Here is a 61,053-nt window from a genome sequence, read left to right on the forward strand (position 1 = left end):
TTATTATTGTTATGTTTTTCATTTTTATAATAAAAGATCTTCAGGATGTAACTCAGGATCAGTAATGTAATCTCTATGCACACAGTGACTGTACCAGCAGAATAGAGAGTGCAGCTCTGGAGTATAATACAGGATGTAACTCAGGATCAGTAATGTAATGTATGTGCACAGTGACTGCACCAGCAGAATAGTGAGTGCAGCTCTGGAGTATAATACAGGATGTAACTCAGGATCAGTAATGTAATGTATGTGCACAGTGACTGCACCAGCAGAATAGTGAGTGCAGGTCTGGAGTATAATACAGGATGTAACTCAGGATCAGTAATGTATGTACACAGTGACTCCACCAGCAGAATAGTGAGTGCAGATCTGGGGTATAATACAGGATGTAACTCAGGATCAGTAATGTAATGTATGTACACAGTGACTGCACCAGCAGAATAGTGAGTGCAGCTCTGGAGTATAATACAGGATATAACTCAGGATCAGTAATGTAATGTATGAACACAGTGACTGCACCTTCAGAGTAGTGAGTGCAGCTCAGCTGCTGCTCACTGTGTTGATTGTGGGTGTGGTCGCCACTGATCCTGCTGTGTGCTCCTGAGCTCCTGAGAACCACCACCTCTCCACCCGGGGACCTGCTCTCTCTCTTACCCAGGGAGGGAGTGGGTTTCCTGGGATGAGTGAAGGAGCCAAGTCCCAGGCTTCTGCTTCCCGGACCAGGCTGGCGGGGGGCAGAAGGAACCAGCAACCAGCCTGCACATCAGAGGATTCGGGGGTGAGACGCTCCACCAGGAGTCGCAGCAATGTGGCTCCTACTCCCCCCAGGTCTGCAGAGACCCAGAGAAGCCGCAAGGCTTCCATGGAGGAGAAGCCTTCTAGCGTGCAGGATGATGGCTCTTCCGGAGGAAAGCTGAGTGCTCACGGAGGTGAGGCCGACCTCACTGAGGAGGGTTGGGCGCTGCAGAGACCCCGGGAGTCTGTGTCCACCTATGCCTCCTGGGTCATGAGCCACCTTCGTGAGGATGAAGAGGCAAGCAAGAGATTGAGAAGGCTCCGGGAGGAGCTGCGCTGCACAAGCGCAAAAGCTGCAGGCGCCTCCAGACCCAGGAAGACGCAATTCCAGGCTGAGGTAAAGAGGCTGAAGCTGGAAATTAAAGACCTAGAGGTAAGAAAAGCGTTTATCCAAGAAAAAAGTGGACCATTTAAAGAAAAATTGCAAAATGAAGATCGATTCAGAGAAATGGCTGATAACAGAGAGCAAAGGCAGATAGGGCTGCAGCCTGGGAGCCAGGTGGATGATGATGATGATGATGATGATGATGATGATAAGGAGGAGGATGACCAGCAGAAAGCCCCACCTGGCAGCCTGCTTAGTCACTCACAGGCCACGTGCAGCGAGCTCCCTGCTGGACAGGCGACAATCACATCTCATCGCAGTTCTGCTGGCTCTGGGGAGGACAGTGACATCGGCCAGGGAGGGGCGCTAATGGCAGAGATCAAGCTCCTGGAGTCCCCAGTGTGCCTTCAGAACTTCCATCTTGGTGATGATTTACCAGAGGAGGCACCTGGGGGCCACAAGAAAAAGGTAAAGAAGATCAAACCTAAGCTCCAGGAAGCGGTAAGCTATGTGTATGCCCCCCTCCCTGTACCCCCTGAGTCGGCTGCAGGGTCAGCTCGCTGTATAAGCCCCGTTGCCCAGCCCAGCCCGGGTTCTGCTGTGGATCTGGTGCAAAGGCGCGGGGAGACTACAAAGCAATGTAGTGAGGCGCAGAGCTCCGTCTCTGCTTGTAGTAGCGGGGACGTAGCAGCAGGTGCATCAGCCGAGAGGCTGGACAGTGAGGGCGGCCCGGCGGCGGGTGAAAAATCAGGCCACAATACTGTGGTGCGCTCCTCAGTGGGAGGGGGGAGCAGCCCGGTGTCAGGGGCAGCTCCGGTAGCCTCGGTGCCCCTGAATGCTGTTGCCGCTGATCACTTAGTTGAGAAGCGGCGGCAGTGTGAGGGGGTTACCGGGGCTGGGCGTTCCGGTCCTCCCACCAAAGTCCTGTTCTGTGATGGCGCCGCTGGTCAACAAGATCCTGATGCTAAGGATCAGCGGTGCCTCACAGCAGCTAAAGATCAACGGCACCTGGTAGCAACCATGAAGCAGCGGAAAATATCAACTGATGATGCGGAGGGCACACATAAAACCAGGGGTGAGGTCACCTCCAGTTCTGTGGAGGAGACTCAGCCCCTTGTGCCTGATGATGCGGAGGCCAAAGTGTCACCCCCTGTTGTCACTGGTTCAGCAGGAGTGAATGTGATGGTGGGTATGGATGAGGAAAACTCTTTGTCTAGTGGTGTGGTTGCTGGTTTGGTGGAGGGTGAGGAGGTTATGGAGGTGGGTAATGGTGATGCTGTTGGTGTAGATGTGGTCACTGGTACGGTTGCCCCCCCGGTGGTGGCAGCACCTGTCAGGAGTTATGCCGCTGTCACCTCCGGGGGAAATAGGGCGTCCTCCTCGTCTCTGGGCTCTGGGGACGGCATGTTGCAACGGCGTCTCCTGGAGGCTCTAAAGAAGGGAGAGAGATCACTAATGGTAGAGGGTCGAGAGGTTGAGCTATCCTTCTGGATAGAGAGGCATGGCCTCGGGGCCTTCCGAGAGCAAAGAGGGGGGGATACAGTGTGGTCCCTCCCAACAGCCGGGCCGGGTAGTGTGCGTAGGAATGTGGTCCGTCTTCGGTGGAGGGGCAGTGATGCATGTCCTCCAAGGTCGAAGGTTGTGGAGCTCCTGCTGAGGATGGGCTTCAAGGCGATTGACATCTACGCCTTGATACATCCCTATTCCACACCTGAGTTTGATGTCAGCTTTGTTCGGCCGGAGGGGCTTGAACTTTTCTGGTCGAACTATGAGTTGGCAAAAAATGAGCCCGGCTGGCGAGACTGTGCCGTTCAGGCGGTGTCTCGCCAAAATCAAGTCAAGAAAGTGACCGTGATGACGTGTAACGAGTCGCTTTCTTGTTATGACATCATGACGTGGCTTGGCCGGTATGGAGAGGTAGTGGAGATGCCAAAGAAAAACCGTGATGAGTTTGGTATCTGGTTAGGGGCCTGGACGTTTATGGTAAAACTTAAGCGTTCAGGTGGTAAGGTTGCCCACATACCATCATCTGCCTTCCTGGGTAGGGATCGTATCCTGGTCTTCTACCAGGGGCAACCGATGCTCTGTCACAGGTGCGGCGACCCCACACACTTCAGCGCAAACTGCACTGTGCAGAAGTGTGCATTGTGTGGGGATGTCGGCCATCTTGCTGCATCTTGTGTGGAGATTAGGTGCCACCTGTGTGGTGAGTTAGGTCACCCATTCAGCCGTTGTCCTCGCTCCTTCGCTAACGCAGTCGTGACCCCGGTGGGAGAAAGCCGTGAGGCTGATTCTGCTGGGGAAGGGACTAGCAAGGGTGAGGGAGCTGAGGGGCCAAGGAAGAAAAGCAATAAAAGACGCCTGCCCAGCTAAGGCGTCTAGACAAGCGCAGACAGGATAGGGAGCTGGGCGAGCCTCGGGCTACTGGGGCGGCCCCTGTCCTGGATGCCAGTCTTGCTGCTGAGGCCCCAAGGGATGATTAGTTGGATGAGGAGGTCAGGAGGATCCACAGGGAGGAGAGTGCCACTGCCTCAGAGTCCTCCCATTATGAAAGTATGGATGAGGATAATAGGCAGTGGCTAGAGGACAAGCGTAAGCTCGGCACCAAAAAGAAGAGAAAGAAGGGAGGAAAAAAAAATCTTCTCTCACTCTGACCAAGGTACCTAAGGAAGGAAAAAACGACTCCCCTCTGGTTGGTCTTCCTAACCGGTTCCAAGCCCTTGAAAACATCTCTTCCTCTGAGGAGGAAGCTGAGGGTGAGGTTCTGGCTTCGGCGGGGCTCACAGGGGGCGCCGAGTCTCCTCCTTCTGGGAACATAAGATCTTTGGAGGGAGGGACTGGCCCAGAGTCCGGAGATGAGGACGAAAAAAAATAAAAAACGCGTGGAAATGGATACCTCCATGTCATTAAAGAGGGGGAAGGATTCCTCCTCTGAGGCAGAGGATAAGGGTAGTGGGAAAAAGAAAGCCATCTAACTCAATCACCAATGATGGCGGAACCCACTCCGTTGACGCTGGCGTCCATTAATGTCGCCAGCATAAAGTCAAATACAGCTAGATTTGCGGCCTTTGATTTTCTCAGCTGGGTTGAAGCTGACATTTTCTTTTTGCAAGAGACCAGGCTGCCAAACATGGCAGATGTGTTTAAAGCTAAGAGGGAGTGGAGAATCTGGCCCTCCTATTGGTCTCTTGCGGCCGAGCCGCATAGCGGAGTGGCGGTCCTGTTTACCGCACCGGTGGAATGCCGACGGGTTATTGAGTTAGAAATGGGGAGGTGCCTGATCTTAGATGTCCTCATGAAGGGACAAGAGCTCCGGCTCATTAACATCTATGGTCCCCAATCTAAGTGGGACCGGAAGTGTCTCTTTATGAGGATCAAGCCCTACCTTTTTACAAGTCGGCAGGTTGTCTGTGGAGGGGACTTCAATGCTGTCACAAGGCCCCGAGATAGAGGCGGTTCCAGAGACAAGCTGACTTATGATAGCGTCACCCTTAATAGTATAGCTAGTGAGGCTCGCCTGGTGGATGTCCACATTCGGCACACCCCAGGCCACGAGGGGTTCACCTATCATAGAGGTAACTGTTGGTCCAGAATAGATAGGTTTTATTTAAAGGAGGAAGCTGTCTCTTCAGCAGTGTCTGTTGTTGAGGTGGAGTTCTCCGACCACTGTTTAATTTTGTTTTCCCTGAATGTTACAGAGACCCTCCGGATGGGAAGAGGCTTTTGGAGGCTCAATTCGTCTCTCTTGGAAGAAGCGGAGATAAGACAGTCCTTTGAGGATTTTCTTCAGAGCCAGGTACCCTTACTGGATCTTTGTAGTAGTAGGTCAGAGTGGTGGGAGATGTTCAAGGAAAGGGTGGCGAGATTCTTCCGCCAGCTCTCGAGCCTCAGGAGTCTGAGCAGGTACCGCCTGTATCAGGGTCTGAGGAGGAAACTCGAGCATCTTGTCTCAACTGGAGGTAGCCGCGAGGAGATCTCCAGAGTGAAATCTTTGCTTATGAGGTGTCAGTACGATAGACAGGCATCTTTGGTTTTTGAGAGGGATTACGGGAAGTACCGCTCGCCCGACCCTTACAGAAACTGCAAGATGTCAGTGAATAGTAAAGTGGTTACAGGACTGGTCGACACTACGGGGTCCCTGAGGCGATCCAGATCAGGGATCCTGGAGGTTGTCAGATCCTTCTACTCGCACCTCTTGGGGAAGAGGGATCTTGATTGGGATGAGATGTCGGCTTTCCTGGCAGAAGCTGTCCCCGAACCAGGGGTAGACCCCTCTCTTGACGTTTTGACAGAAATGATCAGGGAAGAGGAAGTTCAGTTGGCGATTGAAGGGCTTGCCCCCAAAAAAATCGCCTGGTCCAGATGGCTTAACATCTGAATTCTATAAGACCTTTAAGGACGTTTTGGTTCCCCTCTTGACTGAGGTATTCAATGAGTGTCTTTCCTCGGGCACTCTGCCGAAGTCAATGAGGAGGTCTGCTCTGATCATCTTGTCAAAGGGTAAGGACCCGTCTTGCATTGAGAATTGGCGTCCCATAGCGCTTCTCAATGCAGACAGGAAGGTTCTGGCAAAGGTGCTGTTTAATCGGCTGGTGAAATTTGCACCCCGACTCCTTTCGGGGGCCCAGCATTGCTCTGTTCCAGGCCGCAGCACATTTAGTGCTGTGCTCTGTGTCCGAGAGGCAGTGGAGCAGGGTAGGGCTGGTCACTGGAAGGGGTACATGCTGTCACTGGACCAGGCAAAAGCGTTTGATTGGGTTAATCACGAGTACCTCTGGTCCGTCCTTCTGAGATATGGCCTGCCGGGGGGGTTTGTTGATTGGCTTAAGACCTTGTACAGTGGGGCAGAGAGTTTCCCGCTTGTGAATGGTTGGATTGGTAGCTCTTTTGAGGGTGGGTCCGGTGTTCGCCAGGGTTGTCCCTTGAGCCCGCTGCTGTACGTGTTTGCGATTGACCCTCTTCTTAGGAGGGTGGAGCGTGGACCGTTGGCCGGGATCGGGATGGATCAGGCAGCACCGGAAGCCACTCTGAGGGTGGTGGCGTATGCCGATGATGTCACTGTGTTTGCTTCCTCTCACGAGGAGGCAGGGTGGCTGATGTCAGAGGTAGATCGCTACTCGGAGGCATCCGGGTCCAAGATCAACCGGGATAAGTGTGAGAGTCTCTGGCTGGGAGGAGGAGATCCTGGTTTTGAGCTCCCGGACATCCTTCCAGGACCCAAAGTCTCTGCAAAAGTCCTTGGCATCGAATTTGGCCAGGGGGATTACCCCAAACAAAATTGGGATAGCAGGCTAGAGATCGCCACTCAGAAGGTGAACCAATGGAAGGGTTGGTCTTTGACCCTAAGGGAAAGGGTAAACCTGATCAAAACTTACCTGCTCCCTTTACTGATTTATCTGGGCAGTGTGTGCATCTTGCCGGAATCTCTCTGGACTCGGGTCTACAGTTTGTTCTTCCAACTGTTATGGGGGAATAGACTGAACCTGGTCAAGAGGGAGGTTACTTACCGTACGAGGAGACTAGGAGGGTTGGGTATGGTCAACCCTGTGGTATTCCTTGTGGATACCTTCATTAAGATCAATATCGCAAACCTCTGGAAAGAGAGGGCTCCTCCGTGGGTATTCTCCTGTAGGGGATGGTTTCAGCCTTTCTTCCAGGAATGGGAGACAGGAGGGCAAGTGAAGGATCTTCGCACACCGCATGGACATCTTCCGGCTTACGCTACCTTGGTTCTGAAGGTAATTCGTCGGTGGGGTCTGGGAATGTGGGAGATCAGGACTCTGCCAAGGAAACTACTTGACAATAGGGTTCTGTTGACCCATTTCCAGAGGCCTCTGGCGCTCAGGGACTGCCCAAGTCGGGATCTTGGGGTGGGTTTCCATCTTTTGAATTCTATCCGGATCCCCTCGAAGTTTTGGGACTTGGCTTGGCGCTGCTTCCATGGGAAACTGTGTGTGAGGGACAATCTGAAGTGTAGGAGCTCTGAGGACAGGAATTGTCCTCGGGAGCATTGTGGTACCTTGCTGGAAAGCATGGACCACTTCCTGCTTCATTGTCCCTTCAACACAGAGGTGTACAACAGGGTGGGCACCTTCATTGGCTGGTCTCGGCTGGCCGGTCTCTCCTATGCGGAATGGGCCTATGGAGCATTCGGAGACCTTGGTGGTCGGGACCGCTGCACCTTATTTCTAGTTAGCGCAGTGGTTAGGTATCACACGTGGAATGCACGGTGCTTAGTATCGACGCAACGAAAAATCCTCCCAGTGGACGATGTGTTTAGGACCATACTCGGTGACCTGGTGAAGGTGCGCTCTCTGGAGTATGGGAGACTGGGCGCACGGAGGGCTGCGCTCCTCTGGAGGGGCTTTTCTTTTAGTGTGCCCTAGTCTGGTCATCTCCTTTCCTGGTGGTGGGCTGCTGCTGACACTGTAGATTTTTGTTTTGTTTGATTATACAGTGATGTAGGGCTGCAGGCGCCGAACTTGGGCTTCGTGAGTTGTGATTATTGTGGTGTGTGCTGCTGTATATATTGTATATATTGTATATGGGGATATAGATTTGGGTGTAGGTCTTAGGTTGGGTGGTGGGAAAAGGGGGGAGGTGGGTTTATCTTGTGGGACTATGGGACACTGGGTTGTTTGGGGGAAAAACTGGCACTGCCTGATCTGGCCTATGGACATTGGACATGGACTGAGGCATGAGACGCAGGATCAGCTCTCAGGTCGGTGCGGGGGGTTGGGAATGGAGGATTGCTTGTAGTATTGTATATATTTGTTTAATTTGTAGTTATTTTATTTAAAACTAAAAAAAAAAAAAAAAAAAAAAAAAAGTTCATGTATATAGTCTTTGCCATTGTTTATTTTATTTGTTATTATTATTTTGTTTGGTGACCGGACCAGAAGGTCAAAGTAGTTATTATTCTGTATATACTGTGTGAGAGGAGAGAATGAGCGGCTGGACCAGTGTTCAGTATACTGATTATTTTCTGGCTAATATTTTTGTTATGTTTTCTGCTATTATTGTTGTTATGTTTTTCATTTTTATAATAAAAGATCTACAGGATGTAACTGAGGATCAGTAATGTAATGTATGTACATAGTGACTGCACCAGCAGAATAGTGAGTGCAGCTCTGGGGTAGAATACAGGATGTAACTCAGGATCAGTAATGTATGTACACAGTGACTGCACCAGCAGAATAGTGAGTGCAGCAATGGGGTATAATACAGGATGTAACTCAGGAGCAGTAATGTATGTACACAATCACTGCACCAGCAGAATAGTGAGTGCAGCTCTGGGGTATAATACCCCACACACGTTCAGTATTTTTCACGTTTTTTTTTGCGTTTTTTCGCTATAAAAACGTGATAAAAACGCGAAAAAAATGCAAAAAAAAAGCTTACATATGCCTCCCATTATTTTAAGTGTATTCCGCATTTCTAGTGCAAATGTTGCATTTTTTTCCGCGAAAAAATCGCATCGCAGAAAAGAAAGCAACATGTTCAATAAATTTGCGGAATTGCGGGGATTCCGCACACCTAGGAATGGATTGATCTGCTTACTTTCCGCATGTGGCTGTGCCCACCATGCGGGAAGTAAGCAGATTATGTGCGGTTGGTACCCAGTGTGGAGGAGAGGAGACTCTCCTCCACGGACTGGGCACCATAGAATTGGTAAAAAAAAAAAATTCCGTTCCTATAGATGGTGTGTGTGAAGGACCTTCCGTGACGTCGCGGTCACATGACTGCGATGACGTTGCGGTCATGTGACCGTGGCGTCATCGAAGGTCCTGCACACACACACCATCTATAGGAACGGAAGCCGCTGAGGAGATCGGCTGTCTGCAGGTGAGTGTAACCATTTTTTTAAATTTTTTTAGTATTTTTAAACATTCTATCTTTTACTATTGATGCTGCATAGGCAGCATCTATAGTAAAAAGTTGGTCACACTTGTCAAACACTATGTTTGACAAGTGTGACCAACCTGTCAATCAGTTTTCCAAGCGATGCTACAGATCGCTTGGAAAACTTTAGCATTCTGCAAGCTACGGTAATTACGCTTGCAAAATGCTAAAAAAAAGGCGAAAAAAACGGGAAAAAAAAAGCAAAAAAAAATATGCGGATTTCTTGCAGAAAATTTCCGGTTTTCTTCAGGAAATTTCAGCAAGAAATCCTGACGTGTGCACATACCCTAACTCAGGATCAGTAATGTAATGTATGTACACAATGACTGCACCAGCAGAATAGTGAGTGCAGCTCTGGGGTATAATACAGGATGTAACTCAGGATCAGTAATGTAATGTATGTAGACAGTGACTGCAACAGCAAAATAGTGAGTGCAGCTCTGGAGTATAATACAGGATGTAACTCAGGATCAGTGATCAGTAATGTAATGTATGTACACAGTGATTGCACCAGCAGAATAGTGAGTGCAGCTCTGCAGTATAATACAGGAGGTAACTCAGGATCAGTAATGTATGTATGTACACAGTGACTGCATCAGCAGAATAGCGAGTGCAGCTCTGGAATATAATACAGGAGGTAACTCAGGGTCAGTAATGTAACGTATGTACACAGTGACTGCACCAGCAGAATAGTGAGTGCAGCTCTGGGGTATAATACAGGATGTAACTCAGGATCAGTAATGTAATGCATGTACACAGTGACTGCACCAGCAGAATAGTGAGTGCAGCTCTGGGGTATAATGCAGGATGTAACTCGGGATCAGTAATGTAATGTATGTACACAGTGACTGCACCAGCAGAATAACAAGTGCAGCTCTGGAGTATACTTGCTGTTGTTGATAAATAATGTCTTGTATTTGCACAATAACTTAACATATGACAATTTAACATAAAGTAGGTAATCAGATTTTTTGCATCTGATTCTATATCTCTAATGTATCCTTTGTCAGTGGGAATACTCCTTAATTACTGATTATTTTATTCAAACCCAAAACAAAATGCAAAATAAAATAATTTTTATTGAAAGCATAAACAGAAAACATATATACAGTGCACTTAAATATGTCAGAAGCCATGCGGTATAGCTCTAAGTGGCTCTGTTGGTGTCATTTGAAGCCCCGCCATATAACAGGGGCAAAAATATTGGATTCAAAGACCGTGTCCTATTGGGGCACAGAATGGGCTTAATACACTGATTATTGTACATAACGTAACCCTTCTCACAGACGCAGCCAGGCTGGCACATCATAGGGCAGGCTCTGTTTATGTCCATGTAGTTATCACAGGTGTCCTGGCAACGAGAGTTACAGTCTGTGAACTTTGCATTTGGCCCACAAGACGTGCACTGAGACTCGGGGATGCAGGTGTTGGAGTTCACAGATGCCAGAACATAACCAGGTTTGCAGTAACATTCGGGCTGACAAATCTTCAGACATGGCATATTCACGTCACCACAGGTCCTTGGGCAGGGTTTACACTGGTAAAACATCTTATTGGGCTCACAGAAGGAATCTGCAAGAAAGAAACCACATGAAACCTTCTATGATAATAACCACAACACATTATATTCTTATACATGGGGCAGTATCATAGTAGTTATATTCTTGTACATAAGAGCAGTATTATAGTAGTTATATTCTTGTACATAGGGGGCAGTATTATAGTAGTTATATTCTTGTACATAGGGGTAGTGTTATAGTAGTTATATTCTTGTACATAGGAGCAGTATTATAGTAGTTATATTCTTGTACATAGGAGCAGTATTATAGTAGTTATATTCTTGCACATAGGGGGCAGTATTATAGTAGTTATATTCTTGTACATAGGGGCAGTATTATAGTAGTTATATTCTTATATATAGGAGCACTATTATAGTAGTTATATTCTTGTACATAGGAGCACTATTATATAAGAGTCATGTCGGTCTGGTAGTCTGGGGCAGGTATATCTCGCCCAGGTACTTGTCCTATGTGAATTAGGCCGCTCAGTATTTTCAGGATACTCAGGGGTTAATAAGTGTAGGAATAAATGATGACCAGCTGGGGGTTTCCGGCGTCAGCCTGGGGCACACAGAATGTCTGTCTGTGTGAGACAAACGTGAGTGAGAGCTGTGCTCATGATCTGTGTAATGTTAGCTGGGTGGGAGAAGCCCCCCCAGTTGTTAGTTAGGAACGCATTTGTTTAGTTAGCGCCGGACAGCCTAGGATTTATTTTTATGCTTTGTTTTCTGTATTTGCTTTCACTTTAATAAACCTGACCTGAGGTCAGTCAACTTGGAAACCTGCTGTCGCCTCAGAGTTCAATGCACAAACCACGTGACCTTTGACCCCAGCAAAGGCAATCCCGGAGTGTTTTGTCACATATAGTAGTTATATTCTTGTACAAAGGAGCAGTATTATAGTAGTTACATTCTTGTACATAGGGGGCAGTTTTATAGTAGTTATGTTTTTGCACATAGGGGCAGTATTATAGTATTAATATTCTTGTACATAGGGGCAGTATTATAGTAGTTATATTCTTGTACATGGGGAGCAGCATTATAGTAGTTATATTCTTGTACATAGGGGCAGTATTATAGTAGTTATATTCTTGTACATAGGAGCAGTATTATAGTAGTTATATTCTTGTACATAGGGTCAGTATTATAGTAGTTATATTCTTGTACATAGGGAGCAGTATTATAGTAGTTATATTCTTGTACATAGGAGGCAGTATTATAGTATTAATATTCTTGTACATGGGGGCAGTATTATAGTAGTTATATTCTTGTACATAGGGGCAGTATTATAATAGTTATATTCTTGTACATAGGAGCACTATTATAGTAGTTATATTCTTGTACATAGGAGCACTATTATAGTAGTTATATTCTTGTACAAAGGAGCAGTATTATAGTAGTTACATTCTTGTACATAGGGGGCAGTATTATAGTAGTTATGTTCCTGCACATAGGGGCAGTATTATAGTATTAATATTCTTGTACATAGGGGCAGTATTATAGTAGTTATATTCTTGTACATGGGGAGCAGCATTATAGTAGTTATATTCTTGTACATAGGGGCAGTATTATAGTAGTTATATTCTTGTACATAGGAGCAGTATTATAGTAGTTATATTCTTGTACATAGGTTCAGTATTATAGTAGTTATATTCTTGTACATAGGGAGCAGTATTATAGTAGTTATATTCTTGTACATAGGGGCAGTATTATAGTAGTTATATTCTTGTACATAGGGGCAGTATAGTAGTTATATTCTTGCACATAGGGGCAGTATTATAGTAGTTATATTTTTGTACATAGGGGCAGTATTATAGTAGTTATATTCTTGAACATGGGGGTAGTATTATAGTAGTTATATTCTTGTACATAAGGGCAGTATTATAGTAGTTATATTCTAGTACATAGGGACAGTATTATAGTAGTTATATTCTTGTACATAGGGGCAGTATTATAGTAGTTATATTCTTGTACATAGGACATAGGAGCAGTATTATAGTAGTTATATTCTTGTACATAGGGGCAGTATTATAGTAGTTATATTCTTGTACATAGGGGAAGTATTATAGTAGTTATATTCTTGTACATGGGGGTAGTATTATAGTAGTTATATTCTTGTACATAGGGGCAGTATTATAGTAGTTATATTCTTGTACATAGGGGCAGTATAGTAGTTATATTCTTGCACATAGGGGCAGTATTATAGTAGTTATATTTTTGTACATAGGGGCAGTATTATAGTAGTTATATTCTTGAACATGGGGGTAGTATTATAGTAGTTATATTCTTGTACATAAGGGCAGTATTATAGTAGTTATATTCTAGTACATAGGGACAGTATTATAGTAGTTATATTCTTGTACATAGGGGCAGTATTATAGTAGTTATATTCTTGTACATAGGACATAGGAGCAGTATTATAGTAGTTATATTCTTGTACATAGGGGCAGTATTATAGTAGTTATATTCTTGTACATAGGGGAAGTATTATAGTAGTTATATTCTTGTACATGGGGGTAGTATTATAGTAGTTATATTCTTGTACATAGGGGCAGTATTATAGTAGTTATATTCTTGTACATGGGGGTAGTATTATAGTAGTTATATTCTTGTACATAGGGGCAGTATTATAGTAGTTATATTCTTGTACATGGGGGCAGTATTATAGTAGTTATATTCTTGTACATTGGGGCAGTATTATAGTAGTTATATTCTTGTACATGGGGGTAGTATTATAGTAGTTATATTCTTGTACATAGGGGCAGTATTATAGTAGTTATATTCTTGTACATAGGGGCACTATTATAGTAGTTATATTCTTGTACATAGGAGCAGTATTATAGTAGTTATATTCTTGTACATAGGAGCAGTATTATAGTAGTTATGTTCTTGTACATAGGGGCAGTATTATAGTATTAATAATCTTGTACATAGGGGCAGTATTATAGTAGTTATATTCTTGTACATAGGGGCAGTATTATAGCAGTTATATTCTTGTACATATGGGTAGTATTATAGTAGTTATATTCTTGTACATGGGGACAGTATTATGTTAGATACATTCTTTGTAATATGTATTAGTAAACAAATTCTGAGTAAATGAAACAGTGTATATATTCTTATATTAATCATTACCTGGCTGTAAAGCTGCTGACTCCTGTGCGGATCCAAATACAGTAAATATTTCTGCAAGAAGAAAAAAAATTAAGAATTTATGGCTTATATTTAGAATGTATTGCCATTGTTAGAATCATTTATACTTTTTTAAATGTCCATCAGTAGAAAATATATTATAGTAAATATTGTACAATTTATTCCCACTTGATTTATATTTTATAATACAAATAAAAAATAGAAATTTAGAAAATAAATGTAATATTTGGAAACTTTAACCAGTATTCCACCAAGAATTATAGTTTCGCTGGATTTAAAGGGAACGTGTCAGGTCCCCCATGTTCCTAACCCAGCAGCACTCATCTATATATACCTAGGCATAAATGCTTTAAAAAAGAATTTAAAGCCGACAGGTTCCCTTTAAGATATAATTTATTGAATCTCTTGAATTTTTCCCTTATCGTGAAGAACATTCTGTGTTTCTCTTGCACACTGACTTTCCTAATTGAAATCCCAAAGCTAAGCCCAACAAAGACGAAACACAATCTTGCACCCAAGTGACTCATTGAAAAAGTAGTCTCCAGGCGTCCAAGCAGCTCTCAGATCTAACATTTGGGAGGATATTGTTTTTCCATTTGATTGTATTAATTATTTGGACACGTGATTGGTCTGTTTTAGCATGCAAGACTGTGATCATCCGGAAATTCTTATGGTCTAGAACATGGATCGATGCATATACACTAAGATCTCCCCCAAAGTTATATGAGGAAGGAAAGAAGGGAGAAAGAAAGGAAGGGAGGAAGAAAGGAAGGGAGGAAGAAAGGAAGGGAGGAAGAAAGGAAGGGAGAAAGAAAGGAAGGGAGGAAGAAAGGAAGGGAGGAAGAAAGGAAGGGAGGAAGAAAGGAAGGGAGAAAGGAAGGGAGAAAGGAAGGGAGAAAGGAAGAGAGGAAGAAAGGAAGGGAGGAAGAAAGGCAGGGAGAAAGAAAGGAAGAAAGGAAGGGAGGAAGAAAGGAAGGAAGGGAGGAAGAAAGGAAGGGAGAAAGAAAGGAAAGGTGGAAGGAATGGAGAAAGGAAGAAAAGATGAGAGGGATGGAGGAAGGAAGAAAGAAAGAAAGAAAGGGAGGGAGGAAGGAAAAAAGATAGGAAGGAAGGAAAGAAGGAAGGGGGGAAAGAAAGGACAGATAAAAGGAAGAAAGGAAGGAAGGAGGGAAGAAAGAATGGAAGAAAATAAGGATGGATGGAAGGGGAATCGAAGGAAGGAAGAAAGAAACGATGTGATAGCGGAAAGGGAAAAATGAAGGAAGGAGGGATGGAGGAAGGAAGGAATGAGGGAAAGACGAGAGGGAGGAAAAGAAGGGAGGGGAGGAAAAGAAGGGAGGAGAGAAAGAAGGAAGAGAAATATGAAGAAAGGAAAGCGAAAGGGGGAGAATGGAGTAAGGAAAGAGAGAGAGGGAGGGTAGGGAAGAAGGAAGGAAAAATAGAGGGTGGAAAGAAAGAAAGGAGAGGCAGAGAAGGAAGAAGGTAAGGATAAGAAGAAAGGAGGGAGGAAGGTAGACAAGGAAGTAGGGTGAAAGTGATGTAAGGAGAGAAGGAGGGAATAAGGGAAAGAAGTAAGGAAGAATGAAGGAGAGAGAGGAGGATGGAGGAAGCAAGTAGGATGGAAAGAGAAAAAGGAAAGAAAGATGGGAAAGAAGGTAGAGATGACATAGATAGATAAGAAATGGATGGATATATAGATACGATAAGAGGTACATAGATATGTTAAATAAATTAAATCTAAAATAATGTATCATTCTACATGATGTCAACACACTCTTTATAATGAGAAAACCATGCAGCTTTGAGGAGCTCGGTTACAAACCTACCTCTGCTACATCACGGGTACAGCAGGGTGGAACTAGTTATTTTAATATTTGTGCATCATGGTAGAAGTTATTATGTATCTGGATTTCTGTAGTTACTTGCCTGAGATGTTTCCAGGCCACACTAACAAACTGTGCTGTGAGAGTCTTCTCTGTCTAATGTGTGCAGGTCGTGTACTCACCAAGTATCAAGAAGACATTTACAGCGATTCTCTTCTGCATTTTGTATGTATCCTCCGAATCGTCCTGGAAGCTTCTGTCTCGGATGTGTATTGTTCCTCTAAGCTGTAATGACTTTGATGGACTCAGATACTTATAGTCTGAGCAGAAGTGGGTGGTGGACCTTATTAAATGACAGGCATTGTCTGAGTACGTAGGCGGCTGAGTGACATCATCCTCAAATTCTGTCCATTTCCCAAAGACTTTACAGATGAGAAAAAAATCTTGCCCCAGAGAATGTGAGAAAATTCCTGAACACGCATGAGCTTGGGTGACTGGTGACTGATTATGTGGAGGTCGCTACATTTATGGGACAGTAAATACTTTTGTTGTTTACAAACACTGAAACATTACGTTCTTTGCCACAGCAACTAGAGGCTGAGAAACAAATTCTATATCATACTCGGTTAAAGGGATTTTCCTGTTACCCAATAACTGCTTGGTTTTTTTTCAACAAAACATAGAAGCAAACAAAATGCGCTTTACTCTCCCACCTCGGGTCCAGAGTTGAGTCTTCTAGTGTCTGTTATTGTCTCCTGTCACCAGCACTGCATGCCAGTTTTTGGCAGGAGCTGCTCAAAACCCATGAGCTCAGTGATTGACTGCAGCGCTGTTGACGCCACAATTAGAAACACCAGGAGCCGTAGTGGAGTCTCGGCCCTGGATCTGGAGATGGTTCCTCAAAATCCACTTATAAAATGCTTATGGTTGGCTTGTGCTTATGCAAAGAAGAAAGAGTAGGAGCCCAAGTTTTGGGACCTGTGAGGGTTTCATCAATCCGATCCCCAGCAATCAGAATTTGAAAACTTACATTATGGATAGGTGAAATTACCGACTTGGGACAAACCATAATGTTAAAAATCCCTCAAAAAATTGCAGAGTCATTCCCTTTGCCAAAAAAAGGTAATTTTTGATAATTGTTCAAGGATATTTTTTCTGAATTTTGGAAAGTTCCATAATTTTAATTATTTTTCTGATAGTAGTTGACTAGACACATTCCTGAGAGACCATTGTTTTCATTGAGGTATGCACAACATAGATAGATAATACAGAAAGCAAAGTTTTTGAAGACTTTCCAATTTTACGGCCAAGACACGTGTAAGCGACCGTTCTGAAAAATATCAATGACAAAAGTGTTCCTTTTAATGGTTCAACGACCTGATCATAGTGCAAGTGAATGAGACACGTCAATGTTGTATAGAGCGTTTCCTTCGTCAAACGTGACTGCATTTTTGTGAAATCCTCTTCGTTTGGGAGGGATTCCCTCTGAATACGATGAGTAACTCTAGGGACAAAGCAGAGACATAGTTGAGGGTTGAGTGTAATCTTCTGATGACTTGAGTGAAATCCTTTCTTTTTATGGATCTTCTCAAGGACTGGTTTATTCCAGAGGACAGGGTGGATCAAACAATTTCTCAACAATGTTTTGATCTTCTGACATGTCTTAGATACACTGAAGAGTCAATCAGTTAAATGTCAAGTTGCCAAAGTAAGTAATTCCACCTTGAAACATTCAAGTCATTTTAGGACCTTCAAATGAATCCTTCAAGATAGTATGTAGTGGTACCATAAATGATGTTGAAGGACTCTGTCGCAGTATCTTCAGTTAAAAGATCTTCAGAATCTCATGAAGATACATTATAGTGACATTCAAGTAGGTCTATCACTGGAAAAAAAGATCTTAAAAATCCATGGTGCTAAAGATTTTTCCATAAAGGAAAATCTCTAAAGCTTTTTGAAAGGTTTAAGGAACATCAAAGACATAACGCCTAAAAAATTAGTGAAGAATCAAGTGCCAATACTCCAGTCATGTGATCTGACATGAACATAAGGATGAATGACCTCGGGGAGATCAAAACATCCAACACCGCGGAGACACCATCACGTGTTTCTCAATGCAGTGATCCAGAACACTGCCCCCATCCCTTATGGGAAATATGCAAATGCATGTAGAAAAGCCGCGGAGACACCATCACGTGTTTCTCAACGCAAGCAATGAATAGCCAGGTCTTTCACCGCGAAGGAACAACCACGGGAAGGGCAGCATCCAATAAAGGAAAACCACCTATGCCAAAACATGGTATCCATCCACAGACAGCTATTTCGGGGTATTTTGCTCCTCATCAGTGTGGAGTAGGAAACTGGCTATTAGGAGCAGTGCCTAGTGGATCGCTGCGTTGAGAAACACGTGATGGTGTCTCCGCGGTGTTGGATGTTTTGATCTCCCCAAGGTCATTCATCCTTATGTTCATAGCCAAACTAAAACATAGGTAATTCCTCAGAGCGTCCAGAACAATGGACAGGGCATGACCACAAATTGAACTTCAACCATCAAAGACTCGTGTGTCACTTTTCTTCAGCTCAACGTAAACTTTCGCTTCATCATATTGAAGATGTCATTCTCATACATAACTCAGTATTTTCTTTCCTTATTTAACAGAATGAGAAGTAGTAGTATGAGCATTCATGGAGGCTACACATGTAACATGACTTGTCCCAGACGTGAATTACTGAACTTGAGGGAGCATGAAACAGGGCATATCTAAAAATAGTAATTTGACCTCCATCTCCACACAGACCTGGGAGAACACCCATTTTAATTACCACGTTTCACATTGCTCAGGATGAGTAGTCCCATTTGTATCTCATGGGTGATGCAACTGTAGCGCCCCCACTGCCGCAGGGCCGAGGGGTACCCGGTACCGGGCCTCTGAGTCTCTGCTCTGGGGTTGTCACGGTGGCTAGACCCGGTCCGTGACCCTGCTGAGGGGCGCCCAATGAAAGGTGTTGGTGGGGGTGAGGTTATGGTGCGGTGCAGGTCGCAGTAAATAACGAGGACACCAGGTTGCAGTCTCTTTACCTCTTTACTGAAGGCTCCAGGATCCTCAGTCCGGAATACGGTTAACCAGGCTGCGCAAGTCCGGCCGGTCCGATGGCACCTCCAGAGTGCAGGTGGAAATCTGTGCCTACCTTCTAGCGCTTGTGTGTTGTGGTCCTCCCCTGCTGTGCTTACGGGATAGTCCCCACAACTGTTGTGTCTGTTTCTGAAGTTCCCTCACAACTCGATTATGATGTTCTTCTTCGTCCCCCAGATGATATGGCTTGGAGTTCTTCCGGGACCCTAGTGTCGCCCCTCTCCTGTTGTTGCCCCCTATGTCTTCTTAGGTGATTTGGGTGAGACAGCCCGCCTATAACTGACTGTCCTGCCGTAGGTTTGAAGTTAGGCCTGGAGCTCTATACTTCCTCGGCGTTCCGGCCACCGGCTGCGCGCCTCAGTAGGATGTTGCCTCGTCTTACAGCACGACTCCTACTGGTGTTTCTCCTTGTTGCGTTGATCTCGTTTCTCACTCAGCACAATAAACCTCGCTTCTTGTCCTTTCTTAGGGCACCGCCGCTATCTCGTGCAGGCGCGGTCCCGTAACGTTCTCTCTGTTCGCTAGGCCTCTGTCAGGATCCCACCCCTGACAGGGACCCCCCTGAATCTTCCCCCGCAACACCCTCTGCCACAGGATGTTGCCTGGTTCCAACCCAGTCAGCTTCTCACTAACTTCCTCTCTAACCCCCAGTTTTACCAGATTGTGAGGAGTGGCCTAATACATAGCGCCCTTAGCTCCCCCTGGAGGCCAGACTGTGAAGTGTATTGGTGTCTGTGATACCTGGTCAGGTGAACTCCTTCAGTGCCATCAGACGTACCATAGCCCCCCTTAGCGGCGGAGCATCAGTACTGCAACGACCAGGACTCTGGGGTGCTGCACAACAATAGTCAATGTCTAAAATGTTCTAGTTCATCTTCTGTGAAACTTGCATATTATTTGAGTTTCTGGAGAGACCACATAGGTAAAAACTAAATATGGGCACAGTTTTTTGGGTTTCAAATGTTGCATTAATAACAAATGATTTATTAATGATGGACTACAAGCACCTACCAAGATGTGTCAGTTTGGCATTGACTATGCTGGGATGCGGAGTCTCTGTAATCCCTGGTTTTCACCCTTCCGCTTCTCAAAAAGTGTAGACTTCGCTTCAGTAAGCATTATTAGCAACGCAGTCAGGGGTCATCACCAAGAGAGTATAAGGCAGGAGTGGGGATCATTTTTCTTGCCAAAGACCATTTGCATTTATACCATCATTTGTGGCTGTACAACATTATCAGCTTGAAAATTATCCTGCCATATTAATGCAGCAACTATTTGTGATGATAAGTTTTGTATAACACTGCAGGTCTCCTCACTTTTGGAAATTCATCAATGTTCATGTTACATTTATAAAACTCAAGCAGTGAGAGATCTGCAGTATACATCATATAGCGGGATACTGAAACTGCTGTATATATTTCACGTAGAAGACACTAAGACTGCTACAAATAAATCACTTAGGAAACACCCACTGAGACTACTGTATACACATCACATAGGAGACACCATGCCTGCTGTATATACATCACATAGGAGACACTGAGACTGCTACAAATACATCACTTAGGAAACACCCACCGACTCGAGACTACTGTATACACATCACATAGGAGACACCAAGCCCGCTGTATATACATCACATATGAGACACTCAGACTTCTACAAATGCATCACTTAGGGGACACCAAGACTGTTATATACATGAAATAGGAAACACTGAGACTGCTGCATATACATCACATAGAGGACACCGAGGCTGCTGTACATATCACACAGGAGTCACCGATAACTGTATACATCACATAGGAGACACAGAGAGCCATATACATTACATAGGAGACACTGAGACTGCTGTATATGCAGCGCCCCAGAGTCCTGGTCATTGCAGTACTGTGGCTCCGCCACTAAGGGGAGCTATGGTACGTCTGATGGCACTGAAGGAGTTCATCTGATTAGGTATCACAGACACCAATACATTTCACAGCCGGGCCACCAGGGGGAGCTAAGGGTTCTATTCACTAGGCCACTCCCCACCATCGTGGGTAAACTGGGGGCCAGGCAGGAAGTTAGATCAGAAAGCTGACTGGGTTGGAACCAGGCAACACCTTGTGGCAGAGGGTGTTGTGGGAGAAGATTCGGTAGGGTCCCTGTCAGGGGTGGGATCCTGACAGAGGCTTGGCAACTTGAGCGAACGTAACGGGACCGTGCCTGCTCAGTATAGCGACGGTGCCCAAGGAGGGATTGGAAGCGAGATAGATTGTGCTGAGTGAGAAACGAGATCAAGGCAACAAGGAGAATACCAGTAGGGGTCGTGCTGTAAGACCGAGGCAACATCCTACTGAGGCGCACAACCGGCGGCCGGAACGCCGAGGGAGTATTACAATATTCAGCTTCAAGCAATACTCTAAACCAACGGCAGGACAGTCAGTCAAAGGCGGGCTGTCTCATCTAAATCACCTATGCAGTCTTGGGGGGCAACTTGTGGAGAGGGGCGACTCTAGGGTCCCGGAAGAGCTCCGAGCCTACCCGTCAAACGGGTGCCGTCCCAACCGTAACACCAGGGAGGGACGGAGGATTAGCAGAACATCATCTAATCGAGTTGTGAGGGAACTTAAGAAACGGACACAACAGTTGTGGGGACTTTCCGTAAGCACAGCAGGGAAGGACCGCAACACATAGCGCTAGCAGGAAGGCACAGATTTCCACCTGTAAAGAGTACTCCGGAGGTGCCATTGGACCGGCCGGACTTGCGCAGCCTGGTTATCCGGATTCCGGACTGAGGACCCAGAGATCTTCAGTAAAGAGGTAAAGAGACTGCAACTTGGTGTCCTCGTTATTTACTGCACCGCACCACTACAGCCTCACCATCACTATCATCCATAATATCTATCACTGTACGCCCCTCAGCAGGGTCACGGACCGGGCCTAGCCACCATGACAACCCCAGAGCAGAGACTCAGAGGCCCGGTACCGGGTACCCCTCGGCCCTGCGGCAGTGGGGGCGCTGCAACTTGGCGTCACGAACAGGATCTACTTAAGCCTGAAGAATCAGGTCATGTGTGCCTTGGAACTGTGATTTATTGTGCTTGGACTGTACATTATTGCAAAGACTGTGGATTGTCACTTGCCGCCAAAAGTTTGCGCCAAAACCGCCGCCATTACAGCGCTAAGGAGAGCGCAGGAGAAGAAGAAGGGCGTGGAAGTGGGCGTGAACAAGCTGAAGAGCGCGAAAGACAATGGCCGCCCAGTCTAAATATCTCGGCCCCTTGAGGACGTGTCCGTCAGCAGCCGAGATCCGCCTCCTGATCCTCAATGGTGGGCAGAGACAGAGAAAACGAAACCGCCCACGAAGGAGAGAGCGGGAAAAGGACCAGGAAGAAGAAGTCAGCGACATGGAGGACGCCATGGCGAGCCACCCGGAGCGGGAGCGTGGGGTCGGAGCCGAGGACTCCCCCAGCTACCCGGAGAGGCATCGCAGCCAGACCTCCACAGCTGACGCTGACCTCCAGCAGACCGGAGCGGACGGGCTGATCCGCCAACCCCTGCAGACGCAGCTGAGCACTGAGGCCGGGTGGAAGAAGACCAACATCGGGAGCCTCACCAGACATCTGTCGGTAGCCTCGTCTGGTCCGGAGCAAGAAAGAAGTTCCAGCGCTCCGAAGCCAGAAGGCAAGGCCCTGCCGGAAAGCGAGATGCTGCAAACGGAGATGACAACGCCGCAGCGCAAGGCCCCGCAACCAGCGTTCCAGACCCCAGCGGAGGCGGAGCAGACCGGCACCGGAGGGACCACGTCTGAAACAGGTATGAAGGACGACCCTGCCCTGACGACCGACACCACTCCAGTGACTGCTAGTGCCACAGCTGCTGATTCCGTTCCAGTGACTGATCTTGCAGCAGCCGCTACCTCTGCAGCAGCAAATGCCCATACTCAAGCTGCGCGGACCTCCATTGCTGCGCGTGATTTAACTGTACATGAAAGACAGATTAACGGCGATTGTCCAGCACTGGGTGTAACCCTGGACCTCACTTTGCCCAGGCCAAGAAGGGTTAAGTGCCAGGTGCAGCCCTGGAAGCCATCCAACTAAACCTCGGAAACCTGAAACTGTACATAGTTAACTGTTTGTTTCCCTGCTTTTTGCTACTTTAAACCCGACCTGGGTTATTCTTAAAGGGATCCCTTTGTTTACCCGGGATCCCTTCTTCTGCTTTTTGTTTTGTTTCCTGTTTATTCATCACTGAAAGAACTGCTGGATCATGAACAATGCATGATACAAACTTCTTGTAAATAGTTTGCACCTTCTTAAAGGTGCTCCCTACTGGTTTTACTTAAAGAAGGACTCTTTGTGAAGTTATCGCACCGGAGCCTTTGCTGAGTACGGACTGGTAGCTTGAGAAGATATGCTACCTCAAAGAGACTTGGTCACCTCTTAAAGGGTGATATTGCTTTAAGACAGATAGCAATAATGTCTTGACAGAAGAAAGTGATGATAATGTTTACATGAGAAAGTTATGTGTATCTAACAAGTTAATTGTGAAAAATGTTTGATAATGTTGATAGGAAAATGAGGACAGAGAGTGAACCCGTACAGGGTTAGTGAGTCCTCTTAGGAGCCATATAGGGATGGCTCAGTGATTTCAAACTGAAAGTAATGTTATGTTCTATACTGTGTATAGTAGTTGAAAAGGCAGTAGGCCCGGGCTGAAAGGGGCGGTCCTGTAAAGAAAGGAGAGGCAGTAGGCCTGGAGCAGATAGGACAGGCGGTCCTGCAGACTAGAAGAAGGAGAATGTAAAAGTTAAATTGCCTTATAATGTGATTATAAGAAGGTCTTTAGTGGATTCAGAGTGTACGTCCTTAAAGGCAATGTTAAATTATGGTTCAAGAATTTGTACTGAGTAGAATACCCGGTTGGGTAAGAAAAGTTATTTATAGCATGTTGCTATGATATTCAACTATGTTTGTAATGTTCAAGTGTTCTTACCTCCCATAAAGGGAAGCTCTGTTTAAATATGCTTATTGTTATTGCACTCAACAAATTGTATGTCTTTTTGCTAACCTGTATTGTTGTTTTCTTCCCAGTCCCGGAGTACTGGATTTAACCGGGGGGGAGTGCAGCGCCCCAGAGTCCTGGTCGTTGCAGTACTGTGGCTCCGCCACTAAGGGGAGCTATGGTACGTCTGATGGCACTGAAGGAGTTCATCTGATCAGGTATCACAGACACCAATACATTTCACAGCCGGGCCACCAGGGGGAGCTAAGGGTTCTATTCACTAGGCCACTCCCCACCATCGTGGGTAAACTGGGGGCCAGGCAGGAAGTTAGATCAGAAAGCTGACTGGGTTGGAACCAGGCAACACCTTGTGGCAGAGGGTGTTGTGGGAGAAGATTCGGTAGGGTCCCTGTCAGGGGTGGGATCCTGACAGAGGCTTGGCAACTTGAGCGAACGTAACGGGACCGTGCCTGCTCAGTATAGCGACGGTGCCCAAGGAGGGATTGGAAGCGAGATAGATTGTGCTGAGTGAGAAACGAGATCAAGGCAACAAGGAGAATACCAGTAGGGGTCGTGCTGTAAGACCGAGGCAACATCCTACTGAGGCGCACAACCGGCGGCCGGAACGCCGAGGGAGTATTACAATATTCAGCTTCAAGCAATACTCTAAACCAACGGCAGGACAGTCAGTCAAAGGCGGGCTGTCTCATCTAAATCACCTATGCAGTCTTGGGGGGCAACTTGTGGAGAGGGGCGACTCTAGGGTCCCGGAAGAGCTCCGAGCCTACCCGTCAAACGGGTGCCGTCCCAACCGTAACACCAGGGAGGGACGGAGGATTAGCAGAACATCATCTAATCGAGTTGTGAGGGAACTTAAGAAACGGACACAACAGTTGTGGGGACTTTCCGTAAGCACAGCAGGGAAGGACCGCAACACATAGCGCTAGCAGGAAGGCACAGATTTCCACCTGTAAAGAGTACTCCGGAGGTGCCATTGGACCGGCCGGACTTGCGCAGCCTGGTTATCCGGATTCCGGACTGAGGACCCAGAGATCTTCAGTAAAGAGGTAAAGAGACTGCAACTTGGTGTCCTCGTTATTTACTGCACCGCACCACTACAGCCTCACCATCACTATCATCCATAATATCTATCACTGTACGCCCCTCAGCAGGGTCACGGACCGGGCCTAGCCACCATGACAACCCCAGAGCAGAGACTCAGAGGCCCGGTACCGGGTACCCCTCGGCCCTGCGGCAGTGGGGGCGCTGCAACTTGGCGTCACGAACAGGATCTACTTAAGCCTGAAGAATCAGGTCATGTGTGCCTTGGAACTGTGATTTATTGTGCTTGGACTGTACATTATTGCAAAGACTGTGGATTGTCACTTGCCGCCAAAAGTTTGCGCCAAAACCGCCGCCATTACAGCGCTAAGGAGAGCGCAAGAGAAGAAGAAGGGCGTGGAAGTGGGCGTGAACAAGCTGAAGAGCGCGAAAGACAATGGCCGCCCAGTCTAAATATCTCGGCCCCTTGAGGACGTGTCCGTCAGCAGCCGAGATCCGCCTCCTGATCCTCAATGGTGGGCAGAGACAGAGAAAACGAAACCGCCCACGAAGGAGAGAGCGGGAAAAGGACCAGGAAGAAGAAGTCAGCGACATGGAGGACGCCATGGCGAGCCACCCGGAGCGGGAGCGTGGGGTCGGAGCCGAGGACTCCCCCAGCTACCCGGAGAGGCATCGCAGCCAGACCTCCACAGCTGACGCTGATCTCCAGCAGACCGGAGCGGACGGGCTGATCCGCCAACCCCTGCAGACGCAGCTGAGCACTGAGGCCGGGTGGAAGAAGACCAACATCGGGAGCCTCACCAGACATCTGTCGGTAGCCTCGTCTGGTCCGGAGCAAGAAAGAAGTTCCAGCGCTCCGAAGCCAGAAGGCAAGGCCCTGCCGGAAAGCGAGATGCTGCAAACGGAGATGACAACGCCGCAGCGCAAGGCCCCGCAACCAGCGTTCCAGACCCCAGCGGAGGCGGAGCAGACCGGCACCGGAGGGACCACGTCTGAAACAGGTATGAAGGACGACCCTGCCCTGACGACCGACACCACTCCAGTGACTGCTAGTGCCACAGCTGCTGATTCCGTTCCAGTGACTGATCTTGCAGCAGCCGCTACCTCTGCAGCAGCAAATGCCCATACTCAAGCTGCGCGGACCTCCATTGCTGCGCATGATTTAACTGTACATGAAAGACAGATTAACGGCGATTGTCCAGCACTGGGTGTAACCCTGGACCTCACTTTGCCCAGGCCAAGAAGGGTTAAGTGCCAGGTGCAGCCCTGGAAGCCATCCAACTAAACCTCGGAAACCTGAAACTGTACATAGTTAACTGTTTGTTTCCCTGCTTTTTGCTACTTTAAACCCGACCTGGGTTATTCTTAAAGGGATCCCTTTGTTTACCCGGGATCCCTTCTTCTGCTTTTTGTTTTGTTTCCTGTTTATTCATCACTGAAAGAACTGCTGGATCATGAACAATGCATGATACAAACTTCTTGTAAATAGTTTGCACCTTCTTAAAGGTGCTCCCTACTGGTTTTACTTAAAGAAGGACTCTTTGTGAAGTTATCGCACCGGAGCCTTTGCTGAGTACGGACTGGTAGCTTGAGAAGATATGCTACCTCAAAGAGACTTGGTCACCTCTTAAAGGGTGATATTGCTTTAAGACAGATAGCAATAATGTCTTGACAGAAGAAAGTGATGATAATGTTTACATGAGAAAGTTATGTGTATCTAACAAGTTAATTGTGAAAAATGTTTGATAATGTTGATAGGAAAATGAGGACAGAGAGTGAACCCGTACAGGGTTAGTGAGTCCTCTTAGGAGCCATATAGGGATGGCTCAGTGATTTCAAACTGAAAGTAATGTTATGTTCTATACTGTGTATAGTAGTTGAAAAGGCAGTAGGCCCGGGCTGAAAGGGGCGGTCCTGTAAAGAAAGGAGAGGCAGTAGGCCTGGAGCAGATAGGACAGGCGGTCCTGCAGACTAGAAGAAGGAGAATGTAAAAGTTAAATTGCCTTATAATGTGATTATAAGAAGGTCTTTAGTGGATTCAGAGTGTACGTCCTTAAAGGCAATGTTAAATTATGGTTCAAGAATTTGTACTGAGTAGAATACCCGGTTGGGTAAGAAAAGTTATTTATAGCATGTTGCTATGATATTCAACTATGTTTGTAATGTTCAAGTGTTCTTACCTCCCATAAAGGGAAGCTCTGTTTAAATATGCTTATTGTTATTGCACTCAACAAATTGTATGTCTTTTTGCTAACCTGTATTGTTGTTTTCTTCCCAGTCCCGGAGTACTGGATTTAACCGGGGGGAGTGCAGCGCCCCAGAGTCCTGGTCGTTGCAGTACTGTGGCTCCGCCACTAAGGGGAGCTATGGTACGTCTGATGGCACTGAAGGAGTTCATCTGATCAGGTATCACAGACACCAATACATTTCACAGCCGGGCCACCAGGGGGAGCTAAGGGTTCTATTCACTAGGCCACTCCCCACCATCGTGGGTAAACTGGGGGCCAGGCAGGAAGTTAGATCAGAAAGCTGACTGGGTTGGAACCAGGCAACACCTTGTGGCAGAGGGTGTTGTGGGAGAAGATTCGGTAGGGTCCCTGTCAGGGGTGGGATCCTGACAGAGGCTTGGCAACTTGAGCGAACGTAACGGGACCGTGCCTGCTCAGTATAGCGACGGTGCCCAAGGAGGGATTGGAAGCGAGATATATTGTGCTGAGTGAGAGACGAGATCAAGGCAACAAGGAGAATACCAGTAGGGGTCGTGCTGTAAGACCGAGGCAACATCCTACTGAGGCGCACAACCGGCGGCCGGAACGCCGAGGGAGTATTACAATATTCAGCTTCAAGCAATACTCTAAACCAACGGCAGGACAGTCAGTCAAAGGCGGGCTGTCTCATCTAAATCACCTATGCAGTCTTGGGGGGCAACTTGTGGAGAGGGGCGACTCTAGGGTCCCGGAAGAGCTCCGAGCCTACCCGTCAAACGGGTGCCGTCCCAACCGTAACACCAGGGAGGGACGGAGGATTAGCAGAACATCATCTAATCGAGTTGTGAGGGAACTTAAGAAACGGACACAACAGTTGTGGGGACTTTCCGTAAGCACAGCAGGGAAGGACCGCAACACATAGCGCTAGCAGGAAGGCACAGATTTCCACCTGTAAAGAGTACTCCGGAGGTGCCATTGGACCGGCCGGACTTGCACAGCCTGGTTATCCGGATTCCGGACTGAGGACCCAGAGATCTTCAGTAAAGAGGTAAAGAGACTGCAACCTGGTGTCCTCGTTATTTACTGCACCGCACCACTACAGCCTCACCATCACTATCATCCATAATATCTATCACTGTACGCCCCTCAGCAGGGTCACGGACCGGGCCTAGCCACCGTGACAACCCCAGAGCAGAGACTCAGAGGCCCGGTACCGGGTACCCCTCGGCCCTGCGGCAGTGGGGGCGCTGCATATACGTCACATAGGAGATATTGAGATTGCTCTGTATACAGAGGATACTATACGACACACTTTATTGATCCTGAGGGAAATTGTAGTATCACAGCAGCACAACATAAGCAAGAACATGAAATTGCTTAATTAATAAAAACAAAACAGTATAATTAACAGATGAATGTCATACATTACTATTATTCCGGACAGGTTATACACAGATCATACCCAATTATCCACAGGTTATACACACTTGGTACCCAATAAAACCACAAATCACTGTGAGGATTTTTAACTTAGGTAATTGTTATACATTTCCATAGCAGTTAGCACAAATTATTTTTTTGTATCTTTCCTTCTTACACCTTAGTTACTGAAGGTGCTCCTCTGTCCATAAACAGCTCATATATTGGGAGATAATAGAGAGATAATAGATTGATGATAGACAGATAATAGATAGCTCCATAATAGATAGATGATAGATAATAGACAGATAGATAATAGATAGATAGATAGATGATAGATAGATAGATAATAGACAGATAGATAATAGATAGATAATTATTATTATTTATCAGCACCAGTGATTCCATGGTGTTGTACATGAGAAGGAGTTACATACAAATTACAGATATCACTTACAGTAAGCAAACTAACAATGACAGACTGATACAGAGGGGCGAGGACCCTGCCCTTGTGGGCTTACATTCTACAGGATGGTGGGGAAGGAGACAATAGGTTGAGGGTTGCAGGAGCTCCGGTGTTGGTGAGGCGGTAGCTCCGGTAGTGGTGAGGAGGCAGCGGCGTCAGTGCAGGCTGTAGGCTTTCCTGAAGAGGTGGGTTTTCAGGTTCTGTCTGAAGGATCTGAATGAGGTTGATAGTTGGACAAGTTAGGGCAAAGAATTCCAGAGGATGGGGGATATTCGGGAGAAGTCTTGGAGGCGGTTGGGTGAGGAACGAATAAGTGTGGAGGAGAGAAGGAGGTCTTGGGAGGACCGGAGATTACGTGAGGGAAGATATCGGAAGATTAGTTCAGAGATATATGGAGGGGACAGGTTATAGATGGCCTTGTAGGTCAGTATTAGTAATTTGAACTGGATACGCTGAGGGAATGGGAGCCAGTGAAGAGATGTGCAGAGGAGGGAAGCGGAGGAGAATCGAGGAGAGAGAAGAATTAGCCGGGCAGCAGAGTTAAGGATGGACTGGAGAGGTGCAAGGGTGTTATCAGGGAGGCCACAGCAAAGGAATTTGCAGTAGTTAAGATGATGCACAAGCATTTTAGTAGATTGACAGTTGTGGAAAGGACAAATTCTGGAAATATTTTTGAGCTGGAGGCGACAGGAGGTGGAAAGAGCTTGGATGTGCTGGTTGAAGGACAGGGTTGTGTCAAGGGTTACTCCGAGGGAGCGGACTTCCGGTACGGGGGAAAGCGTGATATTAATTGCGATAGATAGGTCAGGAAAGGAAGATTTATGAGATGGAGGAAAGATGATGAGTTCAGATTTATCCACATTGAGCTTGAGGAAGTGAGAGAAGAAGGAGGATATGGCTGATAGAGACTCTGGGATTCTGGACAGCAGAGAGGTGACATCTGGGCCAGAGAGGTAGATCTGAGTATCATCAGCATAAAGGTGGTACTGGAATCCATGGGACTTTGAGTTGTCCCAGGCCAAGTGTATAGATTGAGAAGAGTAGGAGTCCTAGAACAGAGCCTTGGGGGACTCCAACAGAGAGAGGGTGGGATGTGGAGGTAGTGTGGGAGTGGGAGATGCTGAATGTGCGGTTGGAAAGGTATGAGGAGATCCAGGATAGGGCGAGGTCTTTGATGCCAAAGGAGGAGAGGATCTGTAGTAGGAGGCAGTGGTCAACTGTGTCAAAAGTAGAGGAAAAGTCTAGAAGGAGGAGTACAGAGTATTGTCCGTTAGCTTTGGCTGTAAGTAGGTCGTTAGTAATGTTGGTCATTGCTGTCTCAGTTGAGTGATGGGGCGGAAACCAGATTGTAGATTGTCAAAGAGCTTTTTAGGTGAGAGGTGGGAGGAAAGTTCAGTGTGGACGTGCTGCTCCAGGAGTTTGGAAGCGAATGGGAGCAGCGATATTGGGCGATAGCTGGACACAGCAGTTGGGTCGAGGGTTGGCCTTTTAAGGATAGGCGTGATTGTGGCATGTTTGAAAGCAGAAGGGAAGGTGCCAGAAGTTTGTGATAGGTTGAAGAGGTGGGTTAGGGATGGGATAAGAGTGGTGGTGAGGTTGGGGAGGAGGTGGGATGGGATGGGGTCAAGTGCACAGGTGGTGAGGTGTGATTTAGAGAGGAGACAGTTAAGATAATAGATAGATAATAGATAATAGAGAGAGAGAGAGATGACAGATAGATAATAGATAGATGATAGATAGATTGATAGATAATAGATAGATGATGGATGGATAGATTGATTCATGGCTTTATTAGAAGGTTCCCACATGGTGGATGTGACATATGTAGCGTATTACGTGTTCTTTTCCCACGCACGGCTGAAGATGTGACATGCCTGTATTGTACTAGATTGCTGTTTTGTGCAGCCGTTGCTATGTGTAGTTAGGAGGATGAGAGGTGACATTTTTATGTATGTGAACGTGTTTCATCACGTCAGGGCCCGATCCTCAGCGGCGTTCTTCAACCATTGCTGTACTAAGCCATAAAATCCTGAGCCGCTGCTTATTCCTAGAGAGTTATTCACATCAGAGCTGATTGATCCTCCCTCCAGGAATGGGGTCAAACCAGCAGGGTCACCAGTCACACCAGTCACACAGCGTACTGGAGATCTGCAGTTAATGGAAATCCGAAGAGGAGGATGCAAGGATGGATGGATGGGTGGGTCATATATAGCATCTATAGATATGGATACACTCCTCATTATTGAAATTGCTTCACCAAGAAGGAGAAGTCGTGAAATGATGTAATTAACAGGATGGATAGAATTGTTACTGATCTGTAAATGATGAGAAACAGAAACAACATTTTGATTTACTCAGTCTGGAGTCTGAGCCTCGTGCAGAAATCCCGGCACTGATAGCTTCGTCTGCTATCAATGAGGTCATTAATGGTCATCTGAGGAAGGTTCTGCCGCTGAATGCACTTGGGCAAATCATCAAGATCCACTGCCGGCAGCTCCTGTGTAACCACCAAGCAGTGACGTCCCCGATGTGCTCGATGGAGACAAGTCTGGAGATGCTGCAGCCATGGGAGCATGTTTAGGCCACACAGGCGGCTCACAGTTGAATCAGCCTGGGGTTGGCTTGGTGAAAAACGACTCCTGGGACACCTTGGAGAAATGGCGGCACCACTGGTTCCCCCACAAATCAATGTGACTGAGCTGTTAGAGCACCTGGAATGAAAACTAAAGGGACCCAGCTACCAAACACTATACCCCCCCCCCACATAATAATCCCAGGAGTAGGACTGGTGTGACGCTTCTTTGTGGCACTAATTCTGGGATTATGGTGTGAATGACACAGTGTATGATAGCCAGATCCTTCTTGTCTTCATTCCAGTTACTCTCATTGATTTGGTGTGGAGCCAGTGATGTGGCCATTTTTCCAAAGTATCCGAGTAGACGTTTTCCACATGACAACCCCAGGCCACATGTTCCTCACACTACTGTCGGCCACCTGCGTGGCCTAAACATGCTCCCATGGCTGCAGCATCTCCAGACTTGTATCCATCAACCACATTGAGGGCATCATCGGTCAGTGATTACACAGGAGAGGCCAGCAGCGTCTCCGGACTTGTCTCTATTGGGGACGTCATTGGTCAGTGATTACACAGGAGCTGCCAGAAGCATCTTTGGAGTTGTCTCCATTGGGGATGTCATTGGTCAGTGATTACACAGGAGCTGCCAGCAGCGTCTCCGGACTTGTCTCCATTGGGGACGTCATTGGTCTGTGATTACACAGGAGCTGCCAGCAGCGTCTCCAGAGTTGCCTCCATTGGGGACATCATTGGTCGCTGATTACACAGGAGCTGCCAGCCGCATCTCCGGAGTTGTCTCCATTGGGGATGTCATTGGTCGCTGATTACACAAGAGCTGCCAGCAGCGTCTCTGGAGTTGTCTCCATTGGGGACGTCATTGGTCACTGATCACACAGGCGATGCCAGCAGCGTCTCTGGAGTTGTCTCCATTGAGGACGTCACTAGTCTGTGACTACACAGGAGCTGCCAGCATCGTCTCCGGAGTTGTCTCCATTGGGGATGTCATTGGTCGCTGATTACACAGGAGCTGCCAGCAGCGTCTCCGGAGTTGTCTCCATTGGGGACATCATTGGTCGCTGATTACACAGGAGCTGCCAGCAGCGTCTCTGGAGTGGTCTCCATTGAGGACGTCATTGGTCGGTGATTACACAGGAGCTGCCAGCAGCGTCTCTGGAGTTGTCTCCATTGAGGACGTCATTGGTCGGTGATTACACAAGAGCAGCCAGCAGCGGATCTTGATGATTTTGCCTAGTGCATTCAGCATCAGAACCTTCCTCAGACAACCATTAATTAGCCCAGTGACCGCAGCCGAGGCTGGAGGTGCCGTGATTTCTGCACGTGGCTCGTACTCCGCAACATCATGTGTTTTTATGGATGATCCTATGTGTAGCGCCCCCACTGCCGCAGGGCCAAGGGGTACCCGGTACCGGGCCTCTGAGTCTCTGCTCTGGGGTTGTCACGGTGGCTAGACCCGGTCCGTGACCCTGCTGAGGGGCGTACAGTGATAGATGTAGATAGTGGTGGTGGTGCGGTGCAGTAAATAACGAGGACACCAGGTTGCAGTCTCTTTACCTCTTTACTGAAGGTCTCTGGGTCCTCAGTCCGGAATACGGTTCACCAGGCTGCACAAGTCCGGCCGGTCCGATGGCACCTCCAGAGTTCTTCTTGCAGGTGGAAATCTGTGCCTTCCTGCTAGCGCTATGTGTTGTGGTCCTCCCCTGCTGTGCTTACGGGATAGTCCCCACAACTGTTGTGTCTGTTTCTCGTGTTCCCTCACAACAACTCGATTAGATGATGTTCTGCTAATCCTCTGTCCCTCCCGGTGTTATGGTTGGGACGCACCCGTATGACGGGTAGGCTCGGAGCTCTTCCGGGACCCTAGAGTCGCCCCTCTCCACAGGTTGCCCCCTATGTCTTCTTAGGTGATTTAGGTGAGACAGCCCGCCTATGACTGACTGTCCTGCCGTTGGTTTGAAGTATTGCCTGAAGCTATATATATAGAAATACTTCCTCGGCGTTCCGGCCGCCGGTTGTGCGCCTCAGTAGGATGTTGCCTCGGTCTTACAGCACGACTCCTACTGGTATTCTCCTTCTTGCTTTGATCTCGTTTCTCACTCAGCACAATATATCTCGCTTCTGATCCTTTCTTAGGGCACCGCCGCTATGCTGAGCAGGCACGGTCCCGTGACGTTCTTTCTTGTTGCCAGGCCTCTGTCAGGGTCCCAAACCTGACAGGGACCCTACCGAATCTTCCCCACAACACCCCCTGCCACAACGTGTTGCCTGGTTCCAACCCAGTCAGCTTTCTGAACTAACTTCCTGCCTGACCCCCAGTTTACCCACACAGTGAGGAGTGGCCTAATAAATAGCACCCTTAGCTCCCCCTGGAGGCCCGACTGTGAAATGTATTGGTGTCTGTGATACCTGGTCAGATGAACTCCTTCAGTGCCATCAGACGTACCATAGCCCCCCTTAGCGGCGGAGCCACAGTACTGCAACGACCAGGACTCTGGGGCGCTGCACTCCCCCCGGTTAAATCCAGTACTCCGGGACTGGGAAGAAAACAACAATACAGGTTAGCAAAAAGACATACAATTTTGTGAGTGCAATAACAATAAGCATATTCGAACAGATCTTCCCTTTATGGGAGGTGAGGACATTTGAACGTTACAAACATGGTTAAATATTTTTAAATAACTTTCCTTACCCAACCGGGTATTCTACTAAGTGCAAAATTCTGAACAATAGTTTAACATTGCCTTTAAGGACGTACACTCTGAATCCACTAAAGACCTTCTTATAACACATTATAAGGCTTAAGCAACTGTGCTACATTCTCCTACTTTATGTCTGCAGGACCGCCTGTCCTAACGGCTCCAGACCTACTGCCTCTCCTTTCTATGCAGGACCGCCCCGTTCAGCCCGGGCCTACTGCCCTTCCACCACTATACACAGTATAGAACATATCATTTTTCCTTCAGTTTAGGATCAATGAGCCATCTCTGTATGGCTCCCAAGAGGACTCACCACTAACCCCTACGGTGTTGTGGATTCTGTTTGTGGGCTCCCTCTGGTGGTTACTGCTGGTACTGGGTGACTTTGGTGGGTTGCGGCCTTTGGTTTCCACCTGTCCATCAGAGGCTGGGTGTTTCCTATTTTACCTGGCCTTTCTGTCATTCCCTTGCCGGCTATCAATGTATTCAGATGTGCTCTGTTTGGTTCCTGCCTACCTGCTCCCAGATCTTTCAGGATAAGCTAAGTGCTGATTTTCAGTTGTTGGTTTTTTTGTCCAGCTTGCTTATTATGTCTCTATGCTAGCTGGTAGCTCTAGTGGACTGAGGTTCTCCCCATGTGCCATGAGTTGGCACATGGGTTCTTGTAATCTCAGGATGGTTTTTTGATTAGGGTTTTTTGCTGACCGCTCATACCCCTTTTGTATCGTTCTGCTTTCTAGTTTACAGCGGGCCTCAATTTGCTGAACCTATATATATCATCTCTATGTGTGTGCCTTCCTCTCATTTCACCGTCAATACATGTGGGGGGCAACTATACCTTTTGGGGTTCATTCCTCTGGAGGCAAGTGAGGTCTTTATTTTCTCTGCAGTACTAGTTAGCTCTTAGGCTACTTTCACACTAGCGTTAACTGCAATACGTCGCAAATGCGTCGTTTTTGCGAAACGCCGCATCCAGCAAAAGTTTTTGCTGGATACGTTGTTTCGTCATAGAGTAACATTAGCGACGCATTTGCGACGCATTTGCGACGCATTTCCAAACGGTGAATGCGTTTGGCGGCGTTTGGGCGTATGGTAGCGGTCCGTCGGGAGAAAAAAACGTTACATGTAACGTTTTTTGCTCCCGACGGTCCGCTTTTTCCGACCGTGCATGCGCAGTCGGAACTCCGCCCCCACCTCCCCGCACTTCCCCGCACATCACAATGGGGCAGCGGATGCGTGGGAAATATGCATCCGCTGCCCCCGTTGTGCGGCGGAGAACACACTAGCGTCGGGAACGTCGGCCCGACGCGCAGCGACGGGTTGTTCCCGACGCTAGTGTGAAACTAGCCTTAGGCTGGTGCGTGGCGTCTAGAACCAACGTAGGCACGCTCCCTGGCTATCTCTAGTTGCGTTTGTCAGGCGTAGGGCAGCGGTCAGCCCAGGTTCCATCACCCTAGAGCTCGTCCGATATTTTGTATTACTTTGCTTGTCCCTTGCTATCCCTAGCCATTGGGATTCATGACAGTATAGCCGGCCCACAAAGTGTTAATTGTTTGGGCTGAAGCAGGAGAAAAAGAAGTGTTTAAGGGAAATTTATTTATTTTATTTTTTTTTTCCTTCAGAGTTTTGCTGCCTAGCCCTTAATTGCTGTCTAGCTGCTTCTTACCTCCTCTTAACCCTTGAATGGCTCTGATATTAGCTGTTTAACATGGATGTCCAGAGTTTGGCTTCTAGCCTGAGTAATCTCGCGGCAAAAGTTCAAAACATACAGGATTTTGTTGTTCACACTCCCATGTCTGAACCTAGAATTCCTATTCCAGAGTTCTTTTCTGGAGATAGATCTACCTTCCTGAATTTCAGGAACAATTGTAAATTGTTTCTTTCTTTAAAATCTCGCTCCTCTGGAGACCCTGCTCAACAGGTCAAGATTGTAATATCTTTCCTGCGAGGCGACCCTCAGAATTGGGCATTTGCATTGGCACCAGGGGATCCTGCATTGCTCAATGTGGATGCGTTTTTTCTGGCATTGGGATTGCTCTATGAGGAACCCAACCTGGAGATTCAGGCTGAAAAGGCTTTATTAGCCCTCTCTCAGGGGTATGATGAAGCGGAAATATATTGTCAAAAATTTCGGAAATGGTCGGTGCTTACTCAGTGGAATGAGTGCGCCCTGGCTGCAAACTTCAGAAATGGTCTTTCCGAGGCCATTAAGGATATTATGGTGGGGTTCCCTACGCCTACAGGTCTGAATGAGTCGATGGCTATGGCCATTCAGATTGATCGGCGTTTACGGGAGCGCAAACCCGTGCACCAGTTGGCGGTGTCTTTTGAACAGGCACCTGAGACTATGCAATGTGATAGAATTCAGTCCAGAAGTGAACGGCAAAATTATAGGCGGAAAAATGGATTGTGTTTTTATTGTGGTGATTCAGCTCATGTTATATCAGCATGCTCTAAACGCACAAAAAGGGTTGATAAATCTTTTGCCATTGGTACTCTGCAGCCTAAGTTCATTTTGTCTGTGACTCTGATTTTTTCACTGTCTTCCATTTCCGTCGATGCCTATGTGGATTCGGGCGCTGCCCTGAGTCTTATGGATTGGTCATTTGCTAAACGCTACGGTTTTAGTCTGGAACCTCTGGAAGTTCCTATTCCTCTGAAGGGAATTGACTCTACACCATTGGCTATGAATAAACTGCAGTATTGGACACAAGTGACCATGCGCATGACTCCCGTTCATCAGGAGGTGATTCGCTTCCTTGTACTGTATAATTTACATGATGTACTAGTGCTTGGTCTGCCATGGTTACAAACTCATAATCCTGTCCTGGACTGGAAAACAATGTCTGTGTTAAGCTGGGGATGTCAGGGGGTTCATGATTATGCACCTCCGATTTCAATCGCTTCATCTACTCCTTCTGAGATCCCTGCGTTTTTGTCTGACTATAGGGATGTTTTTGAGGAGCCTAAGCTCAATTCGCTCCCTCCGCATAGAGATTGTGACTGTGCTATAGAATTGATTCCTGGCAGTAAGTTCCCTAAGGGTCGTTTATTTAATCTGTCACTGCCAGAGCATACTGCTATGCGGAATTATATTAAGGAGTCCTTGGAAAAGGGACATATTCGTCCATCTTCGTCCCCTCTGGGAGCAGGTTTTTTTTTCGTGGCAAAAAAAGATGGTTCCCTGAGGCCTTGTATAGATTATCGCCTTCTGAATAAGATTACAGTCAAGTATCAGTATCCATTGCCATTATTGACTGATTTGTTTGCTCGCATTAAGGGGGCTAGGTGGTTCACTAAGATAGATCTTCGCGGTGCGTATAATCTGGTGTGGATAAAACAGGGTGATGAGTGGAAAACCGCATTTAATACGCCTGAGGGCCATTTTGAGTATTTGGTAATGCCTTTTGGACTCTCCAATGCTCCGTCAGTCTTTCAGTCCTTTATGCACAATATTTTCCGTGAATATCTGGATAAGTTTATGATTGTGTATTTGGATGATATTTTGGTGTTTTCTGATGACTGGGAGTCTCATGTTCTACAGGTCAGGAAGGTGTTTCAGGTTCTGCGGGCCAATTCTCTGTTTGTGAAGGGCTCAAAGTGTCTCTTCGGAGTCCAGAAGATTTCTTTTTTGGGGTACATTTTTTCTCCTTCTACTATTGAGATGGATCCCGTCAAGGTTCAGGCGATTTGTGACTGGACACAACCTACATCTGTTAAGAGCCTTCAGAAGTTCTTGGGGTTTGCTAATTTTTATCGTCGGTTCATTGCTAATTTTTCCAGTATTGTTAAACCTTTGACTGATTTGACTGAAAAGGGTGCTGATGTTGCTGATTGGTCTCCTGCGGCCGTGGAGGCCTTTCAGGAACTTAAGCGCCGGTTTTCTTCTGCTCCTGTGTTGTGTCAACCAGATGTTTCACTTCCTTTTCAGGTTGAGGTTGATGCTTCCGAGATTGGAGCGGGGGCGGTTTTGTCACAGAGAAGTTCTAATGGCTCGGTGATGAAGCCATGTGCATTCTTCTCTAGAAAATTCTCGCCCGCCGAGCGCAATTATGATGTGGGTAATCGGGAGCTTTTGGCCATGAAGTGGGCATTTGAGGAGTGGCGTCATTGGCTTGAGGGTGCTAAACATCGTGTGGTGGTCTTGACTGATCACAAGAATCTCATTTACCTTGAGTCTGCCAGGCGTTTGAATCCTAGACAGGCTCGTTGGTCGTTGTTTTTTTCTCGTTTCAATTTCGTGGTTTCATACCTGCCAGGTTCAAAGAATGTGAAGGCAGATGCTCTTTCCAGGAGTTTTGTGCCTGACTCTCCTGGAGACTCTGGGCCTACTGGTATCCTTAGGGATGGGGTAATATTGTCCGCCGTGTCCCCAGACTTGCGACGTGCATTGCAGGAGTTTCAGGTGGATAAACCGGATCGTTGTCCACCAGAAAGACTGTTTGTTCCGGATGATTGGACCAGTAGAGTCATCTCCGAGGTCCATTCTTCTGTGTTGGCTGGTCATCCTGGAATATTTGGTACTAGAGACTTGGTGGCCAGGTCTTTTTGGTGGCCTTCCTTGTCTAGGGATGTGCGTACCTTTGTGCAGTCTTGTGAAGTGTGTGCTCGAGCTAAGCCTTGCTGTTCTCGGGCCAGTGGGTTGTTGTTATCCTTGCCCATCCCGAAGAGGCCTTGGACGCACATTTCCATGGATTTTATTTCTGATCTCCCGGTTTCACAGAAAATGTCCGTTATCTGGGTTGTGTGTGACCGCTTTTCTAAGATGGTTCATTTGGTGCCCTTGCCTAAGTTGCCTTCCTCCTCTGAGTTGGTCCCTTTATTTTTTCAGAACGTGGTTCGTTTGCATGGGATTCCGGAGAATATCGTTTCTGACAGGGGATCCCAGTTTGTGTCTAGATTTTGGCGGACGTTTTGTGCCAAGATGGGCATTGATTTGTCTTTCTCGTCTGCATTCCATCCTCAGACGAATGGCCAGACGGAGCGAACTAATCAGACCTTGGAAACTTATTTGAGGTGTTTTGTTTCTGCTGATCAAGATGACTGGGTTGCTTTTTTGCCACTGGACGAATTTGCTCTTAATAATCGGGCTAGTTCTGCCACGTTGGTCTCTCCTTTTTTTTGTAATTCGGGGTTTCATCCTCGTTTTTCCTCTGGTCAGGTGGAGTCTTCGGATTGTCCTGGAGTGGACGTGGTGGTGGACAGGCTGCATCAGATTTGGAACCAGGTGGTGAACAATTTGAAGTTATCTCAGGAGAAGAGTCAGCAGTTTGCTAATCGCCGTCGCCGCGTGGGTCCCCGACTTCTTGTTGGGGATTTGGTGTGGTTGTCTTCTCGTTTTGTCCCTATGAAGGTCTCTTCTCCTAAGTTCAAGCCTCGGTTCATCGGTCCTTATAGGATCTCGGAGATTCTTAACCCTGTATCTTTTCGTTTGGATCTCCCAGCATCGTTTGCTATTCATAATGTGTTCCATCGGTCGTTGTTGCGGAGGTATGAGGTGTCCGTTGTTCCTTCGGTTGAGCCTCCTGCTCCGGTGCTGGTGGAGGGAGAATTGGAGTATGTTGTTGAGAAGATCTTGGATTCTCGTGTTTCCAGATGCAAACTCCAGTATTTGGTTAAGTGGAAGGGTTATGGTCAGGAGGATAATTCCTGGGTGGTCGCCTCTGATGTTCATGCGACTGATTTGGTCCGCGCCTTCCATAGAGCTCACCCTGATCGCCCTGGGGGTTCTCGTGAGGGTTCGGTGACCCCTCCTCAAGGGGGGGGGTACTGTTGTGGATTCTGTTTGTGGGCTCCCTCTGGTGGTTACTGCTGGTACTGGGTGACTTTGGTGGGTTGCGGCCTTTGGTTTCCACCTGTCCATCAGAGGCTGGGTGTTTCCTATTTTACCTGGCCTTTCTGTCATTCCCTAGCCGGCTATCAATGTATTCAGATGTGCTCTGTTTGGTTCCTGCCTACCTGCTCCCAGATCTTTCAGGATAAGCTAAGTGCTGATTTTCAGTTGTTGGTTTTTTTGTCCAGCTTGCTTATTATGTCTCTATGCTAGCTGGTAGCTCTAGTGGACTGAGGTTCTCCCTATGTGCCATGAGTTGGCACATGGGTTCTTGTAATCTCAGGATGGTTTTTTGATTAGGGTTTTTTGCTGACCGCTCAGACCCCTTTTGTATCGTTCTGCTTTCTAGTTTACAGCGGGCCTCAATTTGCTGAACCTATATATATCATCTCTATGTGTGTGCCTTCCTCTCATTTCACCGTCAATACATGTGGGGGGCAACTATACCTTTTGGGGTTCATTCCTCTGGAGGCAAGTGAGGTCTTTATTTTCTCTGCAGTACTAGTTAGCTCTTAGGCTGGTGCGTGGCGTCTAGAACCAACGTAGGCACGCTCCCTGGCTATCTCTAGTTGCGTTTGTCAGGCGTAGGGCAGCGGTCAGCCCAGGTTCCATCACCCTAGAGCTCGTCCGATATTTTGTATTACTTTGCTTGTCCCTTGCTATCCCTAGCCATTGGGATTCATGACACTACGGGTTCACTTCCTGTCCTCATTTTCTTGCACGTTATTAAACATTTCCTATTAAGTAAAACATTAAACTTCCTTCACTACTTTTCTTACTAACATGTATGCAGGACACTATGTCTACCCCTACGGGTCTGCTGCATCTTTCCAATAATTACTTTATTCCAGAGCACATTATCAACATTTCTTATAATTGTCTAACTGACCACATATAACTCACTATATCAAAACATTATTACTTCTTCTTTCAAAACATTATTGCCAGCTAACTGTCTTAAGGCAATACTACTCGTAAGTGCAACATATGAACAGTCCCTTTAAGAGGGGACCAAGTCTTTATGAGGTAGCGCAGTTTCTCCAGCTACCAGTCCGTACACAGTAAGGACTCCGGTGCGGTATCTTCGCAAAGAGTCCTGCTTTTATGTAAAACCAGTAAGGAGCACCTTTAAGAAGGTGCAAACTATTTACAAGAAGTTTGTATCATGCATTGTTCATGATCCAGCAGTTCTTTCAGTGATGAATAAACAGGAAACAAAACAAAAAGCAGAAGAAGGGATCCCGGGTAAACAAAGGGATCCCTTTAAGAATAACCCAGGTCGGGTTTAAAGTAGCAAAAAGCAGGGAAACAAACAGTTAACTATGTACAGTTTCAGGTTTCCGAGGTTTAGTTGGACGGCTTCCAGGGCTGCACCTGGCACTTAACCCTTCTTGGCCTGGGCAAAGTGAGGTCCAGGGTTACACCCAGTGCTGGACAAACGCCGTTAATCCGTCTTTCATGTACAGTTAAATCATGCGCAGCGATGGAGGTCCGCGCAGCTTGAGTATGGGCATTTGCTGCAGTAGAGGTAGCGGCTGCTGCAAGATCAGTCACTGGAATGGAATCAGCAGCTGTGGCACTAGCAGTCACTGGAGTGGTGTCGGTCGTCAGGGCAGGGTCGTCCTTCATACCTGCTTCAGACGTGGTCCCTCCGGTGCTGGTCTGCTCCGCCTCCGCTGGGGTCTGGAACGCTGGTTGCGGGGCCTTGCGCTGCGGCGTTGTCATCTCCGTTTGCAGCATCTCGCTTTCCTGCAGGGCCTTGCCTTCTGGCTTCGGAGCGCTGGAACTTCTTTCTTGCTCCGGACCAGACGAGGCTACCGACAGACGTCTGGTGAGGCTCCCGATGATGGTCTTCTTCCACCCGGCCTCAGTGCTCAGCTGCGTCTGCAGGGGTTGGCGGATCAGCCCGTCCGCTCCGGTCTGCTGGAGGTCAGCGTCAGCTGTGGAGGTCTGGCTGCGATGCCTCCCCGGGTAGCTGGGGGAGTCCTCGGCTCCGACCCCACGCTCCCGCTCCGGGTGGCTCACCATGGCGTCCTCCATGTCGCTGACTTCTTCTTCCTGGTCCTTTTCCCGCTCTCTCCTTCATGGGCGGTTTCGTTTTCGTTGTCTCCGCCCTCCATTGAGGATCAGGAGGCGGATCTCGGCTGCTGACGGACACGTCCTCAAGGGGCCGAAATATTTAGACTGGGCGGCCATTGTCTTTCGCGCTCTTCAGCGTGTTCACGCCCACTTCCATGCCCTTCTTCTTCTCCTGCGCTCTCCTTAGCGCTGTAATGGCGGCGGTTTTGGCGGGAACTTTTGGCGGCAAGTGGCAATCCACAGTCTTTGAAATAATTCACAGTCCAAGCACAACAAATCACAGTAAATCACAGTTCCAAGGCACACATGACCTGATTCTTCAGGCTTAAGTAGATCCTGTTCGTTACGCCAAGTTGTAGCGCCCCCACTGCCGCAGGGCCGAGGGGTACCCGGTACCGGGCCTCTGAGTCTCTGCTCTGGGGTTGTCACGGTGGCTAGACCCGGTCCGTGACCCTGCTGAGGGGCGTACAGTGACAGATGTAGATAGTGGTGGTGGTGCGGTGCAGTAAATAACGAGGACACCAGGTTGCAGTCTCTTTACCTCTTTACTGAAGGTCTCTGGGTCCTCAGTCCGGAATACGGTTCACCAGGCTGCACAAGTCCGGCCGGTCCGATGGCACCTCCAGAGTTCTCCTTGCAGGTGGAAATCTGTGCCTTCCTGCTAGCGCTATGTGTTGTGGTCCTCCCCTGCTGTGCTTACGGGATAGTCCCCACAACTGTTGTGTCTGTTTCTCGTGTTCCCTCACAACAACTCGATTAGATGATGTTCTGCTAATCCTCCGTCCCTCCCGGTGTTATGGTTGGGACGCACCCGTATGACGGGTAGGCTCGGAGCTCTTCCGGGACCCTAGAGTCGCCCCTCTCCACAGGTTGCCCCCTATGTCTTCTTAGGTGATTTAGGTGAGACAGCCCGCCTATGACTGACTGTCCTGCCGTTGGTTTGAAGTATTGCCTAAAGCTATATATATAGAAATACTTCCTCGGCGTTCCGGCCGCCGGTTGTGCGCCTCAGTAGGATGTTGCCTCGGTCTTACAGCACGACTCCTACTGGTATTCTCCTTCTTGCTTTGATCTCGTTTCTCACTCAGCACAATATATCTCGCTTCTGATCCTTTCTTAGGGCACCGCCGCTATGCTGAGCAGGCACGGTCCCGTGACGTTCTTTCTTGTTGCCAGGCATCTGTCAGGGTCCCAAACCTGACAGGGACCCTACCGAATCTTCCCCACAACACCCCCTGCCACAAGGTGTTGCCTGGTTCCAACCCAGTCAGCTTTCTGAACTAACTTCCTGCCTGACCCCCAGTTTACCCACACGGTGAGGAGTGGCCTAATAAATAGCACCCTTAGCTCCCCCTGGAGGCCCGACTGTGAAATGTATTGGTGTCTGTGATACCTGGTCAGATGAACTCCTTCAGTGCCATCAGACGTACCATAGCCCCCCTTAGCGGCGGAGCCACAGTACTGCAACGACCAGGACTCTGGGGCGTTGCATATGTATATGATGGGGTCCGCTATCACATGCACCATATTATACTCACACACAACACCATCGCCCTCCACAGAGAAACAGCCGACTGACAGAAAGAAGACGACGATGGCAGTCATTTCTTACACTGCTGAGGTAAAAAGAATGCTGAGTTCTGATTGGGTAAAATTTAAAAAACTGAGCTGTGATTGGTTGCTGGATTAACTAAAAGCTGAGCTCTGAATAGTTTGAAAGCTGACCTGTGATTGGTTGCTGTGGTAAATGGTAATATATAAGCTGCGCTCTGGTTGTTTTCGATCGCACAGACGCTCTCGCCATAAGACAGTTCTGATAACTGAAGTCCGAAAAGCGTCGTCCTGTTCAGACCCCACAAGGTAACGGGGGTCCAGTTATCATGAACCCACTCTGTATATACAGCACTTCCATGCCGGTGTACCCCTATAAACCAACAAAACAACATACCCATGTATAACATGTAATGAGCTGCCATTACTACCATGTGACAGAGAGCCCCGATACCAGTACCAGTACGGCTGTAATGGGAGTCACTGGGGTAACAAGTCCGTCCATGATATTTCTACCCCCATCACCTGTGAGTGATAATATTGAGAAGTGGAAGGAACCGCAGCAACTCAGCCATGAAGTGGAGACCCCGTAATGTTACAGAGCGGGGGACCAAGTGCTGAGGAGTGGAAGAGTTACCACGGCTCTGCTGACCCTCCGCTGGTATAAACACTGCGCCCCCCGCCGGAAGCTTCCTGGCCGAGCAGCTGCATACAGCCGTACATCACCAAGCACAATGCCGATCGTCGGATGGAGTGGTGTAAAGTCGCCACCGCTGGACTCTGGAGGAGACGTGTTCTGTGCAGTGACGGATCGCACTTCTCTATCTGCGTCTGATGGAGGAGTCTGGGTTTGGTGATTCCAGGAGGACATTACCCCCTGACTGCATTGTGCCCTCTGTACAGATGGTGGAGGGAGATAATGCTATGTGCTGTTATCAGGGAGTGGCCGCGGACCATCCAGTGATGGGAAATCTTCATATTCAGCACAAAAGATACTGTGGAGAATTGTAGCTTCAGCTATGGGGGAACTGTTTGGGGAAGACCCTTATCTGCCCCCCATGACTGTGCCCATTGCACAAGCTCCAAATACGACATGGAGGGGGGAACATGAGCAACCACACAGAGCCCAGACCTCAGCCCCATCCAAGAATGGAGATTGTGAGCCCGGACCTCCCAACATCAGGGTCTGACCACACAAATGAAGGGGCAAAAAGTTCCACAGATGACTCCAAAATCTCATGACAAAACCTCCCAGAAGAGCAAGAGTCATTTTTCTGTAGGGGGGTTGGGTCCATATTAATGTCTATGGATGAAGATGGAGGTCAGAAAAGCTCCCCAGAGGTATCATGTGGAGGGGTCTCCTAATGACCATTATTTACGACCTCCCTATAGAGAGTTTCCCTGGATTCATAGATTGGGCAGTGTTTCATTCCTAAAGATGAATTGTATTAATTAAGTGATGGAAAGTCTTCTTCTCTATTAGTAACGAGGTTAATTAGTGTTTTACATGTCGCATTGGTCACTATTTGGAAAGTGTTACGAGCGGATGACTGTGCTGCGGTAATCCCCGTCTCACCATTATTCATCCCTGCCGCCTCACTCTCTCTGCTGGACCTACGTGAATCCTCGACGCAGACGCCACTTACTACCGGCACAGATTAACCGGATTAAGAAAATATATTCTGTGTCATAGTAATATTTATTTTTTTATTTCATTAATTGTTACCTGTATCGCAAAAGTTTTACGTGATTCTTTTCGTTTTCGGACTTATTTGTGCCAAATCCTTCAATATGGAACTCGTAGTTTGATAAATTTTGCCCCAAATCCAAGATGTTCTTTTTTTTTTTTTTTTTTTTTACCTTTTTAGGCACCTTTAAAAGGGAAAAGATGACTTTAAAATGTCGCTCGTTAGTCTTCAACTGCGCCAAAAATAAAATTATACAGATTTTGTACTCCGCTAAAATACTGGAGCCATAATTAATGAAACTTTTTTTTTCTTGCAGCCTCTGGTTATATCTCTCCAGTCCTACGTTAGAGACTCTACCTTTTTGATACAGCAGGTTCAAGATTTGACACTCCCTATTGGAACCTGGCTGGTGACTCTTGACGTAGAGTCACTCTACACCTGTATAGGACATGATCTGGGGATACAAGCTGTTTCCTACTTCTTGGACCAAAAAACTTCTGGAGATAGAAGGCATGATTCTTTTCTACTAGACCTCCTTTGGTTCATCTTGGATCAAAATTATTTCACGTTTGACCGTGCATACTACAGGCAAGTGAGGGGGACAGCTATGGGTGCTCGGTGTGCTCCATCTTACGCCAACCTATTTTTAGGTTGATGGGAGGCAACCAGGGTGTACTGTCTGGAGGGATACTCCAATCACATTGTCAAATGGTTACGCTATATTGATGATATTTTATTCCTCTGGACAGGCACCCTGGATGAATGCCAACTGTTTATTGACACTTTAAATGATAACCCGTGGAACATCTGCCTCACTTCACAGAGGTCGCAAACGGAGATTGAATTCCTTGATTTGAAACTTCATGTGATGGACTCCAAAATCACCACAAGCCTGTATCGGAAACCCACCGCAACGAATAACCTGTTACATTTCGACAGTTTTCACCCACAACACCTCAAAGAGGGTATACCGAAGGGTCAGTTCTATAGAATCAAGAGGAACTGCACTCGACAGGAAGACTTTTTGAAACATTCTCGTGAACTGACGTCGAGATTCAAAGAAAGAGGCTACCCAACAAAGGTAATTTCACGGGCATTTGTGGAGGCCAGAGGTCAGGGGAGGGCCAATCTACTATGTTCTCGAGCTAAGACCCCTGGTAGACCATTGGGGATAATTACTTCCTACAATAATCAGTGGCAGGATGTACGTAGCATCCTGTCCAGATATTGGGGTTTGTTACTGAGTGAATCTAAGCTACTACCACATCTTTCGCCCAGGCCCAATCTGATAGCAAAAAGAGCCAGGAATCTTAAAGATTGCCTTAGTCATAGCCATTTTCAACGTCCCACTATAAGTACCAACAGTGGGTTTCGTCTTTGCGGTACTTTCCCATGTGGGAACTGCAATATTTGTCCTTTTACGGCTGGAGATACTAATGTTTTGTTACCATCTTTGCCTTTCCAGATTGCCCCCAGAACTTATTTCAACTGCAGGACTAGAAATCTGGTCTATGCTCTGGTGTGCCCATGCCCAAAGGTTTATGTTGGGCAAACAACTCAAGAACTCAGGAAGAGAATCCAGCAACATTTTTCGAACATCACCATGGCAAAAAAGGACAAGATAAAAGGAAAGTCCCTCACTTCAGTGGCTACACACTACCTCACGGACCACAATTCTCCGTGGAAAGGAACCAGGATTTTGGGTTTGGACAAAGTCCCCGTAAACATCAGAGGGGGCAACATTACGTCGGAACTACTTAGATGAGAGTCCAAATGGATCTTCGATCTAAACTCTGTAGCCCCAAATGGGCTTAACGAGGACCTGCTGTTTACCGGCTTCTATAAATGTATTTGACTTGTTTTCTTGAGGGGAGGAAAGGAGAGGGGGAGGGGTGGTTGACAGTACTGTGTATATGCTATTCCAAAGTTCGTCTATTAGTGACTTTTTCTGATGGACAATATATTGTGTTATTAGACATTGGGTATATGTATCTGTAATTAATTTCCCCTTTTGACTTTTTTACCTATATGGACAGCATATTACCCCTTTTGGCAGGACTGCACCACCTTTTGGTGGTTTGAGTCCCCCCTCCTTTGGAACAGCGGGTACTTGTCTTCTTTCTATGACGATACTCACCTTGGTGATCACACATAGTGGCCAGTGTTGGGGGCTCTCCCCCTTTTTTTTTTTTTTTTAACAATAAATTTTTATTGAAGTTTGCGAAAAAAAGGTGATACAGGAAAGGAAGGTACTTTAACGTTATCCAATAGTACATTGCATCATAGACAGTATGACAGTCTTTCGTTTATGTTCCAGTTACCAGCAATAAACTTAACACAAGTCATAACGAAGGACGAGTGTAACAACAAAAACAAAGACAAACATAGAAAGTGGGACAAGGGTTCAGGGGGGGGGGGGGGGGAGAGGGAGAGGGGAACCCGAGAAGGGATTATAGTAAGTCTGTATCCGTTTGGGTAGTTTAGTCAGGCGCCTGAGGACTAAGGTTAGACAATCGGGATACCGGATCCGCAAAAGGGGTGTGGCTTGCGTATTCTGCCCAGGGGAGCCAAATAAGTTCAAATCTGTCGACTCTGTCAGTTAGTATAGCAGTTAATTTTTCATTAACCATATACCAGGATAGGCGAGATTTAACTCCCGATAAATCCAAGCCTGTTTTTTTCCATGCCGAGGCTATAGTTTGTTTAGCTGCTAAAAATATAAATGTGATAAGGGCCCGGGAACATCTAGGAATATTAGAAATACGCTTATTTAATAGAGCTTCCCAGGGGTTTTTCCTAAGGTTAATATTCGTAACTGAGAGAATCAAGAAATAAACTCTGGTCCAGAACCTTCGAACTATTGGGCATAGCCACCAGATATGAAGCATATCTCCTATGGCGTTGCATTTCCGAAAGCAATTTGGGGAATAGTTAGCCACAGCCTTTGCTACTCTGGCAGGGGTCAGGTACCATCTGGTTAATACTTTGTAGTTAGTCTCCAACATGAGGGTATTGAGCAAACCCCCAGTGGAGGAAGACCAGATTTGGGTCCACTCCGAGTCTGTCAGCGTTGAACCTATGTCAGACTCCCAGCGAACGGTATAACCCAAGGACCTCCTCTGGGATGGGGAATTAATATGTGAATAAAGAAGAGATATGATTCCTGGGGCATGTGGGTTTTGGCGGCATCTCTGTTCAAAGGGGGTGAAAGAATAAGGGGGGGCTGAGTTTCTTAGTAAGGATTGAACACAATTTTTAAGTTGCAGGTATCGGAATATTTCTCTCGATGGGAGATTGTATTTCTCACTCAATACAGAAAATGGGATAATTCCATCTACGTTAAAGAGGTGATGAACTCTCGTTATTCCCGCAGCTACCCATAATCGAAAGTCCCTAAGGGAATCCATTCCCGGAGGGAATTGGGCATTACCCCAAAGGGGGGCCAAGGGCAAAAATGGTGAAATTAAGTGCGAGGAGTATTTTATTGAGTCCCAGATTCTAAGGGAATGAACCATGATAGGGTTAGTATTATCTCTCCGGTTAACTGGGAGAGTCCAGAGTATCGTGTCGAGGGTACTTGAGTGAAGTTCTGAGGCCTCTAGAGCTAGCCACAGGGGGGGTTCGGAGTAGGCGTGGTACAACGTCAGTTGACCTATTTGAGCTGCTTGATAGTATTTCGAGAGGTTTGGGACCCCCAGTCCCCCTTTTAGACGATGGCGGTAAAGGGTGGCTCTATTAACCCTAGGGAGACCCCCCTTCCAAACAAAAGAATTAATTGCTCGTTGGGCTATTTTCAGATATTGTGTGGGGACCGAGACCGGGAGAACCCGGAATAGATAAAGTAGTTTAGGGAGAATAGTCATCTTTAGTGCGCGTATTCTGCCGAGCCAAGAAAGATGAAGTTTACCCCATGACTGGAGTATTAGGCGGATTTTACGGAGCATATGAGGGTAGTTGGCCGCATATAGCGAACCATATTCCGAAGTGAGTTTCACTCCTAAGTAGTCCAAATGGTTAGAGGTCCACTGAAACGGGAATTCTTGTTTTAACAATGTGGTGACAGAGGAGGGGAGATTGATATTCATATCGTAGGACTTAGAGGGGTTAATTTGTAAACCCGAAATGCGCTCAAAGTTGTTAAGAGTTTGCAGTAAAGCTGGGAGAGATGAGCGAGGTGATGTTAAGAGGAGCAGCATGTCGTCAGCAAAAAGGAAGAGTTTATAAGGAACTGAAGCTATAGTAGCTCCCTGGATGGATGTGTTGAGCCGAATGTGTATCGCCAAGGGTTCAAAGGCTAAAAGAAATAATATGGGTGATAAGGGACAGCCTTGGCGAGTGCCTCTTTGAATAGGGAAGCGTGGGGAGGAGAAGCCATTGTATCTAACATATGCAGAAGGGGAGCTATAAAGAGCCTGAATCATTGTAAGAAAGCAAGGAGGGAAACCCCACTTCCGCAAGACCGCAAACAGATAAGGCCAAGAAACGGAGTCAAAGGCTTTTTTAATATCAAGCGATAATAACATGCTTGGTAAATTGCGCTGTCTACAATGATGCAGCAAGTGAGAGACTCGTCTTATGTTATCTGATGCTTGTCTATTGGGAACAAAACCCACCTGATCTCTATGTATTATGGTCCCCAGCCCCGAGTTTAACCTTTGAGATAAAATTTTAGCTAATATTTTAAGGTCTATGTTAATTAGAGATATTGGTCTGTAGTTGGACCATGCTAACTGATCAGAATTAGGCTTAGGTATCATAGACACAGCTGCTATCAACGATGCTTCTCCGGGTTTATTTCCGTCTCTCAAGGAATTAAAGTAATTAGTAAGATGGGGTATCAAGAGTGGGGCATATTTTTTATAGTATAGGGCTGTAAAACCGTCCGGGCCGGGTTTTTTATTGACTTTCAATTGTTGAATTGCTAACTCTATGTCGTTGGAAGAAATAGGTTGGTTTAACAGGTCAATCAGACCTGGTCCCAGCGCCGGGAGCGGGACAGAGTCCAAGAAGCAGGGCCGGACTGGGACTAAAATTCAGCCCTGGCATTTGAAGTTACACAGGCCCACTTGTCACATGGTGACTGTATAATATCTTTGTACACTTGTAGGCAGGGCCGGTTTTAGGCAAAGTGGGGCCCTAGGCAAAGTTTAAAATGGGTCCCCAAATGCTAACATATTGCACATCACACAGAAGCCTTTCTGTTGTATTTACGTGCGCTGAGTTCAGGCCGCTAAACGAGTTTGATCGACAATACTGAAGTTGTTCAACGCTTGTTTCCCGGCCTCTTTCCACCAGCTGAGGAATAATGATGAGACAGAACGATCACTAATAGATCACCATACAGTATCATGTTTTCAGCAGCACATCTACAGTTTACACTGGCAATGTGCTGCTGACAACAAGGCTTTTTGTTCCAGCAAAAACAATCCGAATATGCAGCATTTTACTTGTTTAGTAAAATACACCCCATAGTCCTCCATATATTATAATGTGCTCCATAGTCCTCCATATAGTATAATACACTCCCTATAGTCCTCCATATAATAAAATACACTGCTCAGTCCTCCACATAGTATAATACACTCCTCATAGTCCTCCATATAGCATAATACAATCCTCATAGTCCTCCATATAGCATAATACAATCCTCATAGTGCTCCATATAGTATAATGCACCGCCACAGTCATCCATGTAGTACAATTCACTTCCCATAGTATAATGCACCCCATAGTTCTTCATATAGTATAACGTATTCCCCATAGTCCTCGATACAGTATAATGCAGCCCACATATAGTATAATGCAGCCACCCCAGAGTATAATGCAGCCACCCCAGAGTATAATGCAGCCACCCCAGAGTATAATGCAGCCACCCCACAGAGTATAATGCAGCCACCCCAGAGTATGTAACCCCCATAGAATATAATACAGCCCACCTCCCCATAATATATAATGTAGCCCCCCATAGAATATAATGCAGCCCCCCATAGTATATAACGCAGCCTCCCCCATAGAATATAATATACCCCCACAATAGTATATAACACAGCCACATAGTACATAACATGGCCTCCCCCATAGAATATAATATACTCCCCATAGTATATAGCAAAGCCCGCATATTATATAGCACAAACCGCATAGTATACAGCACAGCCTGCATACTATAGCACAGCTCGCGTAGTAGATAACACAGCCCACACAGCAGTATTCAGCACAGACCACACAGTAGTATACAGCACAGACCACACAGTAGTATACAGCACAGCCCACGTAGAAGTATACAGCACAGTCCACACAGTAGTATACAGCACAGCCCACAGAGTAATATATACAGCACAGCCCACAAAGTAATATATACAGCACAGCCCACAAAGTAATATATACAGCACAGCCCACAGAGAACTATATACAGCACAGCCCACAGAGAACTATATACAGCACAGCCCACAGAGAACTATATAAAGCACAGCCCAGAGTACTATATACAGCACAGCCCACAGTACTATATAAAGCACAGCCCAGAGAGTACTATATACAGCACAGCCCAGAGAGTACTATATACAGCACAGCCCAGAGAGTACTATATACAGCACAGCCCACAGAGTACTATATACAGCACAGCCCACAGAGTACTATACACAGCACAGCCCACAGAGTACTATATACAGCACAGCCCACAGAGTACTATATACAGCACAGCCCACAGAGTACTATATACAGCACAGCCCACAGAGTACTATATACAGCACAGCCCACAGAGAACTATATACAGCACACAGTAGTATACAGCACAGAGCACAGCCCACAGAGAACTATATACAGCCCACAGTAGTATACAGCACAGAGCACAGCCCACAGAGAACTATATACAGCACAGAGCACAGCCCACAGAGAACTATATACAGCCCACAGTAGCATACAGCACAGAGCACAGCCCACAGATAACTATATACAGCTCACAGTAGTATACAGCACAGAGCACAGCCCACAGAGAGCTATATACAGCCCACAGTAGTATACAGCACAGAGCACAGCCCACAGAGAACTATATACAGCCCACAGCAGTATACAGCACAGAGCACAGCCCACAGAGAACTATATACAGCCCACAGCAGTATACAGCACAAAGCACAGCCCACAGAGAACTATATATAGCACAGAGCACACAGTAGTATACAGCACAGAGCACAGCCCACATAGAGCTATATACAGCCCACAGCAGTATACAGCACAGAGCACAGCCCACAGAGAACTATATACAGCCCACAGCAGTATACAGCACAGAGCACAGCCCACAGAGAACTATATATAGCACAGAGCACACAGTAGTATACAGCACAGAGCACAGCCCACAGAGAGCTATATACAGCCCACAGCAGTATACAGCACAGAGCACAGCCCACAGAGAACTATATATAGCACAGAGCACACAGTAGTATACAGCACAGAGCACAGCCCACAGAGAGCTATATACAGCCCACAGCAGTATACAGCACAGAGCACAGCCCACAGAGAACTATATACAGCCCACAGTAGTATACAGCACAGAGCACAGCCCACAGAGAACTATATACAGCCCACAGCAGTATACAGCACAGAGCAGAGCCCACAGAGAACTATATATAGCACAGAGCACACAGTAGTATACAGCACAGAGCACAGCCCACAGAGAGCTATATACAGCCCACAGCAGTATACAGCACAGAGCACAGCCCACAGAGAACTATATATAGCACAGAGCACACAGTAGTATACAGCACAGAGCACAGCCCACAGAGAGCTATATACAGCCCACAGCAGTATACAGCACAGAGCACAGCCCACAGAGAACTATATACAGCCCACAGTAGTATACAGCACAGAGCACAGCCCACAGAGAACTATATACAGCCCACAGCAGTATACAGCACAGAGCACAGCCCACAGAGAACTATATATAGCACAGAGCACACAGCAGTATACAGCACAGAGCACAGCCCACAGAGAGCTATATACAGCCCACAGTAGTATACAGCACAGAGTACAGCCCACAGAGAGCTATATACAACCCACAGTAGTATACAGCACAGAGCACAGCCCACAGAGAACTATATACAGCCCACAGCAGTATACAGCACAGAGCACAGCCCACAGAGAACTATATATAGCACAGAGCACACAGTAGTATACAGCACAGAGCACAGCCCACAGAGAGCTATATACAGCCCACAGCAGTATACAGCACAGAGCACAGCCCACAGAGAACTATATACAGCCCACAGCAGTATACAGCACAGAGCACAGCCCACAGAGAACTATATATAGCACAGAGCACACAGTAGTATACAGCACAGAGCACAGCCCACAGAGAGCTATATACAGCCCACAGCAGTATACAGCACAGAGCACAGCCCACAGAGAACTATATACAGCCCACAGCAGTATACAGCACAGAGCACAGCCCACAGAGAGCTATATACAGCCCACAGCAGTATACAGCACAGAGCACAGCCCACAGAGAACTATATACAGCCCACAGTAGTATACAGCACAGAGCACAGCCCACAGAGAGCTATATACAGCCCACAGCAGTATACAGCACAGAGCACAGCCCACAGAGAACTATATACAGCCCACAGCAGTATACAGCACAGAGCACAGCCCACAGAGAACTATATACAGCCCACAGCAGTATACAGCACAGAGCACAGCCCACAGAGAACTATATACAGCCCACAGCAGTATACAGCACAGAGCACAGCCCACAGAGAACTATATACAGCCCACAGCAGTATACAGCACAGAGCACAGCCCACAGAGAACTATATACAGCCCACAGCAGTATACAGCACAGAGCACAGCCCACAGAGAGCTATATACAGCCCACAGCAGTATACAGCACAGAGCACAGCCCACAGAGAACTATATACAGCCCACAGTAGTATACAGCACAGAGCACAGCCCACAGAGAGCTATATACAGCCCACAGCAGTATACAGCACAGAGCACAGCCCACAGAGAACTATATACAGCCCACAGCAGTATACAGCACAGAGCACAGCCCACAGAGAACTATATACAGCCCACAGCAGTATACAGCACAGAGCACAGCCCACAGAGAACTATATACAGCCCACAGCAGTATACAGCACAGAGCACAGCCCACAGAGAACTATATACAGCCCACATCTCTTCTCTTCCTCCCCTCACCTCCTCCGAGAATGGCCCCACAGTCCAGAAAAAAAAAAAACTCTCCTCACCTCTCCTCGTGCCCAGCGTTGCTTCCTGGTTCCTGCTCCTGTCTCAGCAGCTGCAGTCTGCCCGGGACACAGCAGGTGTGCGATGATATGACATCATCGCGCACCCGCAGTGTCAGAGGCAGAGCGGGGAATGATGGGAGAGGAGCGTCTGTAGACGCTCTCTCCTCCATCATTGCATTCAACTGTACCGGCGTCTATACGCCGGTATAGTTGAATGCGACGGCGGGGGCGGCGGATTGAGCGGCCCACCACTGGCACCGGCCCTTCTGGCATTTGCCAGAAGTGCCCTATGGCCAGTCCGGCCCTGCCAAGAAGGCATCCAGCTCACTGGAATCGACGGTTGAAGTGGCACTATATAGTTGTATTAATTTCTGCTGGAACAATTGAGTGATCTTCAGTGGGTTGGACGTGATTCCTGAAGGAGTACGTAGTCTTACTGGGGGGCGGGGTTGAGGTAAACATTTTAGCCGTCGCGCTAGGTTAGAATTATTTTTATTATTGAGGGCATAAAACCATTGTTGGGACCAGCATAAGGCTCGGTTAGCGTTTTCAGATAGACAGAGGTCAAGCTCAGTTCGGGCGTGAGTGAGATTTCTGTATACATCCGGAGATGGTGCGTTTTTCAATTGAGTCTCAAGCACTGATACCCTATCTTCCAATTCAGCCTCTCTCGCAAGTCGTTCTTTCTTCCTACGGGAGGCTACTTGAATACACAGGCCTCTCAATACTGCCTTGTGCGCTTCCCACAAAGAAATCGGAGAAGAGGCTGACTGAAGATTGAGAGAAAAATATTCTTCTAAGTGGCTTTTTAATTTTAAAGCGATCTCAGGGTAGGAGAGCAGAGAGTCATTCAGGGTCCAATTAAATGAATATGGTTTAGGGTGCAGCGCGGAGCATATGAGCAAGATTGGGGAGTGGTCAGACCATGGGGTGGAAAGGATGGAAATGTTAGAGATGTTAGGAATGAAGGATGGATGGGCAAGTATGTGATCTATTCTAGTGTGGACTAGGTGTCGCGAGGAAAAATATGTATAATCCCTTTGAGAGGGGTGCAAGTCCCTCCACAGGTCTACCCACTGGTATTGGGAAAGGAGTTTATTAAGGGAGGACGAGTCCGTCGACGGAAGTGGCGATGGGATAGGAAGAGATTGTGCAGTAGTTGACCTATCCACATGGGGTTTGAGTATACAGTTAGAGTCACCGCAAAGTATCGTGGCTCCGTGGGCATGTTCGGTGATTAATTCACATAATTTTGAGAAAAAGGCGGCTTGATGGGTGTTAGGGGCATAGTATGAGACGATGGTGACCAGTTCGTCTGAAATATTGCCTGTAACTATCAAGTAACGCCCCTCTTTATCAGCTACTGAGGATTTAAAGACGAAGGGAACGGACCTCTTAAAACAGATGGCCACTCCTTTAGTTTTATTAGGGGCGGTGGCTAAATAATATAATGGGTAGGAAGCGGACAAGAACTTTGGATAAGAACTGGCCGAAAAGTGTGTCTCTTGGAGACAAACCACGTCAGCCCTTTGAGACCTATAATAGCGAAAGGCCTTGGTACGTTTGTGTGGAGAGTTCAAACCTCGTACGTTATGTGAAATGATCGTTAGCGGCATGGTAAAGAGATATGGGGATCGCCTATGTTAGCTATCACTCGTATTTTTGGGTTGGAAGTGAGGAAGTCCTCCCGACTCTGGCGAGGTAGATTGCTTTTACTCGGGTGTAAGGTGGGGGAGGAGGATTGAGTAGTCGGGACATCACAAGTAAGGAAAGTTGGGTACAACAGGGATATAAGGGTAACAAGAGAAACCATAACATTGGCTAAGCACAACGTGCTGAGCGGCAGTGTATAAGGACACTGTGGGGGCATAGGGACAGTTCAGGGACAACGCAATTTAGAGTAAACCTAATAATTAGATGTACAGAAAGGGGGGGGGGTAGGTGGGGGAAAGCTGGGTATGTGAAACACCAATAAGGCCTAGCAGTATATCAGGACATGTGTGTTGTCAACTATGCCAGACCTATAGGGGTGGTTGTGAAGGAAGATCCTACAGCCGCAACAGCTCACCAAAACAATACATAGTGTGAGGTCAGTATCGATAACCTGAAAATACAAATATAATACAGATAATATAACGAAGCATTGCAAGAAAAAGGGACCCTCTCAGGCATTCAAAGCTGGTGAAATAACATTTCGGAACCGAATTCCATGTAGGCGTCCAGTGAGGGCCTAAAACCGAAGAGACCTAAACGAAAACTGTAAAACAATCTTAAACTATAAAATGAAGAGACACTAAGATACTTCAGCATTTTTAACACCGACTTTCTGTCTGCTATAAAACAGCCAAGAAAATGAAAGGGAAAAAAGGAATATTGATACTAGAGGGTTCCAAGGCTGCAGATGTGAATTGACTAGGTGTATATCCAAGCTCCATGTAGAGCTATGGTAAACGCTGGATCTCAAGGGGGGTCCGATGAGACCTGCGGTTCAAGTCGTCTGTCCCCCGACCGTGGCATTGACGCAGATGGCATTAAGGCAGGTGAGGGGGGATTCATGAGCTGCAACTTGGTGAGGCAGCGGCTTGCTCCTTCCGGGGAAAGGACAGTATGGACCATCTCCCCGTGGGTGAACATCAGCTTAAAGGGGAATCCCCAGCGATACTTAATGTTTTTGGAACGTAAAACTTCCAAGTATGGTCTCATTGCCCGTCTTTTCGCGATAGTAGTGGGGGCCAAGTCTGGAAACAGTTCGTAGGAATGCCCCTGGAAAACCAAAGAAGTAGAATTTCTAGCGGCCTGGAGAAGTTGATCTTTAGTTTTATAATAATGTAGCTTTAAAATTATGTCCCTCGGGGGGCCTTTAGGGTTTTTCCTGGTTAAGGCTCTGTGAATATGGTCCATCTCAAGGCGTTCAATGGAAATGCCTGGTAGAAGTTCCTGGAACAGGGCTGTAGCTGTAGATTGAAGATCTGTGATGGTTTCTGGCAGGCCTCTAATTCTAATATTGCCTCTATGAGCACGATTCTCGAAGTCCTCGAGCTTATTATTAAGGGTATAAATCTCCTCGTGAAGCGCCTCTATGTCTTTTTCATGGGTAGCAATGGTGGCGAGAGACGAATCCATTTTGTCCTCCAAGTCTGAGGTGCGAGATCCCAGCTCCCTAATTTCCTTCGTTAAATCTTTAGTCAGTTTGTCAGACATTTTGGATAGTTCCGTATGTAAAATAGATTGAAATTGAGAGAGTAGAGCATTATGATCCGGAGCTGGGGTACTCGGAGTCCTGGTGGTAGAGGCTGGGATTGTTTCGGACTCTGCTCCGTCTATTATGGAGGAGTTGGAGGATTCGGACTGGGAAAGAGGTCCTGAAGGCATATTATCCTCCAGATCGGTCAGCGCCTGGAATCTATTGCTAGCATACCTAGGATTATTTTTGCGCAGCTTAGTCATGGGAGCAGTTGGAGTGGATGGAGAACCACGGTTTTATACGACCAGCTTGTCCCTTACTGGGATTGGGGGGGAGCTGAGTTCAGGCCATTAGAGTGGCCTCAAAGAGGCCTATAATTAGAGCACCACAGTCCATGTCGCCTGATAACGAAGTGTCAATAATGTCTGGAGAGCCGTCAGGGCTAGGGTTGTTGGGTCCGTGAAAGTGTTGTATGGGCAGAGGTTCACTACTGTTCTGGCCAGGGACCGCTGCACAGAACACTATGGCAGGACAATCTAATGATCAAAGCCCCACAAAATTTTCATGGAGGAGCTTAACTCCACTTTGATGTGCACATATGTTTGAGATTAGCACAAATTTTTAGGAATGGACACTAGGTGTCGCCGTAGGGACATTAATGAGAGGAAAGAAACTGCAGAGCACTTTCCATAGTTATTATAACAAGAAAGTTTAAACACTATTTTCCCCTTTTTAAGTTCTGCCAAAGGAGAAGTTTGTCAGTAGGAGAGACAGCTTGAGCGGTATTAAGGGTTAAAAGAGAAACACTTCTCTGCCTGATTAGTGTTGTCTTGGTAACCGCAATATGTCGCTCTAGGTGATTTAATGTAAAAAGCAAGTCAGTGCAGGAGCTCCTAACTAGTGCGACCAGACCATAGTGTAGTCAGGCCTCGCCACCCGTCCTAAGGACCTTTAGATGTCCAGCACAATGCGCATTATAGCGCTGTCCTAAAAGGGTGAACTGGGTCTCAGGCTGAGTTTTTGCCACCCCGCAAGATGGCGGCTATTGGCGCCAAAAGAGGAGATCAGGGAGGAAAGCGTGTATGGCGCCTCCAGGGACCTGCAGGCGCCGCAACCGGATGCCCCACCACGAGTACCGAACCGGCAGGTGAGTGACCACCGGGGGGGGTGAAGCGGGGTCTCCCCGTTGGTGACCGGAGCCACAGTCCGCCTACCCCTTAGTGCAGTACTCCGGTGTTAAAGATGGCCGCCGCGTCTTCTGGTGGCTGCTGTCCACCCGTTCCAGCGGCTCCACACTCACCGGATCTTCTCTGGGCAGCGCCGCGATTCCAGGCGTGCTCCCTCGCGCCGGCACCCTCACCGCTGCTCCTCTGTCACCGGAGCAGTGCGCCTCTGCCTCCGTGCTCCAGCCAGCGGGCAGTGATGGCGGCCCGCGGTGGAATCGTTCTGGCTCTCGTCGGTAGCGGGCACAGGCAGGTGTGTCAGCTCGGATGTGTGTGGGATATTGTGGGCCTTTTAGTCCGGGTTCCGCTGGGTGAAAAAGTAAAATTCAACCTTAAATTCTGAAGGGGACCGAGGAGCACATCCAAGGCACGTCTGCTCGGCTCCTGGTCCAGGCCACGCCCCCCCGGCTCTCCCCCTTTTTTGAGGGGACTTGTTACTGGTCATTGGTGTTGCAATATGGGTTTCTTTGCAATATACACTCACCGGCCACTTTATTAGGTACACCTGTCCAACTTCTTGTTAACACTTAATTTCTAATCAGCCAATCACATGGCGGCAACTCAGTGCATTTAGGCATGTAGACATGGTCAAGACAATCTCCTGCAGTTCAAACCGAGCATCAGTATGGGGAAGAAAGGTGATTTGAGTGCCTTTGAACGTGGCATGGTTGTTGGTGCCAGAAGGGCTGGTCTGAGTATTTCAGAAACTGCTGATCTACTGGGATTTTCACGCACAACCATCTCTAGGGTTTACAGAGAATGGTCCGAAAAAGAAAAAAAATCCAGTGAGCGGCAGTTCTGTGGGCGGAAATGCCTTGTTGATGCCAGAGGTCAGAGGAGAATGGGCAGACTGGTTCGAGCTGATAGAAAGGCAACAGTGACTCAAATCGCCACCCGTTACAACCAAGGTAGGCCTAAGAGCATCTCTGAACGCACAGTGCGTCGAACTTTGAGGCAGATGGGCTACAGCAGCAGAAGACCACACCGGGTACCACTCCTTTCAGCTAAGAACAGGAAACTGAGGCTACAATTTGTACAAGCTCATCGAAATTGGACAGTAGAAGATTGGAAAAACGTTGCTTGGTCTGATGAGTCTCGATTTCTGCTGCGACATTCGGATGGTAGGGTCAGAATTTGGCGTAAGCAACATGAAAGCATGGATCCATCCTGCCTTGTATGGAGCATCTTTGGGATGTGCAGCCGACAAATCTGCGGCAACTGTGTGATGCCATCATGTCAATATGGACCAAAATCTCTGAGGAATGCTTCCAGCACCTTGTTGAATCTATGCCACGAAGAATTGAGGCAGTTCTGAAGGCAAAAGGGGGTCCAACCCGTTACTAGCATGGTGTACCTAATAAAGTGGCCGGTGAGTGTATGTCCCTTAGTAACATCGAGCGTTCTTCCCTACTAGTTGGGTATTCCCCAGCGAATTTGGTATTTCATTCCTTTTTTGGAAAGTTCTGTATTTTACACATGGCCAATGTCAGTGGGGCACATTATCTGTTTCATAGTGTCTATCAACAGATGTAGGTTGCTATCACCCAGTAATTACTGGGACATCTCCCTGAATGGGACGGGATAATGTTATAAGCATTGTGACTATGTGACTGATTAAATGCCTCATATCGTGCGAATCTTTCTATGTTGATTTTCAATGGGGACTCCCACAGTCGGTTTCCTCCTGGTCACTTTTTGATGCCACCTAAGATAGGTATTATTGATAGGTAGGGGTCTTTTCTTGTGGCTGCAGATAGTTGCCTGTATAACGGGCATCCTGTATTGGATAATGGTGTTTTGGAGTGTTTTACCCATCTCCGGTCACCCCTTTGGGGATGCCTATATTTTTAGTGTGTGGTGGTGGGTAACATGTCACCATACGCTGCTTCCATTCCGGCACAGGTGTTAGTGATGCCTATATTAAGTTAAGTGACTGCTGAGCACTAGAGTTTTTCGATGTTATGTAGCCAACTATAATGGTAACTATTTTACGTTCCTGTATTCACACAAGCGCAGTTCTGTGGTTCTCATCAAGCGCTGCTGGAATTGATACACAAGCAGTGCGTAACCGCGCCTCTGTTCTGTGTCTATGGCACTGTGTCTTTGGTTCTGAAGAGACTGGGCGCCTGCG

At 47.2% G+C, this 61,053-nt stretch overlaps 1 protein-coding gene across 1 annotated transcript; it reads right to left on the reverse strand.

Annotated features, from left to right (window-relative positions):
• Positions 1-10,081: 10,081 nt before the first annotated feature.
• Positions 10,082-31,751, reverse strand: LOC143767803 (uncharacterized). The gene is made up of 4 exons (XM_077256323.1): positions 31,598-31,751; positions 15,739-15,978; positions 13,716-13,766; positions 10,082-10,594 (listed from the first exon to the last, which is right to left on the reverse strand). Exons 1-4 carry the CDS (start codon positions 31,749-31,751, stop codon positions 10,170-10,172), a joined length of 870 nt encoding a protein of 289 aa, XP_077112438.1. The 3' UTR covers positions 10,082-10,169.
• Between the last annotated feature and the right edge of the window lie 29,302 nt (positions 31,752-61,053).

This window comes from Ranitomeya variabilis, chromosome 4 (assembly GCF_051348905.1).
Source record: "Ranitomeya variabilis isolate aRanVar5 chromosome 4, aRanVar5.hap1, whole genome shotgun sequence".
Classification (NCBI taxonomy): Eukaryota; Metazoa; Chordata; class Amphibia; order Anura; family Dendrobatidae; genus Ranitomeya; species Ranitomeya variabilis.

What these genes read in the sequence shown, in the direction of transcription:
- LOC143767803 (XM_077256323.1), bottom strand. Translation starts at nt 31,751, where the DNA reads ATGGCCACATCACTGGCTCCACACCAAATCAATGAGAGTAACTGGAAT. An exon ending in CCTACTCCTGGGATTATTAT is followed by an intron (nt 15,979 to 31,597) that starts GTGGGGGGGGGG and finishes TCATCTGTAAAG; the next exon opens with TCTTTGGGAAATGGACAGAA. An exon ending in AAATGTCTTCTTGATACTTG is followed by an intron (nt 13,767 to 15,738) that starts GTGAGTACACGA and finishes TTCTTCTTGCAG; the next exon opens with AAATATTTACTGTATTTGGA.